The sequence below is a fragment of the Erythranthe guttata genome, chromosome 6, assembly GCF_056151865.1.
Source record: "Erythranthe guttata isolate IM_541 chromosome 6, IM_541, whole genome shotgun sequence".
NCBI lineage: Eukaryota > Viridiplantae > Streptophyta > Magnoliopsida > Lamiales > Phrymaceae > Erythranthe > Erythranthe guttata.
In genome coordinates, this window is record NC_142538.1 from 8461357 (window position 1) to 8531169 (window position 69813).

At 33.8% G+C, this 69813-nt stretch overlaps 14 protein-coding genes, 2 non-coding genes and 3 pseudogenes across 28 annotated transcripts in view; 12 read left to right on the top strand and 7 right to left on the bottom strand.

Annotated features, from left to right (window-relative positions):
• The window catches only part of LOC105960440 (auxin-responsive protein SAUR21), a 606-nt gene extending 209 nt beyond the window's left edge, over window positions 1-397 (bottom strand). The window contains exon 1 of the mRNA XM_012984613.2: window positions 1-397. This exon is cut by the window's left edge and continues 209 nt beyond it. Coding sequence (XP_012840067.1) covers window positions 1-211 — 211 coding nt within the window. The 5' untranslated portion in view covers window positions 212-397.
• Window positions 398-2008: 1611 nt separating this feature from the next.
• On the bottom strand, window positions 2009-2597 carry LOC105960439 (auxin-responsive protein SAUR21). The gene has a single exon (XM_012984612.2). It carries the CDS (start codon window positions 2486-2488, stop codon window positions 2222-2224), a length of 267 nt encoding a protein of 88 aa, XP_012840066.1. The 5' UTR covers window positions 2489-2597; the 3' UTR covers window positions 2009-2221.
• A 9246-nt stretch (window positions 2598-11843) lies between these two features.
• Window positions 11844-12992, top strand: LOC148770072 (uncharacterized). The gene has a single exon (XM_088818969.1). It carries the CDS (start codon window positions 11844-11846, stop codon window positions 12990-12992), a length of 1149 nt encoding a protein of 382 aa, XP_088675095.1.
• Window positions 12993-14874: 1882 nt separating this feature from the next.
• LOC148770073 (U5 spliceosomal RNA) lies at window positions 14875-14989 on the top strand. Its single transcript, XR_016031938.1, has one exon. It is a non-coding gene; the product is annotated as a U5 spliceosomal RNA (small nuclear RNA).
• A 414-nt stretch (window positions 14990-15403) lies between these two features.
• LOC148770074 (auxin-induced protein 15A-like) lies at window positions 15404-15986 on the top strand. The gene has a single exon (XM_088819809.1). The coding sequence runs from the start codon at window positions 15546-15548 to the stop codon at window positions 15810-15812; it is 267 nt and encodes an 88-aa protein (XP_088675935.1). The 5' UTR covers window positions 15404-15545; the 3' UTR covers window positions 15813-15986.
• Window positions 15987-26717: 10731 nt separating this feature from the next.
• LOC105960438 (auxin-responsive protein SAUR20) lies at window positions 26718-27282 on the top strand. Its single transcript, XM_012984611.2, has one exon. The coding sequence runs from the start codon at window positions 26871-26873 to the stop codon at window positions 27135-27137; it is 267 nt and encodes an 88-aa protein (XP_012840065.1). The 5' UTR covers window positions 26718-26870; the 3' UTR covers window positions 27138-27282.
• Window positions 27283-28728: 1446 nt separating this feature from the next.
• LOC148770075 (auxin-induced protein 15A-like) lies at window positions 28729-29295 on the top strand. The gene has a single exon (XM_088819810.1). The coding sequence runs from the start codon at window positions 28858-28860 to the stop codon at window positions 29155-29157; it is 300 nt and encodes a 99-aa protein (XP_088675936.1). The 5' UTR covers window positions 28729-28857; the 3' UTR covers window positions 29158-29295.
• A 4205-nt stretch (window positions 29296-33500) lies between these two features.
• LOC148770076 (U5 spliceosomal RNA) lies at window positions 33501-33615 on the top strand. Its single transcript, XR_016031944.1, has one exon. It is a non-coding gene; the product is annotated as a U5 spliceosomal RNA (small nuclear RNA).
• Window positions 33616-35062: 1447 nt separating this feature from the next.
• LOC148770077 (auxin-induced protein 15A-like) lies at window positions 35063-35526 on the top strand. Its single transcript, XM_088819811.1, has one exon. It carries the CDS (start codon window positions 35201-35203, stop codon window positions 35465-35467), a length of 267 nt encoding a protein of 88 aa, XP_088675937.1. The 5' UTR covers window positions 35063-35200; the 3' UTR covers window positions 35468-35526.
• Window positions 35527-37718: 2192 nt separating this feature from the next.
• Window positions 37719-38283, bottom strand: LOC148770078 (auxin-responsive protein SAUR21-like). Its single transcript, XM_088819812.1, has one exon. The coding sequence runs from the start codon at window positions 38165-38167 to the stop codon at window positions 37901-37903; it is 267 nt and encodes an 88-aa protein (XP_088675938.1). The 5' UTR covers window positions 38168-38283; the 3' UTR covers window positions 37719-37900.
• Window positions 38284-45578: 7295 nt separating this feature from the next.
• On the top strand, window positions 45579-48043 carry LOC148770079 (uncharacterized). 12 transcript variants are annotated; one of them, XR_016031802.1, is made up of 7 exons: window positions 45589-45938; window positions 46209-46255; window positions 46379-46405; window positions 46535-46577; window positions 47113-47184; window positions 47389-47507; window positions 47766-48043. XR_016031802.1 is itself a non-coding variant. In XM_088819813.1 (5 exons), the coding sequence occupies exons 1-5, from the start codon at window positions 45741-45743 to the stop codon at window positions 47286-47288; spliced, it is 339 nt and encodes a 112-aa protein (XP_088675939.1). In that variant the 5' UTR covers window positions 45579-45740; the 3' UTR covers window positions 47289-47366. The 12 variants fall into 12 exon arrangements, 1 of the variants encoding a protein (XP_088675939.1); XR_016031799.1 differs by having other exon boundaries at window positions 45603-45938; window positions 46379-46431; window positions 47389-47424; XR_016031798.1 differs by having other exon boundaries at window positions 45614-45938; window positions 47389-47424.
• A 73-nt stretch (window positions 48044-48116) lies between these two features.
• LOC105960320 (uncharacterized) lies at window positions 48117-49696 on the top strand. Its single transcript, XM_012984485.1, has 3 exons — window positions 48117-48174; window positions 48712-48804; window positions 48969-49696. Exons 1-3 carry the CDS (start codon window positions 48117-48119, stop codon window positions 49694-49696), a joined length of 879 nt encoding a protein of 292 aa, XP_012839939.1.
• Window positions 49697-56326: 6630 nt separating this feature from the next.
• On the top strand, window positions 56327-56839 carry LOC105960442 (auxin-responsive protein SAUR21). Its single transcript, XM_012984615.2, has one exon. It carries the CDS (start codon window positions 56330-56332, stop codon window positions 56693-56695), a length of 366 nt encoding a protein of 121 aa, XP_012840069.1. The 5' UTR covers window positions 56327-56329; the 3' UTR covers window positions 56696-56839.
• Window positions 56840-57310: 471 nt separating this feature from the next.
• On the top strand, window positions 57311-57437 carry LOC148770080 (U5 spliceosomal RNA; annotated as a pseudogene).
• Window positions 57438-60978: 3541 nt separating this feature from the next.
• On the bottom strand, window positions 60979-61585 carry LOC148770081 (auxin-responsive protein SAUR21-like). The gene has a single exon (XM_088819815.1). The coding sequence runs from the start codon at window positions 61558-61560 to the stop codon at window positions 61177-61179; it is 384 nt and encodes a 127-aa protein (XP_088675941.1). The 5' UTR covers window positions 61561-61585; the 3' UTR covers window positions 60979-61176.
• Window positions 61586-62046: 461 nt separating this feature from the next.
• On the top strand, window positions 62047-62691 carry LOC148770082 (auxin-responsive protein SAUR21 pseudogene; annotated as a pseudogene). The gene has a single exon (XR_016031808.1). The product of XR_016031808.1 is annotated as an auxin-responsive protein SAUR21 pseudogene (transcript).
• A 935-nt stretch (window positions 62692-63626) lies between these two features.
• Window positions 63627-64426, bottom strand: LOC105960441 (17.8 kDa class I heat shock protein). The gene has a single exon (XM_012984614.2). The coding sequence runs from the start codon at window positions 64192-64194 to the stop codon at window positions 63736-63738; it is 459 nt and encodes a 152-aa protein (XP_012840068.2). The 5' UTR covers window positions 64195-64426; the 3' UTR covers window positions 63627-63735.
• Window positions 64427-67546: 3120 nt separating this feature from the next.
• The window catches only part of LOC148770083 (uncharacterized), a 4751-nt gene continuing 2484 nt past the window's right edge, over window positions 67547-69813 (bottom strand). Inside the window, exons 2-3 of the mRNA XM_088818914.1 lie at window positions 68041-69813; window positions 67547-67959 (exon numbers count right to left, since the gene is read on the bottom strand). The exon at window positions 68041-69813 is cut by the window's right edge and continues 1967 nt beyond it. The gene's annotated coding sequence lies outside the window, so the exon portion shown is untranslated. The remainder of the gene's footprint in view (window positions 67960-68040) is intronic.
• Window positions 67759-69164, bottom strand: LOC148770084 (uncharacterized; annotated as a pseudogene).

Genomic DNA, 69813 nt, shown 5'->3' on the forward strand with positions numbered 1-69813 from the left:
TAGTAAGGCCACCCATTGGATGATGGAATCCGAATTCTTGTTCCGCTTGGCATAGCAATTCTTGAAACGAAGGATGGTTCAAATACGACAATGGAATTACAAATCGCTTCTTTTCACTTTCTCCGACGTACACAGCTAAATGCCCCTTTGGAACTTCAGTAGATCTTTTTTCGTTGGATAGAGATCGTTTCAGTATTTGGCGGATGGCCATTTTTGTGTGAAGTGAATCTTGCTTAGATGGAAGTTTAGAACTGTTTGAGAAGTATTTGAAATAAGCAAGAGCTGAGAAAGGAGGAGTTGTTGTTGATGGTTGTAATCAAGGAAATATGGTGTTTCTATATATACTTTAGAAATCGAAATAAATGGTGCTTTATGAAACTCGAGAAACCTACACATATGATGTCACATGCGTTTGTCTTTCAAAACAAATCATAATAAATTCAAGCCAAGATGAATTTGTGTGATCGAATATGCTGTATCCCACCAACTATAGCAACATTGGCCCTTAAACCACTCTATAATTAGTTTTCTCTTCTATCTAATGTGACCCCACAAAATTATAATAGCTGAATGATTGCCACTCATATATATGTATGTATGATCTTCCATTTGCTAGTATAGTTGGCAATGCTAAGTTATGTTTTGTAATTTAACTTATGCCACATTCAATTCGGTGGGCCGTATGACATTTTCTTGCTCAAATTTTGTGAAGAATTTTGAGACAAAAGCATGCGATTTTGTTTGTCATAAACCATTTGGCCACTTCATAACCACTCTATCCAGCTATAGTTAAAAAGTTCACTAAACTCACAACCAACATTTGTTGAGGATTATGGCATTGAAAAGTTCATCTATATATATGTTTACACGATACATTTCTCAACTCACAACCAACCTTCAAAACTTGATTTGCAAGATTTTCATCTGTTTCACTAAACATATATTTCTTTATTTTCATCTTCGGCCTCAACAAGATTTTTACTTGTAACAAAAATCGATGGCTATTCAAAAAATTCTTAGACGGTCTTTATCGGCTGAAAAGAGATCAACTGACGTTCCAAAGGGGCATTTGGCTGTTATGTCGGGGAGAGTGAAAAGAAGCGATTTGTAATTCCATTATCGTATTTGAATAATCCTTTGTTTCAAGAATTGCTATGCCAAACTGAAGAAGAATTCGGATTTCATCATCCGATGGGCGGCCTCACTATTCCTTGCAGTGAGGAGTTATTCATTGATCTCACCTTTCACTTGAGCAAAACACAATAAATTGAATAGGTTCTAGAGCAATAGAATTTTTGTTAGCTAGTCTCTTTACAGGTTTTTCCATTTGTACACACACAAGATACTTTGTCGGATACAAAAAGTATTCCCGGACAAATTAATGGCAATTACAAGTTTTATCATAATCCCTTTTTTTGCATTTTTTTCAAAAGTTTTATCTCTAACTTTTTGTTTGATGTTGGTCACACACAATAAAGCATGTTCAAAACGTAGATCATTATGTACTTGTCAGAATATAAATAAGGCAACTCGATCATTGGAATTTCATGAACCCCCAACAAATGAATCGGCTGAAGAGTTTGTAACCAGTGTGGATGCTTATATTTTGGTCCGGGCAAAGAATCCCAAATAATAATTTATAGCCAGAGATATAAATACAAGAGCATTGAGCACATTGCAAACTATTCTTTTGGTTTTTTTTTTTTTTTTTTTTTTTTTTGCAAACATGGTGGCTCGTTGCAATTCAAGCAGCATACGCCTCATTTTGGAGGGTTAATCTTGTTCAATGTTTACTAATTTTAATTTGGTCACTGATAAGTTACAACATTCAAAAATATGTTTTGAAAAAGTGCCTATAATCAAATTTAATTATTATGTTTCTAACGTCTGAAAAAACATATATGGGACTTGGTTAAACTTGAGAAATTATATGGAAATTTCAATTTGTGGTATATTTGACAAGATAAAATAGCGCAAGTAAGGTATGTTAAACAAAGAACAAAAGATTGATTTGAACTGTTGAGCTCATATATATAGAATTAGTATTTCCAAATCAAATCACACAATACTTTGGCATCTTAAAATGGTTCAAAGATTTTGCTATATATCTACTCTAATTTTGTGCTTCTATACATCTTTTTTTTTTTTTTCCATTCGTCTAGAAAAGAACTAACAAGAACTAATTTTACAAAATTGTGGTCCTCCTAAACATGTATGTATATCATGTTCTGCTCAAACGAGAGGTTAAATCAATAAATAGATCTTCACTGCAAGGAATAGTGATTCCACCCATCGGATGATGGAATCCAAATTCTTCTTCGGCTTTAGATAGCAAATCTTGAAACAAAGGATTGTTCAAATATGATAATGGAATAACAAATCGCTTCTTTTGACTCTCCCCAACATAAACAGTTAAATGCCCTTTTGGAACTTCAGCTGTTCTTCTTTCGTTGGATAACGATCGTCTCAAAATTTGGCGGATTGCCATCTTCTTGTGATGTGAATCTTGCTTTAATTTGTTCAAGTAAAAACGAAGAGGTATTTGAAATAAGTGAAAGCTGAGTATTTTCAGGAGTTGGTTGTTGTATGTTTGTAGTCAAGAATGTGGTGTATATATAGGTTGTTTTCTTGAGATACTACCTAAGTGTGGTCAACATAATTGTGGTTACTCTATGAAACTCGAAAGAACATACGCATATGAAATCACATGGATTTGTCTGAAAACATGATAATAAATTCAAGCCAACATGAATTTCTGTGATCGAAAATTTAGTGTCCTACCAACTATGGCAACATGGCCCACACATTTCATTATCTCTTCTTATTAACTTAAATCCCGAATTATGCTTACTGTGTGTAACTTAGGTTTTGGTATATATCCAATTATACATATACATGTGATCTTCGGCCATTTGCTAGCGTAGTGGGCTGTTGGGTGCTAAATACCTAACACGCAATTGCACGTATCGCAAACAAGTAGTAAAAGTGGACTCGTGAGAGTCGGATGTCGATCCCACAGGGAATACTCAAATTATCTAATCCTAAGTACCAAATTCTAACAATTATGATTTTTATCCAGCCTACGCAAAGTTGTCAAATTTAATCAACTAAATAATTAAACTAATTATGAAAGCAATTAAACACGAGAAAATATCAATAAAAACGGACCTAGGATTTTATCTTCCCCCTATGCAAGAATTGCTCACCCAAAACCCCTCAATTATGAAATATATGATTCATGATTATTAACCCAAGACACTAATTTACTCATAACCCGCTGTCGCGTGTATTATGAGTCTATTATTCATAAACGATTCACTATATGTCTATGCAAATCAATTAAAAATAAAGCATTAACTAACAAGTCTCGTAAATGGCTACCTAAGGTGATATCTGTATGTCTACGACACCACATGCAATTGACACACTCATCCGGTGAAAACTACTCGAAGGCTCTTCTACCTACCGTCTAATTATCAAAATAGCTCTGTCGAGTCAATGCCAATAATCACAGATAAAGCACATAAATTGATCAGGTTCATGCACTAACAATCATAACAAGTAGAAGAAATAATCATAAAATCATAATTGCATAATCTCAAGAAAACGGGATCACCATCCCCACATAGGGTTCCAATAAAATCCTAGATTAAAAGCTTAGCTACTCGTAATTCTTATGATAAACAAAATAGAATAAATGAAATAAATAAGAAAAACTATGCTTGAGTCTTCGTTGATCTTCGTTCTCCGCGTTTTTTGGTGTAAAATTTCGTGCTTATGGTGTAGAGACATGTTGCTTTTATAGGCTTTTCTTGATAAGGAAGTAGTAGAAACCTAATAGGAATCAATTTCCGCCACTTTCCCCCATCAGGACTTGTTCTTCGATTTTCGCCATGTTGGAGTCCGAATTTTGGAATATTGTGTAAATAAGAATTGTAGCCCTTGAAATTAGCTTTCCAATGCCGCCAAAATCACCTAATTCGGAGTTTGTATGAGAGAGATATGCTCGAAATCGTGGACAGTGTCAAAGCTGTGGCGAGATTCCTTCTTCCAATTTGATTTGTTTCCTTATTTGCAACTTTTTCCTTTCTTTTTGATCTTTTTTCCTTCATGGACACCTAATTCTCGTTTTTCACCTATAAAACACAAAATCAATCAATTAAAGCACAAATATAATTAAATCTAAACAAAAGATCCACGTAAAGTAAACGTATTGAGTGTAAAATCTACACTCAACATGGGCCTCTATTTTTATTTTGTATTCACAACAAATTCAATAAGAGAAGGCTGCGGCCCCGCACATCTCATCGTATATCTCGATATTTCGTAATAAATACTAACAATTAGGAAATGTTATCCTAGATGTTATCCTAAAATTCTTAGACGGTCTTTATCGGCTGAAAAAAGATCAACCGAAGTTCCAAAGGGGCATTTGGTTGTTTACGTCGGAGAAAGTGAAAAGAAGCGATTTGTAATTCCATTATCGTATTTGAACCATCCTTCATTTCAAGAATTACTATTTCAAGCTGAAGAAGAATTCGGATTCTGTCATCCAATGGGCGGCCTTACTATTCCTTGTAGTGAGGAGTCATTCATTGGTCTCACCTCCCACTTGAGAAGAGCATAATGTATATATTAAGTCTTAGAGAAATATAATTTTTGTTAGCTAGTCTCTTTACATATTTTTCATATTTGTAAATTGTAACACACAAGTACTTTGTCGGATACAAAACGTATTCCCGAACAAATTAATGGTAATTACAAGTTCTTATCATAAGCTCTTTCTTGCACTATTTTTTTCTCAAAAAAGTTATCTCTAACTTTTTGTTTGACTAGAAAAATTAAGTAGAAATATTTAGGGTAAATAGCATCTGCGGTTAACAGTTTTGGCAGATAACCCACTCTCGTGTGCTTGTAATATCATCTCATAACCCCCTTGTGGTTGATTGGTTGTATTTGTTAGTTTTTCCGTCAAACTTAACAGCACGATCAAACTTCAAGGAGTCATCTGCATAAATTAAAGGGAAAATGTAAGCACAAGGGGGTCTCTGCAAAAAGTAGTATTTGACATTTGACACGTGCAGTTAATTTTGATGAAAAAACTAACGGGTGCTATTCCCATCAATAAACCACAAGGGGTTATGTGTTGATATTACGAGCACAACAAGGGGAGTAATCTGCAAAAACTTGTAATCACCGGGGGTTAAGTGCGATTTATTCAAATATTTAAAAGAGGAAATGTGCAAAATTATTTCTGAAAAGACAAAATATCGGAGATGGGGGAAACTGATTCAGTTTGTTTTAAGAGACCAGGTTTTCAATGAGCTGATTCAAAGGAAGAAGGCAAGGGCATTTTTGACATTCCTACACATCTACCATATATTGTGTGTGTTTGTATGGAAATTAAAAGCCTCTCTCTCTCTTTTTTTTTTTTTTGAGTAAAAATTAAAAGCCTCTCTATCCACTGACTCATACGCAGCTTTTTTAGCTTGAGGAACCACAAAGAGGAAGCATCATATACGAAGCAAGTTAACATATATTTGAGTTCCACCCTCCGGAATTTGTTGCAAAAGAGATCGTTGGAATAAAGTTTCCTCCATAATTAAAACGGTATATAGGCACTTAACCCATCTGTGGTTACAAGCTTTTGCAGATGACCCCCTTGTGCTCGAAATATGAGCACATAACCCTCTTGTAGTTTATGGAGTTGGCTTCCGTTAGTTTTTCCGTCAAACGTAACCGCGTGTTTCAAACTTTAAGGGGGTCATCAGCAAAAATGAAAGAAAATGAAAGCACAAGGGTATCATCGGTGGAATAAATATATTGATGTTTGACACATGCAGTTAAGTTTGACGGAAAAACTAACAAAAACTAGGGGTGTAAATGAGTCGAGCCGGCTCGCGAGCTTCCGGAGCTTGCTCGAAAAAAGCTCGTACTTGAGCTCGAAAAATCGAGCTCGAGCTCGAGCTAACGAGCCCAAGCTTTTCGACGAACCGGGCTCGAGCTTCATTTTAGTTGTTCGACAGCTTGCAAGCCGGCTCGCGAGCTTTACCTTTTTTTATATTCTTTAATAATATATAATAATGGATATTATTAATAATAAATAAAAAAGAATTATATTATTTTTCTAATTGAATGAAAATTTGGTTGTGCCGAGCTCGAGCTCGGGCTCATTTGGCATACGAGCTCGAGCTCCTTAGAAACACAACGAGCTCGAGCTCGAGCTGAAAATTAAAGGCTCGTTGAGTTCAAGCTCGAGCTCGAGCCTTGTATAGTTCTAGCGAGCTCGAGCTCGAGCTCGCGAAATAAGGCGAGCTTGGCTCGAGCTCAGCTCGTTTACACCCCTAACGGAAGCTACCCCATCAACCACAATGGGATTTTGTGCTGATATACAAGCACAAGGGGATTATCTGTAAAAGTTTGTAACCACGGAGTTAAGTGCTATTTACCGTAATTAAAATTGACTATGTTTGTGATATTGATAAATAGTTTGATTTCTTTCAGTCCATTGCAGCAGTAAATGCTCAAGCTTTAGAGACTTGGGAATTTACACGATGACAAGTGGTCGTATGACGATTCCACACAGACAAGATATACACGCTCCAGGTTACGAAAATCCGCTCATTTGTGGAACTTTAATTAGACTACCACAAATAATATTGATGGTTTCAAGAGATCTGGGGTATAGATTTCGATGCTACAAAGTTACGTTCCTCTTTAGCCAAGGCTATCTTAGAAATGTAAAAGTTCTTGAGATGACGGAGATTATTCACCGTGACGCTTCGTAAACCCTAGCATAATTCGAGAAACATACTTTCTACCAAAGGACAAGTAGAGATTATCTTCTGAAAAGTGTCGTCCTCAGTATGTACTTGTACGAGATGAAGTTTCTTCGGATGCTTACACAGTACTCTCCTTTCAATAGCCTTTTGCTCCAACACAATTTTTTTCACATGCAAAGGTTGGAGTGATTCGGTTTCAAATACTACAACGGGGAGATGAATAAATCCCGAACTTTGTTCCGAATGATTATAAAGACAAAGCTTCTTCATAACCATAATCGGGAGTATTCGAATCCATTTCTCAAGAAGCGAAACTGCTTCGTGATCCGAAATGCAAAGATGAAATTCGTCTACGTACATCCTTTGATCACAATATATCTGTAAAGTGTTGTCGACGGCGGATAGAAATTCTTGTTTGTTACCTTTGTAGCTTGTGTCAGAAAAATCATGATGAGGGCGAGTACAACAATTGCAACGCCATGACTTTCACAAGACAAATGTTTGGGCAGCCTCGTCTTGGGAGAGGAAATACAGTATTTGTTGTGAGATGCCTTTTTTGGCAACTCGGGATATCCTATCCATGGAGTTCGACGGACTAAATTTTTAGTTAGGGGCTAGGTAATATGATTTTTTCATAAATTTTGACCTTTTTCTTTTTCATGACTTTCATGTTAGAGTCGATGAACTAAAATTCGACAAATCCGAATCGAAATCAACTATTTTGGGAAAATTCTACTGTTTTCAGAGAAAAAAAAAGCTAAATTTAATTTGGATTCCTATTTCGATTTTATTTTAATTTAAAAACGATTTCAATTTTACAAGCTTGAATTTTTTTAGAATTTTGAAAGTTTGACAGATATTTTATGCTTGCAATAAAAAGCAAAACAATTTTTTAGTTAGAGGAAACTCCTAAAACCAATTTTCATTAGATATCTATACATCTATCTATATCTATACATATTATCAAAGTGTGAATGTAGTTGGTGTTTCTTCCGTTTCTTCCCTTTTTTGTACGTATAAAAATACCCCCACAAAATATAGTTCAAAATCATATTTTAAGGGCAATAATATAATTTACACTAATGTTAATAATTAACCTTTTATCATTCATTGTATTAAGAATAAAAACCGGTCACCAAAAACTATCATGCATTTATAATACAAAATATTAACCATCACACAATAATAATGCAATTCATGGAAGGAATTCATATATTTTTATAAAATGGCACTTCAATACCAAAGTTCTTATGATTTAATTAAAAAAATTGTAACTTTAAAACAAAAAACCCAAAATTTCTAATATGATATAGTTCAAAATCATATTTTAAGGGCAATAATATAATTTACACTAATGCTAATAATTAACCTTTTATCATTCATTGTATTAAGAATAAAAACCGGTCACCAAAAACTGTCATGCATTTATAATGCATTTATAATACAAAATATAAACCATCACACAATAATAATGCAATTCGTGGTAGGATTGTGCATGGATCGGTTTTAACCACCAACCAACCCATTTTCAACCCACAATTTGTGATGGTTAATCAACCATCAACCGACCCATTTAAGTTGGGTCGATAATGTTAACCAACCCATGTATAGTTGGGTCGATAATAGTTTTTAATATGCTAAAAAGTTGGTTAGTCGGTTAATATCGGCCAACCAACTTTATTCATTAATTTATTATTTATTAATTCTAATTAAAATATTTAATATTTTTAATTTCAAATTTCTATTTTATATCACATTTATTAAATTGTTTAATATTGACCAAAATCCTAAAAGCAATAAATCTAACCTAATTATCTAATTTGAACTATTTTAATTTTAAAACATATATTCTAAATATTTAGACGATAATTATCTGTTGTACTATTTACGTTTAATTGCAATATATATGCCCGTAATGTTTTGATTTTTTCATTTCAATATTATTGAACTAGTCGCATTTAATTTATAAAAGATATAGCGTTGTAACAAGTAATAAAATATTAAAAAAAAAATTACAAAATATTTAGATGGATGACCCATCAACCAAACCACCAACCAACCCATTAAATTAGTTTTCAACCATCACCCAACCCAAGTAAATTGGGTCGATTACGGTTTCCAATATTTACCAAAGTTGGTTGGATGGGTTGGGTTGGTTTTATGGCTGGTTTTTAACCAAACCAACCAAACGCACAACCCTAATTCGTGGAAGTAATTCATATATTTTTATAAAATGGCACTTCAATACCAAAGTTCTTATGATTTAATTAAAAAAAATTGTAACTTTAAGACAAAAAACCCAAAATTTCTAATATGATTTAATTAACGGAAAATTAGCAAGAACCCCTTATCTAGAAAATGTAGTTAAGGAAACACCCCTTAAAAAATATTAGAGAAAATTCCCTTAGCTAATATTCCATCCAAGTGATATTTTCAATCCAAACATACCCTTATTTGATTATAACTATTTTAACCCTAATTATTTATCATTTTTCCAAACCTTTTTTTTCCTCTACGCCGTTTCTCTCGCTTGTCTTCTCAGCAGATCTTAGACCACTATCTCCCCCTCCGCCACCGCCATGGCCAAAATCACGAACCACTTCTGGAAATCCACGACGACTGACTATGGCGACGACGCGACGGAGGATCCTGCGCTCGCGAATACCCCAATAGCGTTCCCATTACTCATAGTTTCTTGAGTTTGCGAAGATTTCTTCTTTGTCGCTGCAATTATGAAATTTTAATGATTTTGCTACCTCTTTTTGGATATGACAGTGGTCATGAAGAAAATTGGGTTTGGGTGACTTTGTTTTTTGTGGTTTTGTTTGGGTTTTATTTTTCATTAAAAACCGTCATTATATGGCAGTGTGGTGGTGGTGGTGTTGTGAGGCGGCGGCGTGGTGACGAGGAGGAACAAATCTAGGGTTTTTTGGTAGATCAGGCGGAGGACGGCACATGTAGAGAAATTCGCGCATGCTGGACTCTTAATCGACTATGTGTTTTTTTGGTAGTCGATCAAGTTAATCGACTATGCTCTGGTAGTCGATTAAGTTAATCGATTATGCTTTGGTAGTCGATTAAAGTGTTAATCGACTATGCTCTGTTAGTCGATTAAAGTGTTAATCGACTGTTCTGGTAGTCGATTAAGGTTACTTGATTTCATTTTCTAATTTTTGTGTATTGATTCCGAGTTGTAGAAATTAATTACAATTTATGTATATTATTTGTTATGTAAAAAAAATGTCGATTTTTGTTTTTACATAGTTGTAATTTTTATTTTTATTTTTAATAGTCAGTTCCTTAATCGACTATGATGATATTTCATAGTCGATTAATATATCGAATAGAGAAAAGGTTAAAATATGAAGAAAAAAAACGGCTGATGAAGTGGCATGGACATAATTGGTGATAGTGCTGATGAGATGGCAAAGACATAATTGGATAAATGGGTGGCTTAAATTAGGAAGGGATTTTTTCTCAAATGGTGAAAAATAGTTTGTGCTCTCCCTATTAAAAGAAGTATTGAGGAGGTTATATCAAAGAGCTCATTTAAATAAAAAGATGTCAACTCGGGAGCCATGTTTCCTTCCTTTCATTTCTCTCCCGTTCCTAAATCCTAGAGTTTGGTAAATAGATAAATTTTAACAGATAATTTAAAGAACAAATCCTTCTAATCAAAACTGAAATCAACCTCTGTTAATAAAATTGGTAATTTCCAATCTCTGTTTTGACGATGATACTCTTATTTTCTGCCAAGCCACGGAGGCGAATGCTACCACTCTTCAAACCATTTTGAATAAATACGCAAGAACTTTTGGGCAAGTGATTAACTTTGAAAAATCAACGATGACTTTCTGCCCAATGACTACACAGGAGAGACGAGATGCAATTCAGCAAATCTTGGGGTTTCAAATTGTTGACTGACACGAAAAGTATTTTGGGTATGCCCGCTAACATGGGCCGATCGAGGAAAGATATTTTTGCTTTTCTCCGGGATAGGATCTGGTCCAAAATCAAAGGATGGGGCGAGAAGCAACTTTCACAAGCAGGGAAGGAGGTTTTAATCAAGGCAGTCTTGCAAGCGATCCCATCATATATTATGGATTAAATTGCAAATACTACCCCTGTGTTATCTCGAAATAGCAAAAACCCCCCTGTGATAAATAAACTAGCAAAAACCCCCCTGTGAAATTTAGTCAAAGGCAGAATCCCCCCTAGCTGATTTTTTAGACTTGAAATGACAAAATTGTCCCTCAAAAATGTATTTATATATATACATATTATATGTATATTTATTATTTTTAATTTATTTGTTTAGAAATTAAAAAAAATAGTAAACAACTAAATTGATTATTTTTTAAATAAAATAATTAAAATATTTATAAAATATAAGAATTTATTAATTGCAAGACTCCAGGGGTATTTGTGTCTTTTTATATAAAGTCAACCCTCAAATAGTTCCATAGGGGGGTTTTTGCTATTTAAATAATTTCACAGGGGGGTTTTTGCTAGTTTATTTATCACAGGGGGGTTTTTGCTATTTCAAGATTACACAGGGGTAGTTTTTGCAGTTTACTCTGTATTATGAGTTGTTTTTTGCTTCCGGATAGTATCCTCAAGGAAATGGAAACACCTATCAGAAGGTACTGGTGGGGTGATGGTGAGAACCGAAAAATTCACTGGTTGGCATGGAATCAACTATGCAAATCAAAGGCCGACGGAGAATTAGGTTTTCGGGACATGAAATGGTTCAATATTGCATTGCTGGCCAAGCAAGTCTGGAGGATCTTGACTCAGCCCCATCTTCTGCTCTCTAAGATTTTGAAAGCTCGCTATTTTCCCCATTGTGATGTGCTTACGGCTGATATTGGGAGGCGCCCATCGGCGACTTGGAGGAGCATATGGATGGCTTGAGATTATTTACGGCTGGGAATTAGAAGGAGGATTGGTAATGGGAAATCTACTTCTATTTGGGCGGATCCATGGCTCTCCGATGATGGCGCTTTTCAAGTTTTTACAAAAAGGCCAATTTATTCCTCCTTTCCGAACACAGTTTCAGACATGATAGATGCTAATACAGGTTCATGGAATATTGCGGCTTTAGAAGAATGGTTATGGCCAATCGACAAGGACATAATATTAGCGGTTCCGATCGGAGGTTCGATGACTGAGGATAGATGGATATGGCATTATACTACCCATGGCAGGTTTACCGTTCGTTCATGCTATCACACTTTGCTCTCTAGATGTCAAACAATTACTGGCGGGGTAACTACGATTAATTGGAAACTTGTGTGGAATCTTCTTATCCCTCCTAAGATTCGCATCTTTATTTGGAGAGCCTGCTCTAATATTTTACCAACGAGAGCGGAGTTATATCGGAGGAAAATAGTGGCAGACCCTTTATGTCGACGATGCGGTTCTGTGCCCGAGACTTTTCTCCATATTATTAAATGCTGCCACGAGTCGCAAGAGATATGGCGTTCACATGTGTTTTATAGGGTTGCAGGTAACCCACCTCTGTCCACCTGGATTTGGATGATGCAACAACAACAAAGTTTAGATCCCAATACTTTTCACCTAGCAATTGTTATCACGTGGAAATTGTGGGATAATTGGAACAAAGTGATTCATGGCGAGGAGGGGAGCCCAACGTCGGAAGTAATAAGCTGGTGTTTTAATTATCTGAATACTTATAAGGCAGCCCAAATCCGATTCACTCACAGCAAGGATAAGATGCACCCAGCCGTCTGGAAACCACCGGAGCACGGAGAGATTAAAATCAACTTTGATGTCACATTTCCCAAGGAGAAAGATTACTATGTTCTGGCAAATGTCGCTCGTGATTGGCAAGGAAAATGCCTTTGGTGGCATGCCAAAACAATTCAAGGACGACCCAAGGTTGTCGAAGGAGAAGCCCATGCGGCACTTCATGCAATTTCAAAGGCGCATGAACTTGGCTCATCGGCCGTGACTCTAGAAGGAGATAACCTTCAAATTATGACGGCACTACGGGAACGTAATGCCTCCGAAGCATCGTTTGGAGCCCTCATTGATGAATGTTTACGTACTTCTAATCTTTTTAATTCATGCAATTTTGCTTTCGTCAAGCGCTCGGGAAATCTTCTTGCCCACGCTATTGCTACCACCTCTGATCTTGGTTGTATTGGCGGTGATGTTCTGCCTTTGAACTTGGCTCATATTGCCTAATAAATTTTCAGTTATTCCTCAAAAAAAAAAAGTTGGTAAGTTATTTTGCTTATATTTCATACCTTTCTCTTCGAAAATTAATTTTTATATTAATACTTTATGTAATTAAAATAGCTTTCAAAATTAGTATTTTATAATATAAAAATGGTTAAAATTGATTTTGCACCCCAGTACTATGCGAAAGGTATCATTTACACCCCCCAAAGTATAGAAAACATCAAACGCCCCCTATTTTTTTATTATCGATGGTTAAAATTTTAACGGTGTTAAATTTGAGCAAGAAATGACTATTTTACCCTCCTGTATGTATGATATAATCCCTAATTGTTTTAATATTTATTTTTGTGGATTGTTAACGATTTTTTAGGTTCATTTAAATAGATATTTTTTGTCGATTTTAGTGTTTCATTTTAGGGGTTTTCAATTTTATATTTTTGGGGGTTTCGCCATTAGAATATGAAACCTTTGGCTTTATATTTGCAATTCTCTCATAAGGTTTTATTTCAATTTTAGTTTTTTTTAGATTTCAGGGGTTTTTAGTTTCTTTTTTTGGGTTTTGCATTGATGATCTGCAAAGCTTCATTTTAATTGATTCGACTTTTCAATTTTTTATGCATAAAGAAAAGAGAAAAGGTTGAAAATAGTGAAAAAAAAAATGACCGGATAAAGTGAAATAAAAGGGTTGAAAAAAGCAAAAAATCTGGTGAATAATGGCCAAAATTATAGATATTTTTTGGGGTATATTCGTAAAAAAAAAACCAACAACTCTTAGCAAGAGCCGGTCAAAAGGTTTGACTAACGGAATTAGTAAAAAAACTAACGGGAGAGGGGTGTTTGATGTTTTTAATACATCAGAGAGGGTAAATGATACGTTTCACATAATACATGGATGCAAAATGAATTTTACCCCATAAAAAATATATAAAATTAATAAAAATATATAAATGGGTTGTGTATAGGGCGTTTAAGAGTGCATATGTTCAAAATCCGTATCCACTACAGGTGAATATTTTAAAAAAGCGTACCCGGCGATTAGCAAACGGGGCGAGGTGGGACGGGGCGGGTTAAATTGCCATTCCTAATTTCAATTTTGATGCATGGGATACAATCATTATCAAAAATAATTATATTTAGATAATTTTCCTTTATCGTGGCAATATCAATTTTGTCACAAGTCAACCTAAACTCCAAACAACGTAGTCTCATATTTAGGACACAAATCGTCACATAAATAGTAAATAAAGTATTCAAAAATTCAGAGGAAACTATAGTGGGAAATGATTTCTTTATCTGGATAAATAGAAGGGAACGGAATTAGATGAATTATTTTTAATGTCGAATTAGTCTTCGTCACAACACAAAATAAATTATGAAATATCGGATATTTACCCAATAGAAGTAAAATTTGTCGCAACAACAGTACACACCTAACCCATAAATCACTCGCGTTGTTTCTTGTGACAAATTATTATAATTGCCATATAATCACATTTTATGTGACAAGATGTAGTTTTGTCCCGTAAAGTTTCTGGTTATGTACAACTTTGTATTTTTTCACAATAGCTTGTTACTACTGTGACAAATTCGCAATTCGTCGACAAATTCACAATTCGTCACAAGATGATCTTTCTTGTAGTGGTTTAACTTATTTCATCTGATCTTCTACTTCGTCTATTTAGTAAAATCGTAAATCACGTGCGTAGCACGTGGTACTTACTAGTACACAGAAAAGTATGTTAGAAACGTATATTTATAGCCAGAGATTTCATGAACCCCAACAATTGAATTTAGCAGAAGAGTTTATAACTAGTGCTGATTGCTCGATGCTTCTATTTTGGCTCGATATATAAATACGAGGACATATTTTCGTTCTCCAATAAGCAGCTGCGCAGTGAGCACACAACGAACTATTCTTTCGCCTTACACTAAAGAATACCGTGTGCTCACTGCTATTCAAGTAGCATACGCCTCTTTTTGGAGGGTTAATTTCTTTTTCGGAAGGCACCCCTACTAAATCTAGTTCAATTTTTGGCAAGAAACATAATCACATGAGATACCTAGTTCTTCCACCATATATCTGAAAGCAAAATGATGAATGCATAATAATGAAGATATACATTCATTTTATCACATGGTGGGCCAACTTAACATATATAGACAACTTGGTGTACACATCAAATCTTGTTATTGCAATAGGCCATCTAGACTTTATTAGAGGGCCATTTTATCATAGTTGATAGGAAACAATATTTTCAAATCACACAAATTGTTGCTGCTTATAATCTTTCTAATAAATTAAAAAACAAATCCATGTGACTCCATATGTACATGTTTTCTCAAGTTTCATAGACCACCACATATCCATTTTATTATCTTGATTATTTATCAAGTATATGGAATTAATAGTTCACCTATATATACAACACCATTTCTTGATTTCAACCATCAACAAATCCTCCGAAATACTCTTACCTTTCTCTCCTTTCACTCATTTCATAATACTCTAAACATATCCGATTTCGGCTTTTAAGCAAGATTCATTTCATACAAAAAATGGCCATCCGACAAATGTTGAGACGATCTTTATCCAACGAAAGAAAATCAGCTGAAGTTCCAAAGGGTCATTTGGCTGTTTATGTTGGGGACAATGAAAAGAAGCGATTTGTTATTCCATTATCGTACTTAAACCATCCTTTGTTTCAAGATTTGCTATTTCAAGCCGAAGAAGAATTCGGATTCCATCACCCGATGGGTGGAATCACTATTCCTTGCAGTGAAGATCTATTTGTTGATTTAACTTCTCGTTTGAGCAGAACATGATCGATATACATGTGTAGGAGGATCACAATTTTGTAGCATTAGTTTTTTTTTCTTTTTTCAAGAAGGGTTCTTCTTCCTGTTCCTTCTATACTAGACAAACATAATAGTTTATCAGTCAAGAAATGTACAGAAGCACACAATTATTAGAGTGTATACACAAAACACTTTGATTCAGTTTAAGATGCCAAAGCATTGTTTGGTTTGAGTTGGAAATACTATTACTATATGAACTCAACAATTCAAATCAATCTTCTGTTCTTAGTCTTAACATAGCTTGATTATATTGTCATTATTGCCTGCTAAGTCAAGAAGACCGATGCATTAAATGATAATTATAAAAAGATTAGTTTTGTTTTATAAAATTTTAATTCAACATAAGTTAACTTTTACATTGGTAGAATTTTTTTTTATTTAAAAAAAAAATAAAATTTAACTTTTCTTTTTTTTTTTTTTCCGGCCGCGGGTTGTCGGAGCTCCAGTTAGTTACAGTCCTTTGTAAGACTTCTTTCACCCTTGAGAACATGTCTAAATACTAAAATAATTATCTGTCATTTGTTGGTTACATGGGAATGTGATCTTTCCGAATAATGAAAGAATCAAATTCAGTGAGCACCTGAATCGAGACGGTACGTAGTTTGTTGGTCCTGGTTAATGGTGGTGAACTGGGATTTTGTGGATGTGATGACAGTGTTTGTTGGGATCAATTTGGTCATCACTCCTCCAACAGTTTCAATGCTGAGGTCAATGGAGACACATCCAATGGAGGTCATTCTTAAAAGGAAATAAACCCTCCAAAAAGAGGCATATGCTACTTGAATTAGTAAAAGGCGAAAGAAGAGTTCGCTATGTGCTCGGTGTGTCGCTGCGTGAATTAGAACATGTACTGCACTTGTATTTATCTCTCTTGCTATAACCAATTATATAGTTATTTTTCTATGTGGGATTCTTTCTCTGAACCAAAATAGGCAAAATGGCTCAGGACTGGTATTCAAAGTTTGTCATATGTATTACGATTAATTTGTCCGGGAATACAATTTGTATCCGACAAAGCATCTTTTGTGTTTACAAATACTAAAATATATAAATCTAGCTAGCAAAAAAATAAATGCTCTAAGACCTAATATTATGCTCTGCTCAAGCGAGATGTAATATCAATGAATGACTCCTCACTGCAAGGAATTGTGAGGCCGCCCATTGGATGATGAAATCCAAATTCTTGTTCAGCTTGGCATAGCAATTCTTGAAACGAAGGATGATTTAAGTATGATAGTGGAATAACAAATCGCGTCTTATTGTTTTCTCCAACATAAACAGCCAAATGCCCCTTTGGAACTTCAGTTGACCTCTTTTCAGCCGATAAAGACCGTCTTAGAATATTGTGAAAAGCCATCGATTTTTGTTGAAATAAATATATATATATGAGAGTTTTGTGAAGCAAGTGAAATATGAGAAGTAGTTGAGTTGTGAGTTTTGAAGGTGGGTTGTGACTTGTGAGCATATATATATATAGAGATGAAGTTGTAAATGGTATATCCAAATTAGATGGATTGAGTGGTGATGAAAAGGCCAAAGGATATGTGGTGGCCGGAGAAGTTAGAGAAACAAAAGCACATGAAGAATCACATGTTTTTGTCCTTTAATTTGTGTGATTGAAAATTTAATGTCCTACAAACTATGGCAACAGCCAACATGGCCCTTAATCATGACCATACAACATATCATCACTAGCTTTCTCTTTCTGATCTAGTAATTAATTTGACAATATATCTATATATTTATCTTTTATTTCTATTTTGGCCACATTTTTTTGGAGGGTCCTATGAAATAGGTTTTCTTGCTGTTGCTGTTGGTAAATCATTAATTATTTTGGTCTAAAATGTTGTGAAAGATTGTTCATGTGCTTTTGTTTCTTCAAGTGTGCCAGAAACGACGTAAACATTGGCCTCAATCCACCTATATTCTCAAGTATACATACATTTCTTCAAGTGTACTTCCACCTATATATATATGTGCAATGACACATTTCTAAACTCACAAGTAACAACCAGCTTTCAAAACTGAATTTCTCACAATTCACTTGCTTCACAAAACACTCATTTATTCCTTATTTTTCATCTTCAGCTTCACAAATTAAATATTTATTGTAACAAATTCGATGGCTATTCACAAAATTCTTAGACGGTCTTTATCGGCTGAAAACAGGTCAACTGAAGTTCCAAAGGAGCATTTGGGTGTTTATGTTGGAGAAAGTGAAAAGAAACGATTTATTATTCCATTATCATATTTGAACAATCGTACATTTCAAGATTTGCTATCCCTACTGTTGGTGGTAATATCTACACGCAAATGCACGTATCGACGTATCGTACAAGTAATAAAGTGGATTTTTAAGTCCAAGTATCGGTCCCACAGAGAATATTTAATTATCTAATCCTAGACGCTAAATTCTACCAATTGCTATTAACCCCACCCTACACAGTCAAAAGAGGATTAATAAACTAAATTAACTAAACTAAATTAAGCAAATTAAAAAAGACAAGAGCATGAAAGCAATTAAAAGCGACGATTTAATCAGAGTAAACAGGCCTAGGATTTTATTTTCCCCCCTATGTGATTATTACTCCCCCAATTCCTTCAATTATGCAAGTAATTAACTTGGATTATTAACCTGAGATGCTAAATTAATCATAACCTGCTTCCGCGTGTATTACGATTCTAATACTCTAGATTCAATTATTGTATTCCTACGCAATTAATTCTAGAACACAACATTAATCATAAATCTCAATAATTGCTACCTAAGAGATTAACTATATTCCTATGTTAATACCACAAAGGCTCTTCTACCACAGTTATAATTATTAACCCGATCTTCCGATTCATGCGATTAACAATAAAATAAAAGCACATAAAGTGCCAGTTTCATGAACTTAATAAAACAAGTAGAAGAATAATCTGGAATTAAAACTTGCATAAAATCATACAATTGGGTTCATAAATCACACATAGGGTTTGAAATAAAATCCTAGAAATAAAGACTTAACTACTCATAGTTCTTATGATAAATAAAATAGAATTCATAAAATAAATAACAAAAAACTATGCTTGAGTCTTTGATATTCGTTCATGGCGTTATTTGGTGTCAAATTTTGTGTTTATGGTGTAGAGACTTGTTGCTTTTATAGGCTTTTCTTGATAAGGAAGTAGTGGAAACCTAATAGGAATCAATTTCTGCCACTTTCCCCCATCAAAATTTGTTCTTCGATTTTTGCCATGTTGGAGTCCGAATTTTGGAATGTTGGGTGTTTAAGAATTGTAGCCCTTGAAATTAGCTTTCCAATGCCGCCAAAATCAGCTGATTTAGAGTTCGTATGAGAGAGATATGCTCGAAATGGTGGGCAATGCCAAAATTGTGGCGAAATTCCTTCTTCCAAATTGATTTATTTCCTTATTTGCAACTTTTTCCTTTCTTTTTGATCATTTTTTCTTTCATGGACACCTAATTCTCATTTTTTCACCTATAAAACACAAAATGAATCAATTAAAGCACAAATATAATTAAATCTAAAAAAAAAGGAAAATCTGGGCCGAATCCTCCTTGTGTTTTTCACCTATAATTAATTTTATAACCATTTTTCACCTATAATTAATTTTATTAGCCAGTTTCTGGGGTAAACAACATAAAACCCCCCCTTGTGTTAAGGAAAATCTGCGCCGAATCCTCCTGTGTTTTTTTCTTGCGTAAAACCCTCTCATGTTTTATTTTACTTTGCACGAAATCCCTCTTCCCGCTAAAAGTTAACGTCGTTAACTATAGAGGGGATTTTATGCAATTTTTGTCATAACAAAGGGGGATTTAGTGTATATTTTTGTACATATAAAATATACTATGTCGGGTACAAAATATATTCGTGGACAAATTAATGGTATTAAGTACCTATGAAAGATTTTTCGTATACTCTGAGCTATTATTATATATGTGAATACGAGTAACACGAGAAAATATGTAATTGTTTCAAACACAACTTATGCAGAGAAATTTAAGATGAAAATTATCAACAATCACAACAAAATAAGAGAAATTTTAATTTGAGCATTTTTCCCTGCTTGAATTAATATATAACAATTTATTTTTGTTATTTTCTTGTGGTTTTATATTCTTATTGAATATGTGATGCCTACACTTAGGCCCAAGACAATGAATAAGTCATCACATGTGTAATTGAATTCAATCAATTTGATAACAAATTGTGTGAAGCCCCATCTCACCTAAAACAATAACAAGTTCAATTAATTTTCGTATTATATGTCATAATAAAAATGGAACAAACACCGTACAATCCGTATTGTTAGAATCCCATGGATTCTAATTATACGAGAATTAAGGAAACTTGTGCCACAAGTTTGCATATACCGTGAGCTAAAGAAGGGAAGAGTCCTTGTAGCTTTTAATTCTTTTAATTTGTCATTAATTGATTTATAATAGGAATTATTGTTCTAAAGAGTTTCCTTGTATTGAAAATATTGTTTCCTACTTAATTAAGAGTTTCCTAACCCTAATGGACTATATTTTCCTTGTAGGATTCTTATCACCCTTAGATGTATAAATACAGCAGAACGGCACCTCATACTCTATGGTTTATGTTGGAGAGAAAAATCATATTTTTCTGCTCTTTTTATTGCTGCGCATGGAACGTCTTTGATCGAGAGAAAATATACAGAGAAAATATCATTGGCTCTCGTTTTTATAGTTCCATCGTGATACGTGATTTTCATAGAAAATATATCGGCTTCAAGGCTTTGTGGTGAAGACACCAAGATTCAAGGAGTATCACAAGTTTGCTTCTTCTATACAAAAAGAAGATCGGTTCTTCGGGAGAGGGGCTTAAACAGATCTCGGGAGGAGATCGATCCGCCGACTGAGGGATTCAGCGTTGAAGAGAGTTCAACCGTGCGGAGCAAGGGACGTGCTGCATATTAAATATTTATAATTCAGCGTAGTATACAAGAACGGCGTCAACAAAGAGGGAGTCTTTGTATTTTGATTAAGTCCTACTATTGTATTCGTAAAACTAAAAATTAGTAAATTTTATTTGCAGGTCCCCGTGGATGTAGGGTACAATTGTATCCGAACCACATTAAATTTGTGTCTCGTTTATTTCTGTTTTTACGAACTGCTTCACGAACTGTTGCAACACTTCACGCAACAGTAACGAAAAACTGAATCTGACACAAATAATTTATATCTGCACGAAATAAATTCTAACAATTGGCATCAAGAGCCTGTCACTAGATACACTTAGTGAGATTTTGGGATTTAATTTTTTAATTTGTTTTGTGCAGATATGCTTCATCGTGAAGGAGCGTCTACAGTACGACCACCTCTCTTGGATGGATCAAATTACTCTTACTGGAAATCGAAGATGAAGATGTTCATCAAGTCCGTTGATGAACGAGCTTGGCGTGCTATCGTGACTGGTTGGACCCCGCCCATGGCTAAAGGAACGGATGGTATGCAAACGGTAAAACCAGAAGAAGCATGGACTAATGAAGAGATATTACTTGCCAATTACAACTCAAGGGCGATAAACTCAATTTTCAGTGGCGTTGGTGACAATCAGTTCAAACTGATAGCATCGTGTGAATCAGCAAAAAGGGCATGGGAGATCCTACAAGTGACATATGAAGGCACATCAACTGTTAAAACATCTAAGCTGTAGATGCGAGCCACGAGATTTGAGAGTCTTCATATGGAGGAGAACGAGACGATTGCTGATTTCCACGCTAAGCTGTGTGATATTTCAAATGAATCGTATGCACTAGGTGAACAATACTCGGAAACAAAGTTGGTAAGAAAGGCACTACGTTCATTACCAGAAAGATTCGCTTACAGAGTTGCAACAATCGAAGAAGTGAGAGATATCAATACGCTAAAGCTAGATGAACTCATGGGTAAACTGCAAACCCAAGAAATGAATTTTAGAGCAAATATTCGAGAAAAGAAAAAGGTGAAGAATGTGGCATTCCAAGCTGAAGCTTCCCATGGCATCTCACAAGGCCAAACATTTCATGAGTAATGACATTGATGTTGAAGAATCCTTAGCAATTATGTCGAATAACCTCGAAAGCCTGCGTCAAAAAATTGAAAATAGAGAAAATTCCTCTCAATCAGGTAAGTCTGTCAACCCTAACAAATTTAAAAAGTTTTCTAATAATGGTTATTTTGGTGATGCAAAGTCTAGGAGAAAGCAATGTCGAGAGTGTGGGGGTTTTGGACATATTCAGGCTGAGTGTGCGAACACTTTGAAGAAAAACAAGATGTCACTCACCACTGTTTGGAGTGATAAAGAGGACAGTGATGAGGATGAGAACAGCAAAGGAGATCAAACCACTAACTTTATGGCATTCAGTGGTACTACTTCGATGAGCAGAACCGAGGGAACTGTTGCAACAGTCTGTCCGACAGATTTCAGGTATGATGAATTATCTTTAAATAAGGACAGTAGTCTGACTTCATCATTTAATTTTGCAGGTGAATCTGAGAGCAGTAGTGATGATGAAGAGCCAACCCTCGAAGAGGTGAAAGATGTATATGAAAAAATGTACCGGAAGTGGCTTGAAGTATCTGAGGTAAATAAGCGCCTTGAAAATGATAAGCATGTTCTCATAGAGGAAAATAAAGTGTTGAAGGTAAGAATTTCTACTCTTGAACAAAATGTTATTTCTTCTAGTAGAGAAATAGATAGCTTGCAGGCTAAATTTGCTCAAACCCAAGATGTTATTTATAAGTTTAATACTGGTAGAGTAACTTTGAATGAAATTTTGAACAAAAATCAGCCGAACTACTGTCGTATAGGTATAGGGGGTAACCAGCTATCTACTGGTGCATCGAAACAGAAAGAAAATCCTAAAAGAAAAATCAATTTCGTTAAGCAATCCACTGTTTCACAGACTGTTGCGACAGTTGCACCAACACAGCCATTTCAAAGAAATGTTTTTGTTCCTACCTGTCATTTTTGTCATGTTCCTGGTCATATACGACCCAGGTGTTTTAAGTACTTGAAAATGGTTAAAAGAATAATGGCCCGCTCACCACTTTCCGCTAAAATTGATCACACTTTTGTGTCGTCTCAAAAACCCAAGATAAAGGTTGATTTAGTGAATAAAACTCAACAAAAAATCTGGGTAAAGAAGTCTGATCTTAATTGTTTATCTGCCATTAGTTCTTTAAACTCATGTGATGATAGTACTAACTGTTCCAACAGTTCTGGTGACAAAGCTAGTTTGGGGAATAAAAAACTTGGTAATCTAAATTGTGATAATTTGTATGCGAAAAATAAGTTTATGAATCCAATTCAGCATTCGAGAACTAAGCTTACTGATATTTGTCATCTTTTCATAAGGGGCTTGGTCGAAAAGGGGGTTGTCTCAATTGATTATGCTGCAACGGAGAATGAATTAACTGATGCTTTTGCAAAAACCCTTGATGCACAGAAATTTGATTCCTTGCGAAAATCGTTGGGAATTTATGTTGTTTAATCTCATGCAGTTGCATGAACTGTTGCAACAGTCTGTGTGTCCAGACTTGCAACTTTTAGAGGTAGGACACTTCATATGTTTTTGCATCTCATATAGGACCTGCATTAAGCATACTGCATATGATTGAGACAAATGTGAATTTGATACTTCGTGTATTTCTAAATTTTGTGGGGTAGAACTTCACCAATTCTCAAAATGATTACTTAAAAGGCTCCAACTTATTTATTTCTCTGAATAGTCTTGTCATGGTTGGATGTTTTTATAGGGAAAAACTGCCTCTTTTAATGAGTGAAAGCTACTCTTGAACTACTGTTACTAATATATATATCTACAACCATTTGGTCAGTGAATAGTTCGAATCCTTTTTGAGTCGAGCCAGTAAATCACGTGGCCGAAAGCTCGCTACAAGGCTCAATTAGAAAGCCCAGGGGACTACACATTGCACGGCCAATATAAATTATATATATGGTCAGTGAATAGTTCGAAGCCTAGTTGAGTCGAGCCAGTAAACCACTTGACCGAACACTTACTACAAAGCTCAATTAGAAAGCCCAGGGGACTACACATTGCACGACCACCATAATCTCGTTCCTTTTAATTGCTCTGTTTTTCGTGGGAAAAAGCTACCATTAGACGTGTGTGTACGCTACCTAATAAGAGCATCTTTGTGTTTGACTTGGGATTATTAAGTTTGTTGGTTGCATTGGCAGTTGGATTTTTGGGGATTGCGCTTATCGTGAATGTGAAGATAAATCCCATATGTTTTGTTTGTCCATGCAGTATCCTATTCACATATGTCTCTTCACTCATGTCTATTTCTCATGTTTACTTTTTGTACTGCATTAGGCATTATTTAAAAAAGAAAAAAAAAAGGGAGAGAGAGACGGGATTTTTGTTTATGTGCCGGTTAAATTTGTTTTTTTTTTTTTTGTTGCAACCGGATCGATTGGGCTTACTCCTCACATTTCCACGTTTCTTATGAAGTTTGGCAAAGTGTGTAGTCTTTGCTATTTAATGTTGGATTTGATATCACTATCCTTTGATTTTCGCATTGCAATTATCGTGTGGTATTGAGTTTGTGAGTTTGTGATTTTGTGTGCACGTTATGTATAGTGATTCTTCTCACTTACTTCCAAGATTCTCTCTTCGTTTTGATCTTTTTGTTAAGTGTTTGAACAGCTTGCTTGAATCATCAAGATCATTAGTCCATGTTGAGTTATCTCTGCATGGTGATTGCCCAGAAAGGGGGAGAAAAGAACAGGAGAAAAGAACAGTAACGATGGCATGAACGGGGAGTTCCGACAACTGTTGCGACAGTGCATCAGACAGTTGCTGGAACAGTGCAGGAATGCAGGGGGAGTTCAGACAACTGTTGAGACAATGCATCATACAGTTGTTGGAATAGTGCAGAAATACAGGACAAATAAGGAGGAATTCATTGTAAAGGGAAGTTGATTCTCCTACTGCATATTTTTTTTTGTTCTTTGCTTAATTGAACAACTGTACACTATCTGCTGAACTGTTTGATAAACTGTTACACCAGTTTATATTTGCAGATGTTATTTTGAATTTGCTGACCCTTGTTCATGCATATATCATATATTTAGGGGGAGTAAATGTTCTGACCAATCAATGCCAAAGGGGGAGAGTGTTAGAATCTCGGTGGGATTCTAAGTCCACAACACCAAGTGGAAACCTATGGAGATGTTTATTGTCATTAATTGGTTTAGGTCTTCACAAGAATATAAAAGGAGGAGCTAATGCAGACGTTATTTGCTGAGTTTTTTTATCACGTGGATAATTTACCACGTTGTCATCCACCGCCTTCCAAGTCTATCAAACCGAGTAAGCAAAGGGGAAGAATGAATGCATTTACAAGAGGAGCTGCCTAAGGATCATTCACAGAGGGATATACACATGCAGGGGGAGCTGACTCCGGTGTGAACCACCTGCCGAAGCCACTACTGTGGGAACAGTTGCTGAAACTGTGGCACTTACTATTGCAGCAGTTGATGCCACTCTTGTTGTTGAAAGAGTTGATGATGATCTTTAGTTTTATTTGTTTCCGTCTAATCATCTGATTGTTTTATTTTCAGGTTTTTTACTCAGTGAGAGAAAATGATTATAATCAATAAACGACAAAGGGGGAGATTGTTAGAATCCCATGGATTCTAATTATACGAGAATTAAGGAAACTTGTGCCACAAGTTTGCATATACCGTGAGCTAAAGAAGGGAAGAGTCCTTGTAGCTTTTAATTCTTTTAATTTGTCATTAATTGATTTATAATAGGAATTATTATTCTAAAGAGTTTCCTTGTATTGAAAATATTGTTTCCTACTTAATTAAGAGTTTCCTAACCCTAATGGACTCTATTTTCCTTGTAGGATTCTTATCACCCGTAGATGTATAAATACAGCAGAACGGCGCCTCATACTCTATGGTTTATGTTGGAGAGAAAAATCATATTTTTCTGCTCTTTTTATTGTTGCGCATGGAACGTCTTTGATCGAGAGAAAATATACAGAGAAAATATCATTGGCTCTCGTTTTTATAGTTCCATCGTGATACGTGATTTTCATAGAAAATATATCGGCTTCAAGGCTTTGTGGTGAAGACACCAAGATTCAAGGAGTATCACAAGTTTGCTTCTTCTATACAAAAAGAAGATCGGTTCTTCGGGAGAGGGGCTTAAACAGATCTCGGGAGGAGATCGATCCGCCGACTGAGGGATTCAGCGTTGAAGAGAGTTCAACCTTGCGGAGCAAGGGACGTGCTGCATATTAAAGATTTGTAATTCAACGTAGTATACAAGAACGGCGTTAACAAAGAGGGAGTCTTTGTATTTTGATTAAGTCCTACTATTGTATTCGTAAAACTAAAAATTAGTAAATTTTATTTGCAGGTCCCCGTGGATGTAGGGTATAATTGTATCCGAACCACATTAAATGTGTGTCTCGTTTATTTCTGTTTTTACGAACTGCTTCACGAACTGTTGCAACACTTCACGCAACAGTAACGAAAAACTGAATCTGACACAAATAATTTATATCTGCACGAAATAAATTCTAAGACGTATAAACATAATGACGATGACAATGCCAGCCCACCAAATTAATCAACTCTATCTAATAATGGTCTGCTAATTTGTGTGCTGGTGAGGTTTGTAAACACCTTAGTCCAATCTTGTGAATAATTCACATTTAATAATTCTGTTTTCTTGTTGGAGATATGGTGGGAATAATGTGATTGTTTCATGTGCTTTTGTTTCTTAAACTTTGCTACACACCACAAATCTTTTAGGCCTCTTTTGATCACCAATCAGTCCAGCTAGTTTCTCATGGGTACATACGGCCTTTAATTTACAAGTACTACTATCTATATATAGAGGTTTACATGGCGAACATTAATTCAAAAACACAATTCTCATATTTCAATTGCTTAACAGACAGAACTATCAAATACATATTCCCTCATTTTTCATCTTCGCTTCACAAAGATTTACTTCAACAAAAAATCGATGGCCATTCACAAAATGCTTAGACGGTCTTTATCGGCTGAAAAAAGATCAAATGAAGTTCCGAAGGGGCATTTTGCGGTTTACGTCGGAGAGAGTGAAAAGAAACGCTTTGTTATTCCATTATCGTATTTGAACAATCCTTTGTTTCAAGAATTGTTATGCCAAGCTGAAGAAGAATTCGGATTCCATCATCAAATGGGCGGCCTCACAATTCCTTGCAGTGAAGAGTTATTCATTGATATCACCACTCACTTGAGCAGAGCATAATATATAGACTAGGTTTCATAGAGCAATACTTTTTTTTTTGTTAGCTAGTTCCAGCTGGACATACTTCTTTTTTTATTTTCAGACACAGAAGATACATATTTTGTCTCGAGAATTTAATGATATTATTACCTTGAAAAGATTCCTACACTCTTGAGCCATTTTGATAAGTCACTGCATAAAGAGAAGAACTGTGAATAAGAAAAATACTTGCTGACTGGGGATCAGCAATCAACAAGGCCTATGGCCTATTAAAAAAATAATATAAAAAAGTAATAGCCCCCAAATAATATGTATAGGCGAAATGTATGAAATTTTTTTCTTTCTAGATTTCAATATTAAATAAAATCAAATTATCTAGCAGAAACATGTAGCATGGCATAGTAATTCTTGAAAGGAAGGATGGTTCTAATACGTTAGCAGAATAACAAAGCGCTTCTTTTCAACTTTCTCCGATGTAAATAGCCAAAAGCCCCTTTGGAACTTCATTGAATCTCTTTTCAGCAGATAAAGAATTAACGTCTAATTAAGCATTTTGTGAATATTAATTCAAAAACTCAATTCTCATATTTCAATTGCTTCACAGATAGAAATATCAAATACATATTCCTTCATTTTTCATCTTCGGCTTCACAAAGTTTTACTTCAACAAAAAATCGATGGATTCACAAAATTCTTAGACGGTTGTTGGGCTAAATACCTAACACGCAAGTGCACGTATCGCAAACAAGTAGTAATAATGGACTCGTGAGAGTCAAATGTCGATCCCACATGGAATACTCAAATTACCTAATCCTAAGTACCAAATTCTAACAATTATGATTTTTATCAAGCCTACCCAAGGTTGTCAAATTTAATCAACTAAATAATTAAACTAGTTATAAAAGTAAACTCAAGAGAATATCAATAAAAACGGATTTATGATTTTATCTCCCCCTATGCGATAATTCATCACCCAGTTAAATCACTATCATGCAAGTTACGATTCCTGATTATTAACCCGAGACGCTAAATTACTCATAACCCGCTGTCGCATGTATTATGAGTCTATTATTTATACACGGTTCACTATATGTCTATGCAAACCAATTATGAATAAAGCATTAACTATCAAGACAGCTCGTAAACGGCTACGCCTCTTTTTGGAGGGTTAATTTCCTTTTCGGAATTCAACGCTGATAAATCTAGTTCAATTTTTGCCAACAAACGTAATCACATGAGATACCTAGTTCTTCTACTATATATCTGAAAGCAAAATGATGAATGCATAATGATGAAGATATACATTCATTTTATCACATGGTGGACCTACTTAACATATATATAGACAACTTGGTGTACACATCAAATCTTGTTATTGCAATAGGACCATCTAGACTTTGAGGGCCATTTTATCATAGTTTGTAGGAAACAATATTTTCAAATCACACAAATTATTTTGCCTTAAAGTCTTTCTAATAAAGTCCAAAACAAATCCATGTTACTCCATATGTACATGTTTTCTCAAGTTTCATAGACCAGCACATATCCAATTTCCTATCTTGATTTTTTTTCAAGTATATACAATTAATAGTTCACCTATATATACAACACCATTTCTTGACTCCAACCATCAACAAATCCTAAAAAACACTCTTACCTTTCTTGCCTTTCATTCATTTCATAATACTCTCAAAAAAAAAAAAAAAAATCGACTTTCAAGCAAGATTCATTTCATAAAAAAATGGTCATACGACAAATGTTGAGACGATCTTTATCCAACGAAAGAAAATCAACTGAAGTTCCAAAGGGTCATTTAGCTGTTTATGTTGGGCATAATGAAAAGAAGCGATTTGTTATTCCATTATCATACTTAAACAATCCTTTGTTTCAAGATTTGCTATTTCAAGCTGAAGAAGAATTTGGATTCCATCATCCGATGGGCGGAATCACTATTCCTTGCAGTGAAGATCTATTTGTTGATTTAACTTCTCGTTTGAGCAGAACATGGATATACATGTTTAGGAGGATCACAATTTTGTAGCATTAGTTTTTTTTCTTTTTTCCAAGAAGGGTTCTTCTTCTTGTTCCTTCCCTGTTTCTAGACAAATATAATAGTTTATCAATCAAGGAATGTGCAGAAGAACACAATTAGAGTGTATACACAAAAATCTTTGATTCATTTTCTGCCAACGCATTGTTTGGTTTGAGTTGGAAATACTAATTCTATATGAACTCAACAATTCAAATCAAACTTATGTTCTAACTTCTAAGTCTCAACATACCTTGATTATATTATCATTATTGCCTCCTAATCAAGTCAAAAGGAACGATGTATTAACTGATAAGGGTGAATTACAGCTTGCACCCCTGTACTATCGAAAAGGTCGCATTCAACCCCTGTACTATCAAAATCTACAAATACCCCCTGCTTTTAACAGTCAATGGTCAGACATGTGACGGTGTTAACTTTTACTGTGCAATTACTCTTCTACCCTCATTTTTACGTCTGATGAGTGTCGAAATTTCGCCAAGTCTTTTCATTCCCTCACAAAAACACACACTCACTCTCTGCCTCTCCTTTCGAATTTTCATAAGGAAAAAAGTCTCACAAAAATCTCCCTTTCTCTCTGAGTTTTTGCGAAATTGGTTTTAAGAACTACTGAATGAGTGCATTCGAAGGAAGCTTACTGTAGAAGAAGTTAAGATTTTCAATTTTAGGGGTTTTCTCGACTAAGCCATTCAATTTTACTTGTGTGGGTACAGTAAATTTTTTTGGGGGGTTTCTTGAATTCGATGAGCTTTGAAGGTTTAGGGTATGTTTTTTAGTAAAATTTAGGTTTTCTTTTTTATTGTTGTCGATTTTTACTGTTCGTTAAAATTAGGGCTTTCGTCGATGTGTACTATTCGTTGAAATTTAGTTTTTTTTATGAGATTTTATTGATTGAATTTTTATTTTTATTTTTATTTTAATGCAGAAAAAATGAATGATCAGTTGTTTACTCTTAAGATCCACTAGGGAGGGAGATTCACAATTGATGGTTTTGACTACATTGGAGGGATGACATTGGAGTTGATGGTTCCAGAAAAATAAGACATATAATGTTTGGATCTAAAACACGATCGTTGAGAATTTGAACCATTAGAAGATATTTTAGCGTGAAAAAAAATAAAGAAAACGAAGCTGGAAAAATAATAGGAATTGAAGTTGAATGAAATGCAGAATTCAAGGAGAAAAGAAAACATGAGAAAAACGAGAAAAGAGGGGAAAGTTGGAGAAAAAACGAGGAGAAAATAAAACAAGAGAAAAAACGAGAAAAAGAGGAAAAAAAAAAGGAGAAAAAACGATCTGAAAAGGTGAAAATTTTGGTGAGAAAAAATGGGCAAGAGTATGCAACATTTATGTAGTGATTTTAGAAAAAAGCCAAAGGCTCTATGAAACGGTCGGTCAACGCGTTTGACAAACGGAGTCAACAGTCAGTGCTAACGGCAGGAGTGTATTTGTAGATTTTGATATTATAAGGGGGTGAATGCGATCTTTTCGATAGTACAGGGGTGCAAACTGTAATTTACCCAACTGATAATGATAGAAAGATCAGGTTTGCTTTATAAAATCTTAATCCGTGAATATGAGTTGGGAAATTAAAATTAGGGCGAATTTGACATACACCCACAAATTCAAATTTTACTACAAATAGACTCTCCATTTAACTTTCATTTCTAATAAACCCACAAAAATATTAATTCACAAAATGGCCCTACATATTTTTATTTGAGATAAGTTCAAACCACCCCCATCGCATCCCACCCTCCTACCAGGGCGGTCTGACCCAATCAAATATTTTTTTTCTTTTTCTTTTCTTTTTGAAAAAAAAAAGATTCTTTTTTTTCGGCGGGTCGTCGAAGCTCCAGCTAACTGACTCAGCATTAGCTAACTTCAATTACTTAACTTTAGACAATCCATTTTTCTTTTATTTATTTATTGTTTTAATTTTTTTTTCTGGTGGTGGGTCGTCGGAGATCCAATCAGTTGACTCAACATTAGTTAACTTTAAGGGTAAATTACAAACACCCCCCTGAGGTATGATCAAATTACAAAAACACCCCTCTTGTTTGGATAATTACAATGACCCCCTCAACTCTTCAAATTTAGTGGAATCTTCAAGATTATATGCAATAGTATCACTTTTGTACCTGTTTTATTCCGTTCGAACTCTACATTATGAAGCAAGATGATCATAATATGTGTTTTTTAGCTTGTATATATCAGTTTGTGGTGCATCAAAAACTGTATTTTTACACAAAACGAGTACAAACTAGAGCACATTCCACGGAATCTAGATGATTATGTTGAATTTGGCACCATAAGGGTGGAGGTGTAAGAAAAAATCATAGCTTAGGGGGTAGATGTAATTAACCAAACAAGAGGGTTTTTTTTGTAATTTGACCATACCTCAGGGGGGTGTTTGTAATTTACCCTAACTTTAACATTGGTAGGGATTGTTTTTTCTTTTTTTTTAGAAAGAAAAATTCACTTCTTTTTTTCTGGCCGCGGGTCGTCGGAGCTCCAGTTAGCTACAGTCCTTTGTAAGACTTCTTTCACTCTCGAAAACATTTCTAAATGCAAAAAATATATAATTATGTGTTATTTGTTGGTTACATGGGAATGTGATCTTTCCAAATAATTAAAGAATCAAATTCAGTGAGCATCTGAATCGTGACGGTAGTTTGTTGGTGCTGGCTATTGGTGGTGAACTGGGATTTTGTGGATGAGATAACAGTGTTTGTTTGGATCAATTTGGTCATCACTCCTCCAACAGTTTCAATGCCGAGGTCAATGGAGACACATCCAATAGAAGAAGATATGATCATGCATTCTATTTTTTTAATTTGCTTACAAATATTTTTTCAACTTAAATCAACAGCTGAAGAAAAAGGTTACCAGGGCCAGTCCGGCGTATTCGGGAGCCCGGGGCGAGAATATAATTGTTCGATAGTTCGGGGGCAACGTCGGAATTTTTTTTTCCGCGTCTTAAGCTTAATGAAATAATATAAATAAATTATTCATTAATAAAAACCTTATAAATAGAAGTCTGAATATATTCATGTCTAGATAAAAAAACTTTTGTGTAACCAAATGTTAGAATAAGAAAAATATTAAAATTTGAAAAAGAATAGAAGAGTAATTTTAAAATAAATCTATAAAAAAAGAAAAAATAATAGAAGAGTAATTTTATTTTTTCTTGAAAAAATAGAAGAATTTCTTTTTTAAACAATAAGACAATTTTTACACATAAAAATATATAATATAAATATTAGAAAATTAAAATTTTGGGGCCCCTATTACATGGGGCCCTAGGCGTGGGCCCTGCTCGCCCCACCCCAGGGCCGGCCCTGAAGGTTACAGTACAATATCTTCGGTTTCATCACCTCCCTTCTCTGCTGAGGATCCCTCCTTGGGCTGCAGCACCATAAGTTGCCACATCTGGGTTAACACCCTTGTTGGGTTAAAGAAGCCAAAGAATCGTCTCATGGCGGGACACGGTGGCACCATCGGAGTGGTACGACAATATGCAGAGAAAATTCCATCGGACAAGGAAAGTGATGATGGATTTTAATTTCCTAATAACTGACAAATTTGCGCTTCTTTAAAATTCTCATTTTGCCAAAAATTCTACTATTGGGGATGTTATATTTTCAGGCAGGGCCGGCCCTGATGGTAAGCCACACAAGCAAGTGCTTTGGGCCCCCCAATCCCAAGGGGCCCCCAAAAATAAATATTTTAATTATATATATTTAGATATATTTTATATTATTCTTACACTAAAATTGATTGTGGTATTTTGTTGTTTTTTGAGATAAGGCTGTTGGTAATTTCAATACAAAAAAAGCAAGCTTTCGTTATTATTTATTAAATTATATATAATAATGATTTTGTTGGTTATATATTTTACTTCAAAAAATGCTAAATGATTGATATTATAGTAATATTTTATTGATATGATTTATGCGTTTTAGCCCTATTATCTCTAATATAAGTATATATTTTAATCTTTTTATTGTGTTATCAAAAAAATTCACAAAGTTTATTGCTTTTTAATATTTATGTATTTTTAATAGATTAGTAAACTTTTAGTAGCTCAATAAGGCATTAATTTAAAAAAAATCGAAAAATAAGTATTAACAAAAAAAAAAAGGTAATACATATAAGGGAAAAAAAATCTACTTTTGTCGAAGCTCGCTTAGGGCCCCAATTTTTGCAGGACCGGCTCTGCTTAAGTGCCAGTACATTTATTTTGGCTCGGAAAACGAATCCCATAGGAAAACAACCAATAATTGTTTATAGCCAGAGGATAAATGAAATGGCTGTAACATGTTCGAGTTCACACAGCGAGCAGTGAGAACATAGTGAACTATTTTTTCGCCTTTTGCAACAGAATACCGTGTTGTCATCATTATGTCGTCTAATAATCAATTATAATATTATGCTATTAACAGAATTGTATGTGGACGACATGAAATAGCCAACACAGAACAGCTAGATTATATGAAAACAAAGTAGTCCCGGCTTATGAACTTTAGAAGCAATAAATATGTTATCAATGAGACATGTATAACATATGTGCCTTTTGGCGAAATTTTGACTGAGCTGAGCAATGTTGTCCTTAAATGTATATAATATATGTAAGTCCTGAGTAATAGAACTGATCGATGAAAACCAAACTAACAGAAATATTTTCAACTATTGAGTCCATAAATAATTTGTAGCAACAAATCAAAACCAGATGATTTTTCATCTTAAAATGGATCAGCAATATTCATACTCTAAATTATTCAAACACGAGGTACCAAATGTATTTTTTGTGAATATGAGGAACCAAATGTGAAACCAATGCAAACTTGAGGAATGAAAATTATAATTTTCCCAATTAGTAACTCAAGCCACACAATACTTTGTCATCCTAAAAAATTGAGAACAAACAAGAAGAAATAATTATAAAAAATTGTGATCTTCCTAAACATATGTATATCATGTTCTGCTCAAACAAGAGATTAAATAAATAAATTGATCTTCACGGCAAGGAATAGTGATCCCACCCATCGGATGATGGAATCCAAATTCTTCTTCGGCTTGAAATAGCAATTCTTGAAATGAATGAATGTTCAAATACGATAATGGAATTACGAATCGCTTTTTTTTACTCTCCCCAACATACAACCAAATGCCCTTTTGGAGCTTCAGCTAATCTTCTTTCGTTGGATAATGACCGTCTTAATATTTGCTGGATTGCCATCTTTCTGTGAAGTGAATCTTGCTTAACTCAACGAAAAACAAAGGGACTCTTTTAAGTGAAGGTTGAGAAAGCTAAAAGTATTTTTTTATCAGAAGTTATTTGTAAACAAGAAACGGTGTTGTATATATAGACTAGAAAGATATGATATGCATTCATCAGAAATCTACACAATTGATGTGGTCAACATAAAATTATTTTCTCTATGAAACTCGAAAAAAACATACGCATATGAAGTCACATGGATTTGTCTTTCAAAAATGAAATGAATTCAAGGCAACAAGAATTTGTGTGATAGAAAATGTTGTATCCTACCAACTCTGGCAACATGGCCCCTGAAACCATCATCTCAACATCTCTATTTATTTCGATATATCTACTAATTAGGCCATCTTATCCTAAAGGCCACATTCAATTATATTCAGCGGGTCAATGTGACGTTTTCTTGCTGGTGGTGTTAGGAATGATATAAGGGTCCCTCACAGTTGACAAATAATTCATTATGTTGCTCTAATTTATAGACAAAACCATGAAATTTTTCATGTGCTTTTGTTTCTCTAATAACTTCTCCAGGAGCCACCACATATCCTTTGGCCTTTTCATCACCACTCAATCCAACTAATTTGGATAGTATTTACAAGTTCATCTATATATATATGTTTATACGTCACATATCTAAACTCACAACCTGCAGCTTTCAACTTCTCATATTTCGCTTGCTTCATAAAACTCACATATAATTCCTTCATATTCTTTCATCTTCGGCATCATAAAGATTTATTTTAACCAAAATCAATGGCTATTCACAAAATTCTTAGACGGTCTTTATCGGCTGGAAAGAGATCAACTGAAGTTCCAAAGGGGCATTTGGCTGTTTATGTCGGGGAGAGTGAAATGAAGCGATTTGTTATTCCATTATCATACTTAAATCATCCTTCGTTTCAAGAATTACTATGCCAAGCTGAAGAAGAATTCGGATACCATCATCCGATGGGCGGCCTCACTATTCCTTGCAGTGAGGACTTATTCATTGATCTCACCTCTCACTTGAGCAGAACATGAGTTACACACACACACACACACATTAGGTCTTAGACCAATAGAATTTTACTAGCCTGTTTTTGGACAGTTTGTTTTTTTGTTTTTTGTACATAGAGAACATACTCCGTCAGGGTACAAAATGTATTCCCGGACAGATTAATTAATGGTATTACCTATGAATGATTAATGGTATTCGTTGTCTATTTACAAGTTCTTATCATAAGCTCATTATCATATATGCACTTCTTTTTCTTCAAAAGTACTCTATCTCTCAATTTTTTGTATTTCTTTTTTGGTGTTTGTCACAGCAAGAAAAGCATACATTACTGTTTAATTTCTAAACAGTGATCCATTTGTTTATGCTAAACTTTGGGACCAAATGCTCATATAGGAGATTTTGACCTCCATTTTCTGATTATGAATGAGATTTAGAATATAACGTAACAGTTCATAAATATAACAAACAATTATATTGTGCCAAGTAGCCTGTTGAGGACAAAATGCTAGCAAAAAGTATCCAACGTTGAGACAATCAAGAGTTTTATTTGTAGGCGGGATTGGGGAACCAGTAATTATCCTCCTTTGAAATAAGAAAATAAAAAATAAAATAAAATAAAAAAATTAAAGGGCAGAATATGCCTTTTTGTTGGAGCATTAATTTCCATTTCGGAGTTACCCCAGTTAATAATGTTTAATTTTAACTAGGGGTAATGGCAAATAGGCCCATGACAAGGGCACTTAATTAAAATAGGGACACCCAATTTTTTTGTCTTTCAAATAAATCCACCCCATTCAAACTTATTTGCAAATAAGGAAAATCCCTTTATATATACCAAAATTACCCCCAATTCATTGAAACCCAATTCAACTCCAATTTCATGATTTACACCCCAATTTAGCCCAATTTCATCAATTAACCAATTTTAACCCTAATTTCAATTTTGACCCCAATTTTAACCCTAATTCTTATCAATTCTAACAAATATATCACATTAACCCCCAAAACTTTTTTTCAGAAAATAATTTTTTTTCTGAAATATTTTTTTTCTTTTTTTTTTTTTTTTTTTTTTTTTTGAATTTTGTTTTCCTGAAAAAATTTTCCGGCCGGTCAACGGCCGTTGACCGCCGGGTCTCCGGCGTTGACTTTTTTTTTTTTTTTTTTTTTTCTTAAAAAAATATTTTAATTAATTTTACTGTCTTGGCTGCTAAATTACTGTCTCCGGCAGCTATTTAACAGTCGGAGACAGTAATTTAACTGTTAATTGACTTTTTTATTCTTAAAAAAATATTTTTAATTAATATTACTGTATTCGTTGCTAAATTACTGTCTCCAGCAGTTATTTAACTGTCGGAGACAGTAATTTAACTGTTAATTGACTTTTTTATTCTTAAAAAAAATATTTTTAATTTAATATTACTGTATTCGTTGCTAAATTACTGTCTGCAGCAGTTATTTAACTGTCGGAGACAGTAATTTAACTGTTAATTGACTTTTTTATTCTTAAAAAAAATATTTTTAATTAATATTACTGTATTTGTTGCTAAATTACTGTCTCCAGCAGTTATTTAACTGTCAGAGACAGTAACTTAACTGTTAATTGACTTTTTTATTCTTAAAAAAAATATTTTTAATTAATATTACTGTATTCGTTGCTAAATTACTGTCTCCAGCAGTTATTTAACTGTCGGAGACAGTAACTTAACTGTTAATTGACTTTTTTTTTTTTTCTTTTTTTCCCTTAAAAAAAATTTATTTTAATTAATATTACTGTCTTGGATGTTAAATTACTGTCTCCAACAGTAATTTAACTGTCTTAGACAATAATATTAATAATATTACTGTTCGGAAAAATAATATTCATAATATTACTGTCCCAAACAGTAATATTACTGTTTGAGACAGTAATTTAGTAGTCAAGACAGTAAGATTAATTAAAATATTTTTTTTCTAAGAAAAAACAATTCAAAAAAAAAAAAAAAAAAAAAAAAAATAGTCAACGCCGGAGACCGTTGACTTTTTAACTAATTTAAGTCCCATGTGATGGGCCTTTTTGCCATTTGCCCTTTTAACTAATTTGGTCATTGATGAATAGAAAATCGTGTTAAATTATTATGTTTTTAACCTCTGAAAAAACAAACGATCGAGGAAATTGGTTTAACTTGACAGATGATATGGAAAGTTTGATTTGTGGGATATTTGACGAGATAAAATAATGCAAGTAAATAGCAGGCAATAATGCCAAACAAGGTATGTTAAACAAAGAACAAAAGATTGATTTGAACTGTTTAGTTCATATACATCAATTAGTATTTCCAACTCAAACCACACAATACTTTTCTTAAAAATGTTCAATCTACTCTAATCTTGTATGTATATACATTTTTTTCTCGTTTGTCTAGAAAATGAGAACAAACGAGAACAACTAAGTTTACAAAATTGTGAAGTATAATTGATCATGTTGTGCTCAAACGAGAGGTTAAATCAACAAATAAATCTTCACTGCAAGGAATAGTGATTCCACCCATCGGATGATGGAATCCAAATTCTTCTTCGGTCTGGAATAGCAAATCTTGAAACGAAGGATGGTTCAAATATGATAAAGGAATAACAAATCGCTTTTTATCGCCCTCGCCAACATAAACAACCAAATGCCCTTTTGGAACTTCAGCTGTTCTTCTTTCATTCGATAACGATCGTCTCAAAATTTGGCGGATTGCCATCTTCTTGTGAAGTGAATCTTGCTTTTATTTGTTCAACTAAAAACGAAGAGGTATTTGAAATAAGTGAAAGCTGAGTATTTTCAAGAGTTTGTTGCTGTATGTTTGTAATCAAGAAATTGCGGGAAAATTACATTTTTCGTCCTCATACTTTACCCACTTTTTCAAAACTGTCCCTAAACATTTTGGAGTTACAATAGTAGTCCTTAATCATGCCATTTTTTGACAGAATTGGTCCGCCGTTAACTTTTGCAGTTAAGTTGGATGGAAAATGACATGTGCCTCTCACATGCCTTCAATTTACAACACTACATGAAAATGGACTTTCAACAATACGCATTGCGTCTTGTTAAACATATTTTTTATAATTATTATTTTTAATTAAAATTTAATATAAAATCGAAATCACGTAAATTCCAAAAAAATAAACTCTTTAGGAAATATTGTTTAAAAAATCAAAAAATAGTTTAAACATTGAAAATATTGTTCCAAAATCGGCATTTTTGGAATTCAATTAAAATATATCGTTACAAACCAAAATAAAAAACCCGATAGGAATTGGGGAATTAGAAATCTCCATTCCTATTTTCACCTCTAGTCAATTCCAAAAATCCCAATTGTGAGACAATATGTTGAGTTTTAAATCATTCAATATGGGTGAAAATTGGAAAGGAGTTTTCTTATGCTGCCTAGTTTGATCGGATTTTTATTTTATATTAAAATAATATTTTCATTCAATTTCCAAAAATTCCGATTTTAAAACACAATATTACTTTTTTAAACAATATTATGATTTTTTAAACAATATTTCTGAATTTATTTTGAAAAAAATATCGAGTTTTAGATTATTAAATAAGGGTGAAAATTGGAACGGAGTTTTCTTACTCCGCCTACTACGATCAGATTTTTATTTTATTTAAAACAATAATTTACATTTGGATTCAAGAAATTATGGTTTTAAAACATAATATTATTATTTTAGATAATACTTCTAAAAATATTTTGAAACAATTTATCGAGTTTTACATTATTAAATTAGGGTGAAGATTGAAATGGACGTTTCTTATCCCGCCTATTTGGATTGAATTTTTATTTTATTTTGAAACAATGTTTTTATTTGAATTCCGAAAATCTTGATTTTGAAAGCAATATTTTATTTTTTTTAAAACAATGTTTCAATTGTTTAAAGAATATTTCTCAAAATATTTTCAATGTTTAAACTATTTTTTGATTTTTTAAACAATATTTCCGAAAGAGTTTATTTTTTTGGAATTTACGTGATTTCGATTTTATATTAAATTTTAATTAAAAATAATAATTATAAAAAATCTGTTTTAACAATACGCAATCCGTGTTGTTGAAAGTCCATTTTCATATTGTGTTATAAATTGAAGGCATGTGAGAGGCACATGCCATTTTCCATCCAACTTAACTGCAAAAGTTAACGGTGGACCAATTCTGTCAAAAAATGGCATGATTAAGGACTACTATTGTAACTCCAAAATGTTTAGGGACAGTTTTGAAAAAATGGGTAAAGTATGAGGGCGAAAAATGTAATTTTCCCAGAAATTGCGGTGTATATATAGATTGTTTTCTTGAGATACTACCTAAGTGTGGTCAACATAAATGTAATTAATCTATGGAACTCGAAAGAACATACGCACATGAAATCACATGGATTTGTCTGAATACATGATAATAAATTCAAGCCAAAAAGAATTTGTGTGATCGAAAATTTAGTGTCCTACCAACTATGGCAACATGGCTCGAATTATGTTTGCTGTGTAACTTAAGGTTTGGTATATATCCAATTATACTAGCTGATTAATTGCCACACATGTACATGTGATCTTCGGCCATTTGCTACTGTAGTTGGCCCTTATTTTTATTTTGTATTCACAACAAATTCAATAAGTGAAGGCCGCGGCCCCGCACATCTCATCGTCTCTGTTTATTTCGTTATATGTAATAACAATTAGGAGATGTTAACCTAAATGCTACAAGTTATGTTTTGCAATTTAATTTAACTTATGCCGCAATTTAATTCAGCTGAGTCTTTTCTTGCTGGTGGTGTTATGAATAATGTCTCTAACCCCACAAATGACAAATCATTCATTATGTTGTGAAGATTTTAGAGACAAAATCATGTGATTCTTCATGTGCTTTTGTTTCTCTGAGTTTTTCATAAACCACATACCCTTTGGCTTCTTCGTAAGGATTATGGCCTTTCATGCTCAACTATATATACACGTTCACACGACACATTTCTAAACTCACAACCAACTTTCAATACTCAACTTCTCATATTTCACTTTCTTCTCAAAACTCTCATACATTCCTCCGTTTTCATCTTCGGAAATTTGCTGTAACAAATATCGATGGCTATTCACAAAATTCTTAGACGGTCTTTATCAGCTGAAAAAAGATCAGCCGAAGTTCCAAAGGGGCATTTGGTTGTTTACATCGGAGAAAGTGAAAAGAAGCGATTTGTAATTCCATTATCATATTTGAACCATCCTTCATTTTAAGAATTACTATGCCAAGCTGAAGAAGAATTCGGATTTCGTCATCCAATGGGCGGCCTTACTATTCCTTGTAGTGAGGAGTCATGCATTCATTGACCTCACTTCTCACTTGAGAAGAACATAATAGGGAAAATTACATTTTTCGTCCTCATACTTTACCCACTTTTTCAAAACTGTCCCTAAACAATTTGGAGTTACAATAGTAGTCCTTAATCATGCCATTTTTTAACAGAATTGGTCCGCCGTTAGTTTTTGCAGTTAAGTTGGATGGAAAATGGCATGTGTGCCTCTCACATGTCTTCAATTTACAACACTACATGAAAATGGACTTTCAACAAAACGAATTGCGTGTTGTTAAAACATATTTTTTATAATTATTATTTTTAATTAAAATTTAATATAAAATCGAAATCGCGCAAATTCCAAAAAAAATCAACTCGTTTCGAAAATATTGTTTACAAAATCAAAATATAGTTTAAAATTTAAAATATTGTTCCAAAATCGGCATTTTTGGAATTCAATTAAAATATATCGTTTCAAACCAAAATAAAAAACCCGATAGGATTGGGGAATTAGAAATCCCCATTCCAATTTACACCTCTAGTCAATTCCCAAAATCCTAATTGTGAGACAATATGTCGAGTTTTAAATGATTCAATATGGGTGAAAATTGGAAAGGAGTTTTCTTATGCCGCCTAGTTTGATCGAATTTTTTTTTGTTTTAAAATAATATTTTCATTCAATTTCCAAGAATTCCGATTTTAAAACACAATATTAATTTTTTAGACAATATTATGATTTTTTAAACAATATTTCTGAATTTAATTTGAAAACAAATCGAGTTTTAGATTATTAAATAAGGGTGAAAATTGGAACGAAGTTTTCTTACTACGCCTATTACGATCAGATTTTTATTTTATTTAAAACAATAATTTGATTTGGATTCAAGAAATCCCGGTTTTAAAACATTATATTGTTATTTTAGACAATACTTCTAAAAATATTTTGAAACAATTTATCGAGTTTTACATTATTAAATTAGGGTGAAGATTGAAATGGAGGTTTCTTATCCCACCTATTCGGATCGAATTTTTATTATATTTTCAAACTATGTTTTCATTTGAATTTCGAAAATCTTGATTTTGAAAGCAATATTTCATTTTTTTAAAACAATGTTTCAATTGTTTAAAGAATATTTCTCAAAATATTTGAAAACAATATATATCGATTTTTTTTTTTTTGGGAATTTATATAATTTCGAATTTCAATCAAGTTTTAGTTATGAAAAATCTGTTTTAACAAGACGCAATGCTTGTTGTTAAAAGTTCATTTTCATGTAGTGTTGTAAATTGAAGGCATGTGAGAGGCACATGCCATTTTCCATCCAACTTAACTGCAAAATTAACGGCGGACCAATTCTGTCCAAAAACGGCATGATTAAGGACTACTATTGTAACTCCAAAATGTTTAGGGACAGTTTTGAAAAAGTGGGTAAAGTATGAGGACGAAAAATGTAATTTTCCCAACATAATATATACATTAGGTCTTACAGCAATATAATTTTTGTTAGCTAGTCTCTTTACATATTTTTTTATTTTTCACATTGATCTGTACACACACAATATACCTTGTCGGAACACAATATGCATTCTCTAACAAATTAATGGTAGTTACAAGTTCTTATCGTAAGCTCTTTATTGCACTATTTTTTTTTCAAAAACTTTTGTCTAAGTTTTTCTTTGACTAGAAAAATTATTAAGTTGAAATACTTTACAGCGAAAATGTGCAAAATTATTTCTCGTTATATCGGAGATGGAGGACACTGATTCAATTTCTTTTTAGAGACCAGGTTTTCAATGAGTTGATTCATAAAGAAGAAACATGTAAAGGTGGCCAACCTTGTGAATCCAAACATTTAATATCGTGTGAATTCCCTTATCTGTCCATCCAATCCGAGTGGCCACTCGGGTTGGAAACATGCATTAGTTAGGGACAACCGGAACGTGGCGATTTGACTCAAGAACGTTAAGCTCCAAACAAACATAAGACCAAATCATCATGAGGGTACCACTCGGAGACGATCGTTTTGCCGAAATGGTCCCAAGCCTAGCTCCCCTAAGACCGTCCTCAAGGGTGGGGTTATTAGGTTTAATAATAAAAATTACTCAAATCAATTACATTGATTTCAAAAATACCAATTCAATAATTAAGTTCAGTCCTAGGAAACAAAATATAAATGCCCATGAACAAGTACGAGCAGGGATGGCAGCGGAACGGATACCCTCAAAAAGTATAATACCAGAACCATACCAAACCCTTAAAAAGCTTATCGAAATACCATAACCATTACTACCAATATCTGGATACCCACGGGTAACCATTTACCATGTAAATTATGGTGAAATGAAATAATTTGGGACCTATAACCAATGTTAGATAGATATGGGAATGGGGACACGGCGACACACAAATACGGACACCGGGATACACTTAATCAAAAAAAGTAGGACACAGGAACATGGGAATACGTGTAAATATTACAAATATAGGGGTTTATTTATATTTATATTTATTACTAAATTATGTTTTATTTTTTATTTATAATATTATAATTTACATGAATATTGAATACGTTTATCTATATCTATATCTATACTACTTATAAAAGTATGAATATTTAGGAGGTTTTGTTCCCCTTTTGTATAGACAAAAATATCCTTTGCATAGGTAAATTTGTAAGGACAATTTAATCATATTCATTAATAAATTAATTAATAGACAAGGAAGACTTGTAAACTTTATATATAGTAATTAACACACTTGATAGTTGTGGCAAAATCATTCATTATTAACAAATGACCAAAGTATTATCATATGACAATAATTATGTAACACGTTCTCCATAGTCAAATTATATTTAATTTATTTAAAAAGCTCTAGATATATATATTTTAATATGAAAAAATATCCTTTGGATATTTACAATAATATATTAATTATGATAGAAAAAGAGGAAATTAGAATATTAAAAAAAATTCCTTAATAAAAAGTATTATGTTTGCGAGTTCTATGGTAAAATCATTAAGTAATTTTTGTAAGGACAATTTCATTAATAAGTTAATTAACAGGCAAGGAGACTTGTAAAATTTATATATAGTCTTTATAATTAACACACTTGATAGTTGTGGTAAAATCATTCATTATAGGGCAAATTACGGCCACCCCCCTGATGTATGGTCAAATTACGAAAAAACCCCTCTTGTTCAGGTAACTACAGCCACCCCCCTCCTTTTAAATATTTTTACGTAAAATTTATGTAATTCGGTTATTTACCGAACCAAATCGTATATTTTGTTCGGTAAACGGTATGAAATGTTGGTGTACCGAAATTTTGGTCCGGTTTTACCGAATTAACAACCCTAAATTTACCTCTGGAGGGGTCTTTTCGTAAGATAAATACATAGTTGAGGGGGTGGCTGTAATTACCCAAACATGAGGGGGATTTTCGTAATTTGACCATAGCTCAGGGGTGGCCGTAATTTGCCTTCATTATAAACAAATGTCCAAAGTACATGTAACGTTCTCCATAGTCAAATTAAATTATACTGAATTTCTTTTAAAAGCTCTAGATATATACTTTAGGGCTTATTTTACATACCCCCTAGGTACCAAATAAACTAGGAATAAAACCAAGTCAAAAATCATCCTTTGACATACCCCTGGAGAGGCGAAAGTACTATACTACCCTTATATACAATTTTCGGCCAAACTGCTTTCAACATTTCTGGTTCTGTATTTAGCATTTTCGCTAATTTATTTATTATTATTATTATTATTATTATTATTATTATTATTATTATTTTAATAAACCTGTTTAACTTAATGTAACTACATGTAACTATAGTAAACTATAGTCATTCGTAGTTATGTTCGTTTTTTTTACCCCATATATTTAGTCGATCAATTGTATACACACACGAATACTGGCTTATACAAAAGGGATAATTAGTGAGAACCCCCCACATCATTTACATATATTAGGGTGGATATAACCCCCTTATTATTATAGTTAATTTACTTATTGTCGTTTATTTATAGTCGTTTATGCAGTAACTAATGATGGTTGTTTAATGTATATTCTCTATTAACTGTATTTTCATTTAAATATTATATTTGTTGTAGATGGATAACAATGTTAATATTTTTGTGAAGTACGGTGGTTTGGTTGCTTTGAAGCGATCTTCTGGACTTACTTTCTAAGCATTGGTTGATTTTGCGTGTTCAAAATGGCAATGTCTGAATGCATCTAGTATAAGCATGACATATATGGTGGCATATTGTGGAAAATGCATTATTGCGGATGATGAAGACTTGGTATCCATGTTTGCATTGATGCGCGAGTTGTCTTTGGTGCGTATAAATATCGTGGTGAAGGGTGCAGCTGACATTGTGATTCGACCGATTCAACATGTGGATGCACCAATTCAGCATGCCCACACGCAGATGATGCTGCCAATGATTGGCTATGACAAAGATGTTGAGGATACGGAAGATTGTGATTTAGAAAACGTGGTTGCGGTGGTTGAGGGCAAGAAGTTGTTGAGTGTTGATTGGATTTATTTGATAAAAGACGTAGGTCAGTTTTTTGAACGTGGTGTTGCCGATTTCAGAAAAGCGCTTATTAAGTTTTCAATTGAAATGGGTTTTGAGTAACAGTATATCAAGAACGAGTCATATAGGGTGACAGCGGTGTGTAAGTACAAACATGAAAAACAATGTTTTTTGGGACTGCGAATAAGAAGAGATTAAGTGCAGCTATTATTATCACTACTAGAAAAACGCGATTTAGCGACGGCAATTTGTGACGGATAATTGTTCTATTTCTAAAAGCAACATTTAGCAATAGAATTAGCAACGGAAGATAAAAACGTCGCTTTCCATTTGTAATGTCATACTCAGCGACAACCCATTAGCGATGGACATCAAAGTCGTAGCTAAAGTAAGTATTGAGCGACGGACGTTTGTCTCTATATTTGTTTCTAAAAATTCATATGCATTATAATGAATTTATTCAAACAAAAAATTATTCCCGTCTTTTCCTTTTTCACATTTATTCTCCTTTTTATTCTTTAAAATGTATTTCTCAAATTTTGCCCAATTTGTCTCTCGCTCTCTACCTTCTTCTCTGCGTTCGTCCGTGCATCTCTGTGAGAATACGAGCATCCACCACCATTTGTTCTCCAATTGAGGTATTGTTATTTTCTATCACTTTATAGATCTATAGATTTCGTTCTCAAATAATCTCTTTGTGTCCTCTTCGATCTCTTTCACAATTAGCATTAACAAATTTCTAATTTAGGGTTTTTTCCCTTCAATTTTACTTAGATATGCTGAAGGACCAATTTTATTTGGACGAATTTTATTTGGACCAAAATTTATGACAACTCTTTCATCCTTGTTGTGTGTTTGTTGATTATTTTATGGTCTCTTATTTTTTTTTATCCGTTTGGAGAATTCAGGGCGGATTTTTTTCTTCGACAGTGCAAGATGGATTTTGTATATAAGGGTTTGGTCTTACTTTTCGATTAAAATTATTAACTTTTTTTTTATTTTTGTTTTTTACCGAAGACACAGAGTGCATTGTTGATTTTGTACTGTGTAATATATTTTTTTTTCTTCTTATTTTCAGGTTTTAATGAAAGCTTTGGTTTGTGAGGTATTGTTAATTTTACAATAAGATTGGTAAAATTTTCTTAGCATTGTGTGCTTCTACATTATACGAAAGATGTGTCTTCATATACTTGCATAGTATGTTATAACGTTAAGTCAACTCACTTTATTGCAGGGTGTGGTTAATTGTGTTGCTGGAAAAGAGAAAACAAAGTTAAGTAAGTATTTCGTGCTTGAATACTACATATATATATATATATATATATATATATATATATATATATATATATATATATATATATATATATATATATATATATATATAATGGCCTATCACTATCTCTAAGTAAATATTGACATAGCTAGTTAAGATGGTGTATTAGCTTAATTTTGAATTGGACTTGAGTTCTAAATGTTGGTAGTTTGTACTAATATTACACTTACATATTACATTTTTTATCTTGGCCGAAAAGGTCCACTTCTAGTAATAACCTTCCTCTATTTGCTATTTATTTGACTGGACTTAAGCATTCTCTAATGAACTGCACATTACCAATTTGCAGTTTTAATCTATTGGGATTTGCGTTAATGTAATCTCTATATTGTTGTCTATGACCTCATTATTAATTGCTGAAAGAGTATATTATACTTCTTGAACTCTATTAAAACTTTTAATTGCATAGCTCCATTTTCTTTGCAGTGTCATTTGATAAGTTGACTATAAGTATTTTCTTTTCTTTTTTATGATCACAGGAAAACATCAGAGAATAAGGTTGAACCACCTTTACCGAACAACATATCGCTAGATTTTCTGCCAAACTTTGTGTAAGTGTTCGAGTTGCGCTCATGTGTGTTTAATGAGGATTTTTATGTCCAGATTATACACTGCAGTTATTGGCAGCTATCTAACAAATTTTACTAACAGATAATTAGCTTATTCATTTTTTTCCAAAGCCATCCTTCTTAATCTATTTTAGAAGTATATGTTTGAGATTCTAATAATATGTGTTTGATTTGATTCATGACCAGGAGTCTCAAGCTGCAAACTACAATTATATTTGCTCTGTAAGTGGAAAATAAACTAATTTAATAGCTTTTATAGCAAGCATGCTTGTGTTGGTCCATTGGTTTTTTTTCCTCCCATTCTGGTAATATTTTTTTCACTTTCATCTTTTTGAGTTAGTTTATGCATTAATTTTATTTAATGTGCTCTTAAAGTGAATGCATTTTTGTTCTTATATATTTTTTTCTCTCTAGTAAAACTGAATTAATTTGCATAAGTTTGGGAGCACAAATGATATTTATTTTAGCTTTAGAAATAATATACATCTTTGCGAAGTTATTCATTTATAAGATATGAATTTTGTGTGAATGTATATTTATTACTTCAACTTTTATTGTATCAGGCAGTGTGGTCTGAGACAAAAGTTGATGGAGAAGGAAATGGAGATGCACAAATAGAAGACCGAGATGAAGAGAAAGATGAAGATGGTAATGGATATAGGTCTTTGCAGTTCTTATAGGAAGAATTGTAAATTTATGATTTCGGTTTATGCTAAACCTTTTGCACTTTAGTGTGTAATGAGGATTGAAGATATTAAGTAAATATAAAAACAAGGCAGTGATGTATTTGAAAAGAAAAAAAAAACAAGTTATTTATTTATTTATAATTTTCAATTTTTTAATTTCTTTATTTTTTAATTTTTTTAATTTTTTTTTATTAAATTTACTATTTTTTTGCAACGGATTTAGCAAGGATGTACGCGTCTCTAATTAGAATGGTTGTTTTAAATAGCGACGGATTTAGTAATGAATGTAATGGGTGTCGTGACGGAATATGTTGTCATCGTCGATCGAATTTAGTAACGTCATTGTCGATCATTAGCAACAGATAATTTTGTCGCTATAGATAGCGACGGATTATACTTAGTCGTAGCTAAATATTAGCGACGCGGCTTTTAGCTACGGATTTTGCAAGGCACGATATTCGTGGCTAACCATGTGGTAGCGACGGATGTATGTTGTTTAGCGACAGATTCGTCCGTAGCTAAAAGGCGGATTTCTAGTAGTGTATTGACTTGATTGCTGGTGAGATTCGATCAAGGCCAGGTACCCGACCTCGTGAAATAATTACGCAGGTGAGAGACAAGTTTGGAGTTGATATTAGCTATTATTTAGCGTGGAGATTGACTGACGCAGGTAGGGCATTAATCTTTGGCGATCATAGCAGCTCATATTCATTTATTCCGTCATATTTTGAAGAAGCGGAGCGGACAAATCCTGGTAGTTTATTTCACTTGGAAATTGATGATGTGAAGAATAATTTTCGCCGTTGTTTCTTTGCATTTGCAGTTTGTCATCCTGTTGTCATGCTTGATGGCACCTTTTTGAAGGGCAAACACAAGGGCATGTTACTTAGTGCAGTCGGAAAAGACGGCGATGAACGTAAGTTGTACAGTGTATGTTATATTGGTTTTTACAGTATAGTTGTTTTGACAATAGTTATTTCCATAAATAGTTGTCTACATAATAGTTGTTTTCATCCAAACCAGTAATTAATATCATTTTTTCACATCCAAGTTTGTTTCCAATTGCATTTGCAATTATAGATGAAGAAACTGATTGCAATTGGTCATGGTTTCTAAATCACTTGAAAACTATTGGAATGGATAGGGTTTTTACGTTTGTCTCAGATCGTAATCATGGGATTTTGGTTGGGGTTCAGAATGTGTTTCCACATTGTCTTTATGGTTACTGCTACAAGCACTTGAAGGGAAATTTGAAAGATCGATTTAGGGGTGAGTCAAAGAATTATCCTAAAGCTGTGGTGAGGCAATTTCGAGATTGCGCTTACGCTGCCACAAAACCTGAGTTTGAAAGATGCTTGGAGAAATTCAAAAGAACTGGTGGTGGAAGAGCACGCAATTTTCTAGCTGATATTCCAAATGAAAAGTGGTCGAACGCATATTTTGAGGGACCAAGATATGGCCAGATGACGTCAAATGGTTGTGAATCTTGGAATGCGCAAGTAATGGATGAACATTTTCTGCTAGTCACTAATTTGATTGATGGTATTCGAAGTAAGATAATGGAACAGCTTTGTGACAGGCTTATTAAGGGAAATTATTGGCACACTGTGTTAACATTTAAAATTGATAAACTTGTGAAAGATCTAGTTGATAAAGCGAAGCCTTGGTTAGTTAAGCAAGCTTCTGAATTTGTGTGGGAAATGTACACGGATCCAACTGCGATTATAGATGTTCGAGAGAAGACATGCTCATGTTGGGAGTGGCAGATTACCGGGCTGCCATGTTTTCATGCTGCTGGGATAAAATAATCAAGCGATTTTTTTTACTCAAATTCATCTTTTTGCTTCCCCAATCTAGAAAGGTTTTCACAATTTCAGTTCGCATTGCTGAGTATTTTGATTCAGCTTCGTCCTTTATGATTGGTTGTCGCTCGAAAAGTTTTTTAATCAGATACAAAACCACCACACCACAATCAACACTATCGTCCTTTTGTTGTGGCGCTTCAGCGAGTGAAATGATTTTCTCTTCTGGACATGTATGAGTATGAGGTTGTGATGTTCTGCTGTTTTTTCCAGGGCCTTTTTCTGAATTTGTACATTTATGTAAGTTGAAGGTGTATTATATTGTAATATGAAAACAATGTATAATGGAAAAATTACCAGTTCCATTGCTTCTGCAAGATAATAATCATTGGAGCGACGACGCATATAATTGTAGAATATCCAATCCCCATGAAATTTGTCTAATACAAGTAATGTCCAGTGATCCTGACATCTATTTTCCGCTGTACCAATGTGGAGAATGGGGAACGCCAGATAACGGTAGTTAATTATGTCATCGGGTGGATCGAATATCCCATCAGGCCTCCCCCTTACGTAGTTCTGCAACACACGGTTCAATTGAAAAAATATAAACCGGTATGAACTATGAATTAAAATTAGTGATGCGTTTGTTACCAAAAAGTATGAGGGGAAGACGAAACTAATTATTACGGAAGTGGTGAGCTCGAAGTCTTCATCTTCTGCACCAAGTGTGATTGTTTGGTCTTCACAATCACCATTTGTGAGCGATTTGATTTGCATTGCTTGCTTTGAGCAGTTCCTCTTGTTTGTCTTCCAAAATCTTACATTTTGTACTGAGATCTACTATTTCGAGGCTCGATGTACTCATAATGGTTGATTGCATTTGTGTTGCAGCTTGTGTTTGAGACAACAAGTTCCACGATGGCATGTCTTGATTTTCTGGCTTCCGAGCATTTTCTTGTATGCCGTCACTCCCCTTCTCATTGTTGGAATCTGTGTTGAGCCTTTTGTTTGCTTCTACCAAGCTGTTGTTGCATAACTTTATGGTTGTCATCTCAGCTTTCAACTCCTCTTTATCTGCGACAAGCGTTTCGATAGTGGTATGTAGATTCTCATTGGCGTCCTTTAGTTTTCGTATTTGTTCTGAAAGATCGGCGTTTTTTTCTAGCTCGTACTCCCGACATCCTTGGAGAACCTCCAACTCTGTAGATAACTGTGGGTCAGTTGAGGTTTCAATTCGTTGCTCTAATTCTTTGTTATGGTCCGAAACATTGGTTGCTTTTGTTCGCCATGTTTTTGCCTCCTGTAAAGCACATGCAAGCCTTGCCTTAAGTATTGTGTTCTGTGTCAACAAATCATCGTTGTGTTCGTCAACATATTTTCGTTTCTTGCTCCCCGAAGATTGCTCAATGGGACTTGTTGTGGCAGGTGCATCATGGTCATGTTCGTCATTGTTCTCATCATCTGCATCAACCGATTCACTTTCACTATCATCCGGTTCGTTTCTTGCTTCTGAATCATCACTCTCCTCGTCCTCATAGTCATGCGGCTCGTTTTCACTAACATCTTGTTCTTCATAATTGCCACTCAACAATGAACATTCCACATCAGTCTCTATTATGGGGGTGTCTATTACTTGTTCGTTGGTGATGTCCTTTATGGTTGTACAAACAATTTTTTCCTTAAAAGTTTTTCAAGCTCCATTTTCTGAATCTTGGAAATGCGTCTGGGCATACTGGTTCGACAAGATTGACTCGTTCACACATCCAGGATTGTCAAGTTACGTCACAAAAAATAGGTTAACACAAATAATGAAAATTAATATTTGTAGACTGTAGTCAATTAATTCAAACTTGATAAATAGTTAAACAAATATGTAACCACAGAAATATTACAAAATAGTCATGGAATAAATAAACTATTACTGTAAAAAGAGTACTGGATGTGTGCATACATTTTCATTTAGTTGTAAGTGAACTATTATTTTACAAAACAATTGTTTAATTAATCAAGTAATAGAAAACATCAGTCTCTTAAAATAAACAAGCACAGATAAACATCAAATACAGTTATAATCAGAAAATGTTCACTAAACTAAGCAGTTTGTTTTAGTGTTCAAAAACTAATATAGTTCAATTATTACAAAACAAATGACTTACCAGAAAGAGAGGTACGCAACCTTTCACCACTTCTGCCTCATTATCCTTTACATACTTCATTAGCAAATCAACAACCAGTTTCCCCCAATTGTACTCTTTTAATTGATCGATGTCGTCGCACAGCTTGAATATCCACGCACTTACCACATCTCCTGAAATTGTGAATAAAAAACTGGACTATATATGTACTATTAATATACGTACGGTGTCCTCAATATCCTCTTCAATGTTGCTTCCAACAATTTTCATCAACTATTTTTTGAGTATTTTTGGCGAAACCTTTGTGTAGCGTTGGAATCTCCTCCTTCCGAGTAGAGACTGTTGAATACTACTTCTCTTTGAATATTTCACCCGTGTTCCAGATTGGATTCCAAATATCAAGTCAAACTCGTTTGGATGTATAGTGAGAGCTTTGCCTGCTATTTCAAATGCACCTCGTTTTCTGTCATACGTAAGTAGTAGTTGTATACTACCATCTTGTGCCCCCCTTACTGTGGATGGAAGTTCTTGTTTTTTCGCAAATGGTAATACTAAATGGTAGAAGGGCGTTCGTTTTAGGCAATTAAGGTGTGCTTTCTCTTTAGGTAAACGTTCCTGAAGAATGACCACGTTGCCCAAAAAATTAGAAATAACATTAAAGAAATTATCAAACTTGGCACCTTTAGAAAAACACTTTTGATAAACACATTTTCACAAAACCAACACTTGCAGTATCTTAATTGTTTTTCACTTACACCATCTTACCGAGCTCAATCGCATCACCATTACAACAACTGGAGGTCGAAGAATCCCGAAAGCTTCCTCCGCTTCCAAAAATCTACGGCCTAAACTCCTAATTTCATTTCAGAACTTTGTTCTCTTCTCTCTTAGAGTTTGCTTATAATTCTCCATGGAAGAACTCACCCTGGCCAGCAGGAGATGTTGTCGTGACGCGTCTTTATCCACGACATCGGAAGTTAGCGGCGGCGCATCTTCATCCGCCGTACCCATGGCGTGATGGTGTATTGTTTCGAGGGGGGGATCGGTGGTGGGGTGGTAAAACCGATCATCTTCTTCTCGGGTTTCAAGATTTTGGTTGTGGATGGTCGGGTGGTGGCGGTGGGAGAAATAAAAAGCCTGGTATGTAGGCAATAGGTTTGGTTTGTGTACGAAGAGAGGGGAAGATGAACAGCAATTTGGAGGAGAAAAAAAAATGGAATAAATTTTATTAAAATGTGAGGATATAAAAGTAAAGTCATTGTAATTTTTAACGGTGTCAAGTTTCTGAACATGGACTGTTAAAATTAGGGGGGTTTTTGTAGTTTTTGATAGTACATGGGGGTGAATGCGACATTTTCGATAGTACAGGGGTGCAAACTGTAATTCACCCTAATTATATTACTGTCGTTGACGGTAAAATTACTGTAAACACTATAATATTACTGTCAACCACATCAATATTTTTTTTTCGCTTTGTTGTTTTGTTTGATTTGTTGACCGACTAACGTAATAATATTATTGTCTACTATTGCGATATTACTGTAAACACAATAATATTATTGATGTTATAGTAATATTACTATTACAGTAATATTGATGTGGTTGACAGTATATTACAGTCAACCACATCAATATTACTTCTTTTATTTTTTTTATTATGTTTGCCTTTATTGAACGGGCAACATATTAATATTACTCTATCACACAGTAATAGTGATTTTTCTTGTTTTAATATTAATGTGACAGAAAGTAATATAAAAATATTACTGTGTTAAACTGTTGTATAGTTAATATTATTATGTTAAACAGTAATATAGTTAATATGAATGTCAACCATATCAATATTGATGTTTAAATGTGGGCAAAAAGATGTTACAATAAAAAATAATTCTAAAAAAACAAAAAAAAAACGACAAAGTCAACACCGGACACCGGCGTTGACTGGCAGTCAATGCCGAAAATCGGGGAAAAATCAGGAGAGAAAAAAAAATGAAAAAGTCAACGTCGGAAACCAACGGAAAAATCAGGAGAAAGGAAAAAAAAAGTCAACGACGACGATGGGCGAAATTGTACTCAAATTGAATTTTGGGTGAAAATTGAATAATTTGTGAAATTTGTAGTCAAATTGAGGTTATATTAAATTAATTGATGAAATTCGAGCATATTAAATTGTGAGGGGATATTTTAGTCATTTATACATCTCTGGGCAATGTGTGGACTTTTTTGTAAAATAGTTTTTTGTCTGAACCCCTTTATGAATAAGTATGGGATGATCGGCTTATTTGTAATGGACCCACATAAATTTTATCAATTCCATCCATTATACTCTAACTTCATCAATATTACACATTGACCACGAATTTAAACAAATATATCACTTTAACCCCAATTTTTATAATTTTTTGAATTTTTTTTTTCAGAAAATAATTTTTTTCCGGCCAGATAAGGCGTTTATTTTTTATTTTTTTTGCAATTTTTTTTCCTGAAATTTTTATCCGGCTGTCAACCGCCGTTGACCGCTGATCTCCGGGGTTGACTTTTAAAAAAAAAATATCTCTAAATTACTGTGTTAACAACAAAATTATTGTCTGAGATAGTATATTGAATACCAAAACAATAATATTACTGTCCCAAATAGTAATATTAGTTTCCCGAACACTCATATTACTGCCCTGGACAGTAATATTATGAATATTACTTTACGAACATCGATATTACTAATATTACTGTCCCAAAAAAATTATATTATTGCATGAGACAGTAATATTACGGTCGAAAACATCAAAATTGCAGGCCAAGACGATAAAATTAATTAAATTACTATCTCAGACAGTTAAATTACCGTTGAAGACGGTAATTTAGCAGTCAAGACAGTAATATTAATTAAAACAATTCTTTTTAAAGAAAAAACAAGTTTTCCGAAAAACAAAAGTCAACGTCGGAGACCGGCGGTTGACCTGCCGGAAAAAAAAAATTATGAAAAATAAAATAAAAAATTAACGGTGGCTGACTGGCAGTGGCGGTCAAAATTGGGAAGTAAATCATGAAATTAGAATTGAATTAGGGTTTCAAGGAGGTGGGGGTAATTTTGGTATACAGAAAAGGGTTTTCCTTATTTGCAAATAAGTTTGAATGAGGTAGATTTATATGGAAAACAAAAAAAGTGGATGTCCCTATATTAATTAAGTGGTCTTATCATGAACCTATTTGTCATTTACCCTAGATTTATAACAGCAAATACCAAAAAGAAATAAACCTCCAAAAAGAGGCCTATGCAGCTTGAATTGTAGAAAACACACAGTATTCTCTACTAAAAGGTGAAATAATAGTTTGCTATGTGCTGACGGCACAGCTGCATGAGTTAGAACATGCAAGGGTCACATAGTTACCAAGAGAAAACTTGTCTAGGGTGGTTTAAGGACCATATGTTGCCAGAGTTGGTCAAAATAACGAGTTGTCCTTTCCTTTTGTGTGTTTGCGTGTGTATATATATGTATATAATTCATGTTCTGCTCAAGTGAGAGGTGAGGTCGATGAATAAATCCTCACTGCAAGGAATAGTGAATTATGAAATCTGAATTTTCCTTCAGCTTGGGATAGCAAATCTTGAAACAAATGATGATTCAAATACGATAATGGAATAACAAATCATTTTTTTTCACTTTCTCCGACATAAACAACCAAATGCCCCTTTGGAACTTCAGTTGACCTCTTTTCAGCCGATAAAGACCGTCCAAGAATTTTGTGAATAGCCATCGAACTTTGTTAGAATCAATCTTTAATTTGTGAAGCCGAAGATGAAAAAGAAGGAATATATGAGTTTTTTGTGAAGCAAGTGAATTATGAGAACTTGAGATTTGAAAGCTGGCTGTGACTTGTGAGTTTAGAAATGTGTCGTTGCACATATATATATAGATGAAAGTACACTAGAAGAAATGTACATATCCTTGTGACTTGTGAGTTTAGAAATGCACTGGATTGAGGCCAATGTTTATGTGGTTTCTGCCACACTTAAAGAAACAAAAGCACATGAACAATAATCTTTCACAACATTTTAGAGCAAAATAATTAATGATTTGACAATAGCAACAGCAAGAAAACCTATGTCATAGGACCCTCCGAATAAATGTGGCCAAAATAGCACATGTATCCAAATAAAAGAGAAATATATATATATATATATATATATATATATATATATATATATATATATATATATATATATATATATATATATAAGAGTTTTCTATATCTTCAAATTAATTACAAGAGAAAACTAGTGATGATATGTTGTATGGTCATTATTAAGGGTCATGTTGGCTGTTGCCATAGTTTGTAGGACACTTAATTTTGAATCACACAAAATAAAGGACAAAACCATGTGATATTTCATGTGCTTTTGTTTCTCTAACTTCTCCGGCCACCACATATCTTTTGGCCTTTTCATCACCATTCAATCCAAGTAAGGGTATAGAGCATTTACAAGTTCATCTATATATATATGCTCACAACCAGCCTTCACAACTCACAACTCAACTACTTCTCATATTTCACTTGCTTCACAAAACTCTCATATATATATTTATTTCAACAAAAATCGATGGCTATTCACAATATTCTAAGACGGTCTTTATCGGCTGAAAAGAGGTCAATTGAAGTTCCAAAGGGGCATTTGGCTGTTTATGTTGGAGAAAACAATAAGAAGCGATTTGTAATTCCATTATCATACTTAAATCATCCTTTGTTTCAAGAATTACTATGCAGAGCCGAAGAAGAATTTGGATACCATCATCCAATGGGCGGCCTTACTATTCCTTGCACTGAGGATTTATTCCTTGATCTTACATCTCGCTTGAGCATAACATAATATTAGGTCTTAGAGCATATACTTTTTGTTAGCTAGATTTATATATTTTAATATTTGTAAACACATAAGATACTTTGTCGGATACAAATTGTATTCCCGCACAAATTAATATATTAATACATATGACATATTTTGAATACCAAACCTGAGCCATTTTGCCTATTTTGGTTCAGACGAAGAATCTCACATAGGAAAATAACCGTATAATGGGAAAATTGCATTTTTTACCCTTCAAGTTTGCACTGATTTCATATTCAGTCCCCCATGTTCACCAAAAACACATTTGGTCCCCCATGTTCACCAAAAACACATTTGGTACCTAATGTTTCAATAATTTAACATTTTTTGTCATTTTCGTCAATTTACAGTTACTCCTTCAGTTAAGGAAGTGACGGACACACGCTTGATTTCCTCAGTACTAACAAAAAATTGACTGAAATGACTGAAAATGTTGAATTTTTAAAATATGAGGGACAAGATATGTTTTTTGGGAACATGAGGACCAAATATGTAATCAGTGAAGACTTGAGGGACCAAAACTGTATGTTTCTCACCATATAATTGCTTATAGCCAGAGAGATAAATACAAGTGCAGTAACATGTTCTAGTTCACGCAGCTACGCACTGAGCACATAGCAACATAGCAAAATATTCTTTTGCCTTTTAGTATAGAATACCGTGTGCTTGCTCCAATTCAAGTAGCATATGCCTCTTTTTGGAGGGTTTATTTCCTTTTAAGAATGGCCGGAATAATTCAATTTAGAATTTAAGGGAAATTAGTTGATAGACCCTAAAAAATATTGTCTATAGCTTTAAGGACAAGTAGATTAAAAGTCCCTACGGTGACGAAGATTTGCATAGTTAGTTCTATTAATAAACAACAACTTTAACAGTAACGGTGAAGATGATTTGCACAACTTAATTATATTAATAAGCCACAACATAGTTAAAATACAACAAATAAAAAACTAAAACAAGGATAGATGCACATCCACAACACATAAACAACTTACACATACATCTTATAAATCTTATTTACAGAGCTCAGTGACGTTACAAATGATTAGCTAAAAAACATGTAATTCATATAATTTTACCATGACCTTGGGCTAATTAGACAGCTTAGAAAGCTTATTTGCATAGTTTAATTACACGGTTTAGGTACATGGATGACCAAAAAGCTTAGTTAAAATAAACTGAAGAAAATAACTTAAATCTCTTGTGCCTACATCACCACCAACATCACCATCTGCCATCACCGAACAATTCCTCATATTATTTTCTTTTTGGTTTTCATGATTGTAACCAAAATGGTATATGTTTGCGTTTGTGTGGTTGCATATTTCTAGGGAAAATTACATTTTATGTCCCGAAACTATACCACTAAAATGATTGTCCTCAAACTTTTGGATCCATGAAATATATCCTCAAACTTGCCACTTTTTAACAATTTGTGCGCGGCCGTTAACTTCGCCACTCAAGTTAAACGGAATATCACATGTGGCACACATGATATCGACATGGCTGTTAAGATTGATCTGGCTTAAACCCTACGTCAATTTGGCCTATTGAATATGACGTGGAGTGACACATCATTCTCACCCCCTATTTAAGTTATGAAATCCTTAATTTCTCATTACCCCAATTCACTGATCCTGATCAGATAAACCCTATCCCCAAATTCCCCATAGAAATCCTCAAATTGAGGTGAAATTCAGCACCAGCAAGATCGCATAATCCTAATTTCGCAAATAATCGAACATTTGTGGAACTGAAGTATCACAAATCTACCAACAATCTCCAATTTTAGTAAGTTTCTTCAAAGTTCTTATCTTTGAACTTCGATTTTATGAATTTGGAATTTGTTATGGGTTTATGAATTTGAACTCCGTATGACTTCGAACAGCATTGAAGACCTGATTGTAAATTTGGGAGTGTGTTTATGGGATTGAAAGAAATTTTTGAGATTTGATGGCTAGGGTTTCGGGTGTGAAGCGTGAAGTGAGAATTGAGGATCTGGGAAGTTTGGAATTGGGCTTAGGTCGACGGATTTGTGTGCCAGCTCGACATTTGACGGCCACGTCGGCATCACGTGCGCCGCACGTGACAATTTGACTGACGAAGTTAACGGCGGAACACAAATTGTTAAAAAATGACAAATTTGAGGACATATTTCGTGAATGCAAAAGTTTAGGGACAAAAATTATTTTAAGTTTAGGGACATAAAATGTAATTCTCCCCATATTTCTATATGTAGGTGTGTGATTATATGTGTGTGGCTGTGAGCAGTGGCGTATCTAGTATGGTCCAAGGGTGTGCAACTGCACACCCTTGATTTAAAAAAAAAAAAAATTCCTATATATATCCCTTTATATAACTGTAAATCTGTAATTTGAACATGTAAAGCTGTAGCTGAAGTGGTAAGAGTTCTTCCTTCCATTCCAAGGAGGTCCTGAGTTCGAGACCTTCTTGTAACATTATCCTCCCTATTTAGTTGTTTTTTTATTTCTAATTTTTCTTTATTTCTAATTTTTCTTTATTTCTAATTTTTCTGTATATTACTCTATTTAGTTGTTTTTTTATTTCTGAGTTTTCTGTATATATTCCTTTTTAAATTCTAAATTTTCTGTATATTATTTAAAATTTAACTTTCAAAATTGGTTTGTAGTTTGTTGGTATAAATTTTTTACCCGTGCAAGATTTAATTTCCATTACATACAATATTTCAATTGTTTTCAATATTTTTGAATATGCATGAGGGTATTTTTTCATATTTCAAAAAATCAAAATCTCCTAATAAAACGTATATTTTGCTATTTGCAACTCTAATTTATTTACAATTCCTTTAATATTTTATATTATCTAAATTATTCCAAAATTTTGAATGTTATATATATATATATATATATATATATATATATATATATATATATATATATATATATATATATATATATATATATATATATATATATATATATATATATATATATATATATATATTATTTCAATTGTTTTCTAAATTTACGTCTGTGAGTATTTTTTTTATATTTTGAAAACTCAGAATATGCTAATGAAATACACATTTTGTAACTTGCAACTTTAATATGTTTACCACTCATTTAATATTTTCACCAATTTTATGTCTAAATATTTCATAAATTAGCCCAAAATTTGTAAAATAATCCCTTTAAATTTGAAAATATTACATATTTTTATTATTTAATGTGTATAGTATTAAAAAAGATAGGGGGCGCTGCCCCCGAACCCCCGTAAACTTTTACCCAACCATTATATTTTTTACTATATTTAATTCCGAACACCCTTGGCAAAAATCCTAGATTCGCCACTGGCTGTGAGGCAGAGTTTCGACGATGGCATAGAATTATGAAAGACACTTTGCTTTCCTCATAACGTCGCACATGTAATAGGGCAAATAGCACTTCAACCCCCTCGGAAAATTTAAGTTTTAACACCAACCCGTACAAACATAAAAAAAAAAAAAAAAAGAAATAGAATAAAGGGAGGACCCCTGAAAACAGAGCCGGTCCTGCAAAAATTGGGGCCCTAAGCGAGCTTCGACAAAAGTAGATTTTTTTTCCCTTATATGTATTACCTTTTTTTTTTTGTTAATACTTATTTTTCGATTTTTTTTAAATTAATGCCTTATTGAGCTACTAAAAGTTTACTAATCTATTAAAAATACATAAATATTAAAAAGCAATAAACTTTGTGAATTTTTTTGATAACACAATAAAAAGATTAAAATATATACTTATATTAGAGATAATAGGGCTAAAACGCATAAATCATATCAATAAAATATTACTATAATATCAATCATTTAGCATTTTTTGAAGTAAAATATATAACCAACAAAATCATTATTATATATAATTTAATAAATAATAACGAAAGCTTGCTTTTTTTGTATTGAAATTACCAACAGCCTTATCTCAAAAAACAACAAAATACCACAATCAATTTTAGTGTAAGAATAATATAAAATATATCTAAATATATATAATTAAAATATTTATTTTTGGGGGCCCCTTGGGATTGGGGGGCCCAAAGCACTTGCTTGTGTGGCTTACCATCAGGGCCGGCCCTGCACTTAAGTACTCTTCTGCAGATTCAAATGTTGGGGGTTGCATGAAATTCGCAATGAGTTGCCTTCTTTATATTCTGACAAGTACAATTTAGTAGCATATGACAAGTTTTTTGTTTTTCTTGGTAGTGGGTAAAAATAATAGGCAATATATTCATGATGGCAGGACTAGATATATCGATAAAAATTTGTAAGTAGATAAGGCATCCATGTACCAAAGTGGCTCAACACTAGTATACAAAATCTTCCACAGGTATTACGATTAATTTGTGCGGGAATACATTTTGTATCCGACAAAGTATCTTCTGTGTGTACAAAATATGAAAAGAATCTAGCTAACAAAAATTATATGCTCTAAGACCTAGTATATATATTATGCTCTGCTCAAGCGAGATGTTAGATCGACGAATAAATCCTCACTGCAAGGAATAGTAAGGCGACCCATTGGATGGTGGAATCCGAATTCTTCTTCAGCTTGACATAGCAGTTCTTGAAATGAAGGATGATTCAAATACGATAACGGTATTACAAATCGCTTGTTATTGTTTTCCCCAACATAAACAGCCAAATGACCCTTTGGAACTTCAGTTGATCTCTTTTCCGCTGATAAAGACCGCCTAAGCATTTTGTGAATGGCCATTGAATTTTTTGTTAAAGTAAATTTTTGTGAAGTCGAAGATGAAAATGAATCAAGGAATATATGAGAAGTTGAGTTTTGAAGGCTGGTTGTGAATTTAGATATGTGTCGTATAAGCATATATATAGATGTACTTGTAAATGCTATTTCCTTAGCTGGATTGAATGGTGATGAATAGACCAAAGGATATGTGATGGCTAGAGAAGTTAGAGAAACAAAAGCACATGAATAATCACATGGTTTTGTCTATAAATTAGAGCAACGTAATGAATTTTTTGTCAACTGTGAGGGACCCTTATATCATTCCTAACATCACCAGCAAGAAAACGTCACATTGACCCGCTGAATATAATTGAATGTGGCCTTTAGGATAAGATGGCCTAATTAGTAGATATATCGAAATAAATAGAGATGTTGAGATGATGGTTTCAGGGGCCATGTTGCCAGAGTTGGTAGGATACAACATTTTCTATCACACAAATTCTTGTTGCCTTGAATTCATTTCATTTTTCAAAGACAAATCCATGTGACTTCATATGCATATGTTTTTTTCGAGTTTCATAGAGCAACCACATTTATGTTGACCGTGTTATGTCGATATCTGAAGAATTCATCATTTCTTTCTAGCCTATATATACAACACCATTTCTTGATTACAAACAACAACTCGTGATCAAAATACTCTTATCTTCTCAGCTTTCACTTATTTCAAATACCTCTTCGTTTTCACTTGACCAAAGCAAAATTCACTTCACACAAACTAAGATGGCAATCCGTCAAATATTGAGACGGTCACTATCCAACGAAAGAAGATTAGTTGAAGTTCCAAAAGGGCATTTGGCTGTTTATGTTGGAGAGGGCGAGAAAAAGCGATTTGTTATTCCATTATCGTACTTAAACCATCCTTCTTTTCAAGAATTGCTATTCCAGGCCGAAGAAGAATTTGGATTCCATCATACGATGGGTGGAATCACAATTCCTTGCAGTGAAGAGTCATTTATTGATTTAACCTCTCGTTTGAGCAAAACATGATCGATATACATGTTTAGGAGGATCGCAATTTTGTAAAATTAGTTCTTGTTTGTCCTCCTTTTCTAGGCAGACATAGTAGTTTATCAAGAAATGTATAGAAGCACTGAATTAGAGTATATATATAGGAAAATCTTTGAACCATTTTAAGATGGAAAAGTATTGTGTGGTTTGAGTTGGAAATACTAATTCCATATGAACTCAACAGTACGTTCAAATCAATCTTGATTTACTTGCATTTTTTTTATTTTATCAAGTAGGGAAAATTTGGATCGCCAGAGCGTCGGAGCCTCTGTTTAGTGGGCTGATGTTGGCATTGAAACTCTTCTTGTTCACAGTATTTGTAGCCTAATTCAATTCAAAGCAACCCCATCAATTATGTAAAAGTTTCACCTTAAATTACTCAACAAAACATGGAGAATAGTAATTGGCTCCTCTCATTTATCCTTCCGATTATCATCGCAGAAGTTGCACTAATTATTGGCGGCTACGGAAGTGTGTGGATTGGCGGACGAAGAATCGGTACTCTTCAATATTCTCACATATTTGTCCATCCTTTACAGACGACCCAATCGGAGTCACCAAATCGTAGAACAAGTTATAAATTACCAAAAGGACAACACAATGGAAAGTGGATAAGCCATGGTCATGTTTGTTATTTTCCAGCCTTGACCAAACGGTGTCAAGGTCAGGAATCTGAAAACTAACCCTGCGGACTACATTGGGATAATTTTACAAGTACATGAGGTTAAATGGATCCAATTGGAAGTAAAATGTGGTAAGGTGATCCCGACCCAGAGTACAAGGGGTGGAAAATGGAATTTGCTCTATATTTTATCCACATGTTAAAAAATAATAATCTAGCTTAATTATAAGCACGCTTTAAATACATATTTCTGAATTTTTCTATTTAACAATGACAAAATTAAACATGAACTATGAACTATTGGGACTATGGTTCGCCGCAACGCCTAGAACGCAAGAAGTTCTGTCTCATTTGGCAATTAATGGATTTCGGACGACGCAAAGTGGATGGAATTCGAGGGTGGAGAGTATTTAGTATTTGCGAAGGAGTACTAATGATTTGCCAGCAATCAAATGGTGAATTTGAGGTATATGTGGATGGTGTTTGGGAAAGTAGGGAATTTGAGTGCTTATTCGATAATACAATATTGATATTTCACTTGGGCAACAAAACCAACATTATTCATTGTTCATTACAACTACCACACAAACCAAAACTTGCTGGAATACAAAATTAAAACATTAACCAGATATGTGAATGGACTTGACCTCAGGCTTCTTCACCTCCTCTTTCGGCACGGTGACAGTCAGCACCCCATTCTCCATCGCCGCCTTCACCTCCTCCAATTTAGCATTCTCCGGCATCCTGAATCGGCGGATAAACTTGCCGGAGCTCCTCTCGACGCGGTGCCACTTGTCATTCTTCTCCTCTTTCTCCTTCCTTCTCTCTCCGCTTATCTGAAGAATATTCCCATCTTCAACCTCAACTTTCACTTCTTCCTTCTTCAACCCGGGAACATCTACCTTGAACAAGTGTGCCTCCGGCGTTTCTTTCCAGTCGATCCTAGCGTTGGCCACGGCGGTTGTTTCTCCGGCGGAGGAGAATGGGAAGCCCTGAAATGGGTCCCAAACATCCAATGAAAGTGGATCGAACACGTTACTCCGACGGCCATTGCCAAACAAGCTCGGAATCAGAGACATTTCTGCAAAAAATAATGCTGGATGACGAACTGCTTGATTTGGTTGTTGATGAAGAAATTGATAGTTCGCAGATAATAAGTTTTTAATTTTCGATGGGATTTGGTTGGAGCACGCGTATTTATATGGTGATCTGATAATTCTTGAAATTTCCAGAGCCAAACGGATTTTGGTGCAATTCGAACATCTTCCAGAACATACTTGTTCTTTCCTGAAGAAATCGCATTTCACCCCCTTGACATTTTCCATTTTCAATTATCGCACTTCCCCTCTTAAAATTAAAAAAAAAAAAATAATAATAAATAAATAAATACAACACCCCTTCAAAATATTTTTTTTATTGCATTTTGCCCCAAAAGTTAATTTCTGTTGGGTTTTTGGCCAAAATTGATGATTTTCAGCCTTCTTAAGGGTATCTTCTTGATTTCATCAATCCAACCGAAATCCTTGTTATCCATGGTTCGCCGGAACGGCCGTTCTGGAACGAGAACGGTGCCCTCTGTTCCGGAATCCGTAACCAGAACAACACCCACACCAAAAAATTGCATTTCTTTCACTCTTCCGCTCATCCCTATCAGTCCTTTGTCGGCAGCCATCTAATTTTCGCCAACCACATAACTGGAATCATGTGATTTTCATTGATTTTCAATCTAATTTTAATCTAAATTCTCCTACTAAACTGTCAACTTTCAGTCTAGATTGTCTATTTTAGTCTAAACTCTCCAACTAAGCTATCTATTTTTGGTCTATGTTGTCTATTCCCAATCTAAGTTGTCCAATTGAGCTGCCTGGAAGACTTATAGCAAATTCAAAATATTGAACCGCTTTATTAGATATATAAAATATTTTTGAGAGACTTTTAGCAAATTTCTCCTTTAAAGTTATAGGTTCTTTTCGAGTTAACCATTTCAGTATGTAATGATTATGCAGACAATTATCCTACCATTGAATATTCTGATAAGCGTAATAGTTTGAAGAATTGCAATAAGTACAAACTATCTAGTTTTTCCATGTTAAAATAGTAATATTCGTGTAAGTCCTTTTCTCCAAATTTTTTTACGTAAAATGATACTTTGCACGGAATCTCTTTCTGTGAAAAGATAACACCGTTAACTATATAGGGGATTTTATGCAAGTTTTTCTAATAACATATGGGGATTTGATGCATGGTTTTGCAACGTGCACAAGGGGGTCTACGCAAAATTAATTTATTCATTTAAAATTCAAATTATTTTCTTAAATTAAGTCGAATACATCTATTAATTTAAAATATGAAAACCAAAAAAATTAATATTCAAGATGGAAGATGAAACAAATTCTCAAATTATTTATGTTATTTTCACAATAATTAATCCAGAATAAATTATAAAAATAGATGATAATTCTAATAAAATAATTATATGTTTAAAAAATCAAAATTCTTAAATACATTAATAAATTATATCATATAAAATTATTATTTTTTAAATACCCACTACACCTATTAAATTTATATTTTTCATCATAGTAACTGAATAAATGTGTTGGACTTTATTTAAGAAAATGATGTGAAAATTTTAAATGAATTAATTTTGCATAAAATCCCTTGTATTGTACAAAATATGCACTAAATCCTTTTCTTTATGCAAAAATTGCGTAAAATCCTTCTTTAGTTAACGGTGTTAACTTTTAACGGAAAAGGGGATTTGGGAAAATTACAGTTTATGCCCCTAAACTTTACCACTAACACGATTTATGTCCTCAAATATTCAATTCACGAAATATGTCCTCAAACTTGCCTGTTTTGATCACTTTATGTTCTGTCGTTAACGTCGGCAGCTAACTTCGACGGAAATAGTACGCATGGCTCACATGACGTCTATGTGGCCGTTAAATGTCGAGCTGGACAACACCCAATGTCTACTTGGCCGATGAAACGTGATGTGGAGCGACACGTCATTCTCCTCCCCTATTTCTATTTTAAAATCCCTAATTCGCCATATCCCCAACGAACCCGTAAATCCAATCCCTAAAATTCCATTTCCAATCCTTCAATTGAGGTGAAATTCAAAAATAGCAGAATCGTCTTCTCAAGTTTTTGAATGTCCGAGTAGTTAAAGCGTCACAATTGCAAAAAAAAAAAAAATCAATTTGGTAAGTTTCCTCAAAGTTGTTATCTTTGAACAATTTTCGATTTTGGTAATTATTCTACTTGTAGTGTTGATTTCACCTCAATGTTTCCGATGTAGCATAAAATATGAGTAAAGGATCTAACTATGGCTGTCGGAGCTCATCCTCAACGAGCTCTGATGCTCATTTAATATTTTACACAATCAATTGTAAATGTGGATTTCTTTTGCCAGTGATTACATCATGGACGCGAGACAATCAAGGGAGAAGATATCAAGGTTGCTCAAAATTATGGGGTAGAATGCTTTCCTTTTATTTGTTCATTACTGTATATTGAATTTGTTATTTCAAGCTTGCCCAAATTATGGGTAAAATGTGTTCCTTTGATTCAAATTTTGGGATTCGTTACAGAAACCAACCTATTGTGGTGCATTCAAGTGGTTGGATCCTGAAATATGCGGTAGATCTAAGATGATTATCACCAGACTGCTTAGGAGAGTGAACAAACTAGAGGGTGAATTAGCTTGCTTCAAAGAGAAAGAAGAAATATTAAACCAAGTTGAAGGTGAAGTGGCTTGTTACAAAGAAAAAGAAGAAAAATGGAAAAAGCTAGAAGGTGAACTTGCAAAGGAAAGAAGGATTATTCAGAAAAGAGCCAAGAAACTGGAGGGTTTGATTGCAATGTACAATAAGAGGATGAAGTTGCAAGTTGGAGTCTTTATGGTCATACTTCTGTTCATTGCCATATATGTCATGAAAATTGGCATAGAAAGAGGGTCTATGTAATATTTTGGTTGTATGTGGATGTTGTTTGTAATGTTTTGTTTATGGTCAATTTTCAGTTGTTAGAAGTTCTTGTAATGGTGGATTTGGTAATTTGGTTGTAGTTCTTGAATTTGGTGAATTTGGTAGTAGTTCTTATATGATCAATTTTCAGTTGTTAGTAGTTCTTGTAATGGTGAATTGGGTAATTTGTTATATTCTTGAATTTGGTGAATTTGGTAGTAATTCTTGTATTGGTCAATTTTCATTTGCTAGCTATAATGTTGGTTTCCATCAAGTACCTTGTATGTATTGATCAATTATGGAACTTATATATACATAATTCAAAAACAGATGCTTATTCATTAATTTGAAATTCAAATATCAAACATTCAATAACTTGAAATTATCATCAAACATCCCATACAAACCAATTGTGTTCAAAAAACAAATCAAAACATCTCATACAAATCAAGTGTGTTCAAATCCTAACAAACCATCAAACATTAAAGAGCCAAACATCCAACATTCAAACATTCAAACAAACCTCAAACTAGCTATCAAATCCAAATATCAAATATTCAAACATACAAAATAACAAAAGTACGATTTTGATCAAACTTGATCACTTCTTCATCTTGGAGGCTGACTTGGAACCATGGGCTGACTTAAAAACATGGGCTAACTTGGAAGCAGCTACTGACTTAGTGACTTGGAAGATGCCTTGAAATTTGTGATGGATGCAGAGGCTGACTTAGAAGAACTTGCACCAATTTCAGAGCCTGAGTTTCCCTTAAGCTGATCGGTCACTGATAATGCTAAATTGGATAGTGTTATAAAATTGACACCTCCTTTAACAATTATTGGAGCCTGGATTGTTGGAGAAAATTGACTTGGCTATAATAAATAAAAAAAAAAATATAAATTAATGTAAATACTTATTAAAAAACATAATTATTAAAATATTAATTTAAATACCTTAAAGGATCCAATTATGTTCCTTCTGCGTGTTACTGTCATTTTTTTCTGAGGTCTTCTAACCTGCAATTTTGAACAAATAGCTTGCATAACTGAAGTTTTATATATTATATACATTGAGATACTGAAATTAAAAAAATAATACAATTATAAACCTGTAATTTTTCTTTATTTTTTGTAGTATGGATTGGTGGTTGTGGTAGTTGTGGAATTGAAACTGAAGCTTGAGTTGAAGCTTCAACTTCATTCCTTTGGTTTCCTTGCTCAACACTCATACCAGGACCCTTTTTGCATGTTTTAGAGTTGTGGTTTGTGCCTCCACATGTTCTGCACTTGTGATCTTTTAACTCCAACCAGCCTATGAGGATTTTTTGCAACATGTGGCTCATCTGCTTCTCTCCTCCTAATTCTTTGAGACCTACCTACTTTATCTGTGTAATTGAGTGTTAATGGAGGCTCTAGTGTACTGGCAGGCCACAATTCAGGTCCATTTAAAGGAAAGATAGGAGTTTCATAAGCATTTCAGATAGATTTCCACTTTGTAACAATTGCGCACATAAGATTCAGGAACTTCATTTCTGCACCAGATAGCAGACCATGCATGTTTACAAGGGATTCCAGTGAGATCCCATTTCCTACAGCTGCATCTCCTCTCTCTAACATCAACACTGAGTTGAAGGTCCCATAATTTGGAAATTCCACTCATCTGACCTTATTTGGATGCACTCTTCAGCTTCTTTCATTGTCTTCACCAACACTTGCTTAATCTTAGGACAAAGAAGACCATCCCACTTAAGTGTTTTTTCTCTATTTATTTGAATTATTGTCATCAAAAGATTTCTAATAGATTCAAGCAAAGAGATAATTGGTTTTTCTCTTTCATCCAGTATGAAACTATTGAAACACTCACACATATTATTCAACAAAATATCACACTTGGGGTAGATAGTGAAATGAGACCTAGACCAGTTTTGTGGGGGTTTTTTGGCTAGCCAAGTATAGGCCTTTTCATCTATATCCTTCAACTCTTGCATTCTCCTCTGAAATTCCTCAACTCTAGTTGCCCTTGCTGCAGCCCATAATGCTGATTTGATGGCCAATCCAGTGAAACCATCCCTTTTCATGTTACCATGAAGATGCCTCACACAGTACCTATTTTCAGTAGCTGGGAACAAGGTTTCAAAGGCTGGAATCAAGCCCTTTTGCTTGTCAGACATGAATGTCCATGTGTGTTCATTTTCACTAAAGTTCAGATCAATATTCAGCATATTCAAAAACCACATCCAACTCTCCTTTGTCTCACTCTCAACTATTGCATATGCAATTGGGTAGATGTTATTGTTTGGATCTAATCCAACTCCACTACGCAACTGACCCCCATGATTACCCTTTAGACAACACCCATCTACCCCAACCACTGGCCTGCAACCAATTCCTAAACCCAATTTTACATGCATTAAAACATATATAAAATATTTTAAGCCCGTTTTCATCATTCAACTGCATTCTCACAGTAGAGCCAAGATTACTCCTATCTAACTCTTGACAATAATCCCTTATTTTGCTAAACTGTTCCTCTAAAGTCCTCTAAATCAGTTTCAGAGCCTTTTGCTTTGCCCTATAGGCCTGTGATCTAAATACATTGGCCTTTAAGGTGGTACAAACTTCATTTCTAAATTCACTTGTGCCCAATTTTGGTTTTTCTTTCAATTTTTTCACAAATGTCTTCCCAATCCAACCTGATTTAATGCTTGTGTTGTTATAATTCCAAGA

Coding starts and splice junctions, on each gene's coding strand:
- LOC148770081 (XM_088819815.1), bottom strand. CDS start 61,560: ATGCTTATACGACACATATCTAAATTCACAACCAGCCTTCAAAACTCA.
- LOC105960442 (XM_012984615.2), top strand. CDS start 56,330: ATGCTCACAACCAGCCTTCACAACTCACAACTCAACTACTTCTCATAT.
- LOC148770075 (XM_088819810.1), top strand. CDS start 28,858: ATGGTCATACGACAAATGTTGAGACGATCTTTATCCAACGAAAGAAAA.
- LOC105960320 (XM_012984485.1), top strand. CDS start 48,117: ATGTACGCGTCTCTAATTAGAATGGTTGTTTTAAATAGCGACGGATTT. Junction 48,175..48,711: donor CGACGGATTTAGTAATGAAT/GTAATGGGTGTC, acceptor TTGCATTTGCAG/TTTGTCATCCTGTTGTCATG. Junction 48,805..48,968: donor CGGAAAAGACGGCGATGAAC/GTAAGTTGTACA, acceptor TTGCAATTATAG/ATGAAGAAACTGATTGCAAT.
- LOC105960441 (XM_012984614.2), bottom strand. CDS start 64,194: ATGTCTCTGATTCCGAGCTTGTTTGGCAATGGCCGTCGGAGTAACGTG.
- LOC148770078 (XM_088819812.1), bottom strand. CDS start 38,167: ATGGCAATCCGCCAAATTTTGAGACGATCGTTATCGAATGAAAGAAGA.
- LOC148770079 (XM_088819813.1), top strand. CDS start 45,741: ATGCATTATAATGAATTTATTCAAACAAAAAATTATTCCCGTCTTTTC. Junction 45,939..46,378: donor CCATTTGTTCTCCAATTGAG/GTATTGTTATTT, acceptor TCTTATTTTCAG/GTTTTAATGAAAGCTTTGGT. Junction 46,406..46,534: donor TGAAAGCTTTGGTTTGTGAG/GTATTGTTAATT, acceptor ACTTTATTGCAG/GGTGTGGTTAATTGTGTTGC.
- LOC148770077 (XM_088819811.1), top strand. CDS start 35,201: ATGGCTATTCACAAAATTCTTAGACGGTCTTTATCGGCTGGAAAGAGA.
- LOC148770072 (XM_088818969.1), top strand. CDS start 11,844: ATGATAGATGCTAATACAGGTTCATGGAATATTGCGGCTTTAGAAGAA.
- LOC105960439 (XM_012984612.2), bottom strand. CDS start 2,488: ATGGCAATCCGCCAAATTTTGAGACGATCGTTATCCAACGAAAGAAGA.
- LOC105960438 (XM_012984611.2), top strand. CDS start 26,871: ATGGCCATTCACAAAATGCTTAGACGGTCTTTATCGGCTGAAAAAAGA.
- LOC148770074 (XM_088819809.1), top strand. CDS start 15,546: ATGGCCATCCGACAAATGTTGAGACGATCTTTATCCAACGAAAGAAAA.